The sequence below is a fragment of the Pleurodeles waltl genome, chromosome 12, assembly GCF_031143425.1.
Source record: "Pleurodeles waltl isolate 20211129_DDA chromosome 12, aPleWal1.hap1.20221129, whole genome shotgun sequence".
Taxonomy (NCBI): domain Eukaryota; kingdom Metazoa; phylum Chordata; class Amphibia; order Caudata; family Salamandridae; genus Pleurodeles; species Pleurodeles waltl.
This window is the reverse complement of record NC_090451.1, coordinates 591,391,522-591,463,610: the sequence shown is the minus strand read 5'-3', so window position 1 is coordinate 591,463,610 and position 72,089 is coordinate 591,391,522.

Genomic DNA, 72,089 nt, shown 5'->3' with positions numbered 1-72,089 from the left:
CCAATTTTTTTAAATATTTGAATACAACAAGGAGATATATGTTGACAGTATATATTGTAGTCATCCATGACAGACTGCATGGGCACAGGTGTAGTCTTTGCACCTGAAATGTGTCACTCATTGCCTTGTTTACCCAATAGTGGTTTCAGAAATCACAGATGAGCCACATTCATCATCTTACATTTGCCAATTTGGTTGATCAGCGGATATACAGCAAACTGGCACTGTGATATTATTCATACATGGTTTAGCAAATGTACCACTGTGTCAATCATGATGATGTAGGTTTCAATTTGTATGTACCTTCGGAATGACAGCAGTCACAGGAATGCTGGTCTTCTGATCTTAGCATACACCCATGTCAGTGATAGCCTCCATACTGGGAGGTTAGTTATTAAACATATGCTGCACTAGATCAGCATGGGTGTGCCAAACTAAACTAGCAAAGTATTAATCAACTTTATATGTATGATGGAATTGGTCAGGGGTCCCTTGCACAACATCATGCACTTAATCCATTGTGATCATTTATTCCCCAACGTCAGGTATCCCATGATGATCCCATACCTTATGAGAAGTACATGGTAATAGAGTAACACAGATGGCAAATGCATTAGCTCGGGTCCAGCTATTGTGACTAAGACCAATGTAAAACACACAGGTACAATGAACAGAGGGCCATGGATAGTTGTTACCCCTCAATTTGAATAATTTGCTTCATTTTAGGTGCCACAGCTATGGTAAGTAGCACCAAACATTTTGATATGAACCCATGTGCATTAATTTTGGCAGCCATCCCTAATTTAATTCTGCACAACCAAGTCAAACTATCAGCCTAAGATGTTACCTGAGGTCAGAAATAACTTGCTATGTATGTGTCAGAATACAGTTCAGACATGCATGCAAAATAATTGGGGGACACTTTAATTTTGAAAATATCTGGATTAAAAACATGTCTTTCCTGGTACACTCACAGACCATGCAAAAAACATATGTTAGAGCCGCATTTGCATCATCGATTGACGTGAAGGCAGCATTAACTTACAGGCTCCAGTTGTGTTTCGTAAGTTAGTGCAGCTGTTGCATCAACAAATGACGGTAATGTGTAGGAATTATTGTATAACTCACGGCAACTGTACTCACCAACAGGGCCACCAGTCACAATACCCATGTAGTCCAGCAGGTCTTGCTCCCTGGCAACCAGGTCAGCCCAACGATGTTTTAGCTGGTGGTCGTTGTGCAGTGTGTTATATATTCTTTTAAGATGGTACAGGACCTTTGCCCACTGGAGCCTCCTCGCCTCTGTGTAATACCCCTGTATCACCCAGCCACCTGCTTCAGTCAATAATGGGAGGAAGTGGCACACCAGCCAAATAAATCCCCCCAGCTCCTCCTCTCCCATTCTACCAAGATGTGGCCTACCCAACATGCTTAAAAAAAAGAAGGAATTAAGGGGTACAGAGGATAATGAAGGGAAAGGAGGAGAGGGAAATGAAAAGTAAAGAACACTACAACAGCCCAACTATCCCAAAACTAACACTACCCACAACAGACTCCCAACAGTACAAAGACAAAATTAGACACCAGAAATGACAAAAATACACTTACAAAGGATACCACAGACTCTTAGGAAACACCAAAATACAAAATAAAGAGCACACAGGAGACAAATTCACAATATTCACAGAGAGACAAGTCCAAACACAGCCACACAGTCAAGAAAAATCACAGACTGCAAAGTGAAAGTGAAAGTACACACAGTGTATCAATTCTGTAAACAGGATATCCTATTATATCACTTCCTGCCTCAAATGCAGTGCGTTTTTATTCTTATGCGTCAAAATATTATAACGCTTACAGTCTGTGCGTCATTTTTTTTTTCCGCACATGCTTAGAAATTACCCCGCATCCATATTCATGGGGTACAGTGTGGGAATTACAGCTTAGGGCCAATGGATGTATCATGGCAGTGAGCATAATTTTTCCATGCATATGCTGCATTTTTTGACGCATGTGCATCTTTTGTGATGCGTATGCATCAAAATTACTGTCTTTTACTGGGTTTGGGTCATTTCTCAATTTTATTAGTACATGACAGGTGTGACTATACAGAGATACGCTGCTTGCACCTACATTGTGCATTCTGGTGTATGGGCACATGTGGCAGATCATACTACTGCGGACCATGATCCTCTAATTGTTGTACCAGATTTGCACGCTTCACTGACGCAATAGATGCTCAAACGTGTGGAATACAAATTGGTATTACCCAGTTTGAGCAGGTTGTTCGTCAATAGAGAATAACAAGGCTACGCAACTCAATACAGTAACTCATTGCCTGTGTGTCAATGTGTGTGGATTGGCTCTTACAAATGTAGTTGTCCCACTGTGTGAACATCACAAGACGTGTTTTCTTAACCCCTTCGCTGCCAGGCCTTTTCCCCCTCCTGTGCCGAGCCTTTTTTTGGCTATTTGGGGCAGTTCGAGCTTAGGCCCTCATACCTTTTTGTTCACATAAGCTACCCACGCCAAATTTGTGTCCTTTTTTTCCAACATCCTAGGGATTCTAGAGGTACCCAGACTTTGTGGGTTCCCCAGAAGGAGGCCAAGAAATTAGCCAAAATACAGTGAAAATTTTGTTTTTTTCAAACAAATTGGAAAGAGGGGCTGCAGAAGAAGGCTTGTGGTTTCTTCCCTGAAAATGGCATCAACAAAGGGTTTGCGGTGATAAAATCACCAGCTTCCCAGCTTTCAGGAACAGGCAGACTTGAATCAGAAAACCCAATTTTTCAACACAATTTTGGCATTTTACTGGGACATACCCCATGTTTATGATTTTTTGTGCTTTCAGCCTCCTTCCAGTCAGTGAGAGCAATGGGCGTGAAACCAATGCTGGATCCCAGAAACCAAAACATTTCTGAAAAGTAGACAAAATTCTGAATTCAGCAAGGGGTAATTTGTGTAGATCCTACAAGGGTTTCCTACAGAAAATAACAACTGAAAAAAAAGAAATTGAAATTGAGGTTAAAAAAAACTGCAATTTTTCTCTACGTTTTACTCTGTAACTTTTTCCTGCAATGTCAGATTTTTTAAAGCAATATACCGTTACGTCTGCTGGACTCTTCTGGTTGCGGGATATATAGGGCTTGTAGCTTCATCAAGAACTCTAGGTACCCAGAGCCAATAAATGACCTGCACCCTGCAGTGGGTTTTCATTCTATACAGGGTATACAGCAATTCATTTGCTGAAATATAAAGAGTAAAGAATAGCTATCAGGAAAACCTTTGTATTTCCAAAGTGGGTACAAGATAAGGTGTTGAGGAGCAGTGGTTATTTGCACATCTCTGAATTCCGGGGTGCCCATACTAGCATGTGAATTACAGGGCATTTCTCAAATAGACGTCTTTTTTACACACTCTCTTACATTATATTTGGATGGAACAAATGCAGAGAAAGACAAGGGGCAATAACACTTGTTTTGCTATTCTATGTTCCCCCAAGTCTCCCGATAAAAATGATACTTCACTTGTGTGGGTAGGCCTAGCGCCCGCGACAGGAAATGCCCCAAAACACAACGTGGACACATCTCATTTTTTGACAGAAAACAGAGGTGTTTTTTGCAAAGTGCTTACCTGTAGATTTTGGCCTCTAGCTCAGCCGGCAACTAGGGAAACCTACCAAACCTGTGCATTTTTGAAAACTATAGACCTGGGGGAATCCAAGATGGGGTGACTTGTGGGGCTCTGACCAGGTTCTGTTCCCCAGAATCCTTTGCAAACCTCAAAATGTGGCTAAAAAAACACATTTTCCTCACATTTCGGTGACAGAAAGTTCTGGAATCTGAGAGGAGCCACAAATTTCTTTCCACCCAGCGTTCCCCCAAGTCTCCTGATAAAAATTATACCTCACTTGTGTGGGTAGGCGTAGCGCCCGTGACAGGAAATGCCCCAAACAACACAACGTGGACACATCCCATTTTTTGACAGAAAACAGAGGTGTTTTTTGCAAAGTGCTTACCTGTAGATTTTGGCCTCTAGCTGAGCCGGCACCTAGGGAAACCTACCAAACCTCTGCATTTTTGAAAACTAGAGACCTAGGGGAATCCAAGATGGGGTGACTTGTGGGGCTCTGACCAGGTTCTGTTACCCAGAATCCTTTGCAAACCTAAAAAAATGTGGCTAAAAAAACACATTTTCCTCACATTTCGGTGACAGAAAGTTCTGGAATCTGAGAGGAGCCACAAATTTCCTTCCACCTAGCGTTTCCCCAAGTCTCCCGATAAAAATAGACCTCACTTGTGTGGGTAAGCCTAGTGCCCACGAAAGGAAATGGCCCAAAACACAACGTGGACACATCACATTTTTTCACAGAAAACAGTGCCTACCTGTGGATTTTCGCCTCTAGCTCAGCCGGCACCTGGGGAAACCTAGCAAACCAGCACATTTCTGAAAACTAGACACCTGGGGGAATCCAAGATGGGGTGACTTGTGGGGCTCTTACCAGGTTCTGTTACCCAGAATCCTTTGCAAACCTCACAATTTGGCCAAAAAAACACGTTTTCCTCTCATTTCAGTGACAGAAAGTTCTGGAATCTGAGAGGAGCCACAAATGTCCTTCCACCCAGCGTTCCCCCAAGTCTCCTGATAAAAATGGTACCTCACTTGTGTGGGTGGGCCTAGCGCCCACGAAAGAAAATGGCCCAAAACACAACGTGGACACATCACATTTTTTCACAGAAAACAGAGGTGTTTTTTGCAAAGTGCCTACGTGTGGATTTTGGCCTCCAGCTCAGCCGGCCCCAGGGGGGGCAGAAATGACCTAAAATAAATTTGCCCCCCAAACCTCCCCGGGGAGCGACCCTTGCCTACGGGGTCGCTCCCCTTGCGTGGCGGCGCAAAAAAAAAGATCTGCGGTGCCTAGTGGTCTAAAATTGGCCGATTTGCCCCCAATGGGGGCAGAAATTGTCTAAATACAATTTGCCCCTCCAGGGGAGCGACCCTTGCCTAAGGGGTCGCTCCCCATCTCTAAAAAAACAAACAAACAAAAAATAAAAACACAAAAACAAATTAGCCCTGACGCCTAGAGGTATCTGCCCCCGGGGGGGGGCAGAAATGGCCTAAAATAAATTTGCCCCCCCACACCCCTGGGGAGCGACCCTTGCCTACGGGGTCGCTCCTCTTGCGTGACGGCACAAAAAAAAAGATCCCTGGTGCCTAGTGGTTTCTGCCCACCTAAAATCGGCCGATCTGCCCCCAGAGCGGGCAGAAATGGCCTAAATACAATTTGCCCCTCCAGGGGAGCGACCCTTGCCTAATTGGTCGCTCCCCATCTCTAAAAAAAAAAAACACACAAAAAAAATTAGCCCTGCCGCCTAGAGGTTTCTGCCCCCCCTGGGGGCAGATCGGCCTAATAACAATGGGCCGATCTGCCCCCAGGGGGGCAGAAATGGCCTAAAATAAATTTGCCCCCCCCCCCCCCTCCGGGGAGCGACCCTTGCCTACGGGGTCGCTCCCCTTGCGTGACGGCGCAAAAAAAAAATCCCTGGTGCCTAGTGGTTTCTGCCCCCCTTGGGGGCAGATTGACCTAAAATCGGCCAATCTGCCCCCAAAGCGGGCAGAAATGGCCTAAATACAATTTGCCCCTCCAGGGGAGCGACCCTTGCCTAAGGTGAAGCTCCCCATCTGTAAAACAACAACAAAAAATCCCCGGTGTCTAGTGGTTTCTGCCCCCCTTGGGGGCAGATCGGCCTAATTAAAATAGGCTGATCTGCCCCCCTGGGGGGCAGAAATGGCCTAAAATAAATTTTCCCCCCAGGGGAACTACCCTTGCCTAAGGGGTCGCTCCCCTTACGTGAAATTCACGAACAAAAAAAATAACTCCCTGGTGTCTAGTGGTTTCTGTCCCCCTTGGGGGCAGATTGGCCTCATAAAAATAGGCCAATCTGCCCTCAAGGGGGGCAGAAATGGCCTAAATATAATTTTCCCCCTATGGGAGCGACCCTTGCTAAGAATGTGGTGGCAGCGGTAGAGAAGGCGGAGGAGAACTTGGCAGTGAGAGAGAAAGAGAAGGCGGTGAAGGACGGAGGCAACAGCAGAAAGGAAGGCAGGAGAAATCTCGGCGGGGGTTTGGCAGTGGAAAGCAGGGAAGAAACCGGGACCACCAGCGGCACCACGAGATGCAGCGGAGGACCAGGAGGCAGTACACCAGAACTCCGGCCACGCTCTGGGGAGAGAGTGGCCTCAGCAGGTGTGTGGGGCAGGTCTCAGTAGTAGTAGGGGAGTGGAGGGGAAAAAGGGAGGGAGAGTAAAATCAAGGAACAGTTACTAGTTTGAGCATTGGAGTTCTTTGTTGTTTGTATATTTTGTTTGTGTTTGTTTTCCCCTCCTACACAATTCATTTTTAATTTGCTTTCACCGGTATTAGTATAATTTTTATTTAATTTTTTATGCTACAAGACCAGGAGAGGGATAGCTCCAGATAGTCAAGAGTAGCATACGAAGAGAGCGACTCCCCTGAGACAAAAGGAGGTTCACTAAGACCATCTCCTAATATAAGTCTTGTTCTACGACAAGGGAAAGGAAGATATAGAAAGGCAAGGAAGGCTCAGACAAAGGAAAAACAGACCCAGAGAAAGATAAAAAGAAGAAAAAAACAGGGAAGAAAAGAATTAAAGAAAAAGGAAACAGAGAGGAAAACAGAATAGAAAGAAGAAAAAAAAGAAAGAAAAAAAAAACACCCACCAGGCCACTTACTGTTGTCTGTCTCCGTTTTCTCCCCACATGTGCCTCCTGGGAGTCCACCTGGAAAGAAGACGACCAGCGATGAACACCAAAGGAAGAATGGCCAAACAACATAACATATAAGCAAAAGAGTTACCTGTAATCTAAAATAAAGACTGTGTGCGTACTATCTGACCACGGGCATAGTGTCATCATTGCGCAACCCCGATTATACTTGGGTAGGAAGGCAGAAAATGAGGGCTGTGAGATCCCGGCAACCAGGGCACCAGTGGTTTGAAAGGAGCCACTTGCCAACATTTGGAGGACAGCTAGCAGCTTGGTTTCTGGTGGAATGGTGTGGGGTGTCTGCAGCCTGGGTGCCAACTGTGGCTCAATGTTGCGCAGCAGCTGCTAAATGGCTTGCCAGTTGAGTCTGTACCTCTGGATGATGTCTTGTTGCCGGAGTCCCAGAAGGGTTATCCTGGTACGGAATATCCTCTCCTGCCTTCTGCGTTGCCTTTGGGGTCCCTGCTGGTGTTGTGGAAGTTGCTGTTGTTGGTCCTGTGCTCTGAGTCTGCGTGCATGCTGGATGAAAAGCACTTCCATGGCTTCCTTTTGGAGCTCTGCTGTTGCTTCTGTGTGTTTTCCTTATGTACTGGTGTGTTTGCCCCATTTTAACGCCTGCCCTGACCCAGGCGTTATTTTTTTATGCAAATCGGGCTGTGCGTCATTTTCCGCCTCCGCCTCCCAGCCGTGCGGGATTTTTGCGCGATAGCATAAATATGGCGCACGGGAGTTTAAGTCATTTTTTGGATGAGAATGCCCACCTTGCATGTCATTAACGCAAGGCGGTTTCCCGCATCCAGAAAATGACGCACACGGCGGACTTTTGGCGTTCGCGGGGTCGGGCGTCATTGTATAAATATGGTGCATGGTTTGCGCTGAATGTGCGTCAAATGTTTTGACGCACATTCGGTGCAGACAGAGTATAAATATGCCCCACAGTGTTTTCGAAAGCAAGAGGGTATTGTCAGCAAACAATAAAATTGGTGTTTTGATACCAGCCAAAGAAGGTGCATTAGCAGGAAGACTTGAAAGATGCTGCACAATATAATTTGCAAAAATCAAAAATAAAAGAGGGAGTCAACACACAGCCTTGGAGAACACCTTTGAGAATAGAAAAGCACTCCATTAACTCTCCCTCTTGCCTCAACGGACCTGCACATAATTATTCTCATGCATACAAATGAGAATAGTTAGGACAGTCAATGGCATGCCCATACAAAGAGAACATGCCACAATTTCGTACGAGGGAAAAGGCAAAAGGCTGGTTTGAGATCAACAAAGGTACCATACAAGCTGCCTAGGTTGACAATAACTGTCTTCCAGTATAGACGAAAGAAGCAAAAGAGCTGATTTGTGGCACTTACCCTCTTACAGAATGCAGCCTTGAAGAGAGACAAGATATCATTATTGTCTATCCAATCCTGTATTCTACCCAATAGAAGGCTTGCAAAGATTTTCTGGACACAATTAATTAAGCTGGTAGGCCTATAGTTGCATGGAAGGGCTTTATCACCTTTCTTATAAATTGAGATGACTTCAGCTCCCTTCCAGGATCCGGAATATAGGCATTGGCCAAAGATAACAAGCATTTACAATGCAACGGGTCTCGCGTTTGCTCATGTTAGAGCTGATCGCGTTGTAAACTCTTAACCCGACTTTTTACCTATCGGGCAAAAGTGCATTTATGTACATAACCCGAAAAAGTGAAATCAAGTATGTAAAGCGCTCGACTTCTGCCAAGCGAGATCGCGCTCGTAAATTAGAGAAAAAAAGTCCACGAGCCCGATGGAAAACAGCGAGCCTCGCATGTTTTCTGTATTTGGTCGCTGCGCTCGAGGAGGGCTAGCCACCGGAAAAGGCATGACATATGCGTGCCTTCGACTAATGAAAGCAAGCAGATTTTATTAGGGAAGCCCACGAACCAATAAAAAACACTGACGTGAAGTTGACAGGGCTCCGAGCCCTTTTCTAAATACAAAAGAGTCTCGCTGCGATATGCATGCGCGAGCGTATGCAACGCAGGCTCGACCCTAAAAAATACATGGACCTGTTGTCTCTGTCCAATAAAAATAAACTTGCAGGGATGCCATCCTGGCCCGAGGCCATGCCTCTGTTACCACACCCAAAACGAGGCTAACTTCTGCCAATTCAAAAGTAAGCTCCTGCACTGCTGTAGAACCATCTAATAGCAGGACAATCGCTTGATCATCTACTAAAGGATTAGGCTTGGATAGTGAATACAAAGCTGAAAGATGTTCCACCCATTCAGAAGGAGCTACAAAGTTGGAGGTTAAAGGTGGACATCCCTCTCTACCTCATTTAACTAAATCCCAACATTTAGTTGAACCCTCCACGTGGCAAGCCTCTGTCAGGTCATCCCTTTCCCTCTAAGCATGAGTCTTTGCCAGTTTGTAGGCCTTTGTAGCAAAAGTGGATATAAGAATTTATCCATGGGTTTCAATGCCTCACCTAACTGGCAACGTAGGTGCCTACACTCACTGCTATACCATGGTTTGGTTTGATTTAACATTTCCAGAATATACTAACCGGTATGGTGAAATACTAAAATATTTTATTATAAAATTGAGTATGAATATCAGTTATGGCCACTAGCCCTCAATCCACTTAAAGTACACTTGTTGATCTCAGCTAAGGAAAGCTCTTTAATCAAAGGTAATTGTTGCTTGACGATCAGGGGTCTCTATTATCTGTGACCATTTAAGGGAACATGGGTCCTTAGAAGGGTAGATCTCTCTTACGCTAATTGCAAATTGATGTTAACTTGCAAGCCTTTGTGAAAAACAACTCCTAGAAAGGCACAAGAGACTATGCAGTGATGGCTACTTCTCAACGGGGATGGCGGGGCGGGCGGGTATAAAAAAAATCAAATAAAATCTTTAAAATCCACTTACTTTTTACATCAGGGGAGTCGGTTCAGTCTCTCCTTCATCCTCTTCTCCTCCCCCACTCCTGAAAGCATACAAGCTCCCAGACTCCTCTCCAATCATGACGCTGTTGTCACCAGTATGACAGCAGCGTTGTGATTGGTCTGAGCGGCCTGGTTCAGTGCTCAGAAAGGGAGTGGGACCCTATGCAGTTGTGTCTTCCCGGCTGTGCAATACAGCCAGTTGGAGAAATGCTAAGTGCTTATAACTGTTTGGCCGGCCCAACACGCCCGGCCAAATGGTCATGCACACTTATGGTGCACTCGCCACTCCTCCTCCAGTTCTCCACCTCCAGCAAAGCCCAGCCCTGCTACACCCTAACCTGGCTCCTGAGGAAAAATAAAATGGTAATAATGTTATTATCATTTTATTTTTCCTTTATCTTCACTGCACAAAACAGTGGTGCGATGCTCCTCCACCTTAGCGAAGGAGCTGCTGCTGGGATTATGATAGCTTTCGTCCCTTTGACTGACAATCATGTGGCTAAGGCATGGCCAAAGATGTAAATCGATTATAATATGATCAAAACAACTTGAATGAGTTAGGTTATGAAAAGTACTAGATTCTGTTCTTTCATTCGTAGATCTAAGCCAATACTCCAATGTGAGGGATTTTAGCTGAAGGGCTGCATGCATCCATTTGTGGTTAAGGGGCAAGTCAAACTGCAGTACTCACTACGTCACATCTTCATCTGCCCCCAATAAAATATGATCTGCATCTGAGGGTTCAAAGGTGGAATCCGAATTGCCTGCTAAAAACAAGTGTGCCTTCCCTCGATGTTCCTCCAAAAGGTCCTCTAAGATTAAATAGTTTCTGACCTTAGCCCCCCTCTACCCCTCTCACATAAAAATGATATATGTCAATAGAATTGGAATTTCTTAATATAATACGAAGTGCAAGGATATCTGCGCATTCCGTTCGCAGCTGTTTAGCTGTTAACTCTAGAATTAATCTATTCCATGTCATTAACCCACCTGCCGGACGTCCTGCAGATAGCCTAGCTAAAGACGGGATCCAAACCCCAGTTTCCCGTAGCAGGTAGATAGCTTACAAATTTATATAAGCGTTCCAGTCTGGGGAAGCAGCTTTCAAATTTAAACCAGCCACATTCTATGATATAATGGATGTTGGTTCCATACACTGGCAAGCAATAAGAGAAGAATGCAAATTTACTGTTTGTGTAGCCAGACAGGTAAAAGAGTTAGTCAGAGACTGATCGCTATTATCAGGTAGACGACAATCAACTGTCAAAGGGGAGTTTGAAGAGTAATTTGGTAGTCAATCTACTTCCTGCATGGGAGATTCTCTTGAAAAAAGAATAGGAGGGGTATGCCCATCTTTGGTCAAGCTCTGATCCTAGTGTTTGTACCTGAGACGAATATTTGAGTCACTAAGACTCAAATGCCACTAAGGCATCCACTAGATATCTGCTAGGGAGAATTGACTCAATGGTGTCATAATTGGTGCTAATTTGTGGGTGCCTAAATGCACCCAAAATTACCTCTTGTATTAAGGAGTGACAGCCTCTCACCTTTCAAATTAATTGTATGGATTTGTTTCTAAGCGGTTCTTCACCTTCTTTGTTACTCATCTGATTAAGTTTAGGAACATTAGTCATAAATATTGGACATTGCATTGCAATGCTGGGAGGGCAACAACAAGGTTCACGGCAAGAGAACTTTAGCAGCTAAAGAGAGCCATAAAAACTACGAAGACTTTAAATACCAAGAAACATTATCAGCAAAATGGGGAAGGTTTATCAACAGAAAAGCAACAAGGGCTCAGGAAGAATGAGCAACCTTCCATCAAAAGCCTCTAGTCCATGTGATATAAGTGTCCCAACAGGCAGAATGCTAAGAGCACTGATAGCACCTTGTTCTGCCCGACCTGGAAAATGCAACTAAGAGGGGTGGTCCAGGCCATCCTCCTCCGGTCTTTGACAGTTGAAGGCAGGCTTGCCCTTAGCCTACGCACATCCCACACAGCGGGCTGCATCGTGTTTAAGTAGCACTGATCGAGTACAGGGGAGGCGGTGGAAGGGGCTTCTGGATCCTGTAGTTCTCTGCGGTCACAGCATAATGGCTAGTCCCCAACAAAATTGCCCCCAACGATGACAGCCAACAGGGACTGGTGTAACAAGCGTCCCAGGCGCAGAATAGTCCAATCAAAGATCAGAAGCAGCCCACCGTTAGGCGGGACTGCAGCTCATTCAAGTAGTGCTGATTGAGTACAGTTGAGGCAGCAGAGGGGACTTCTGGATCCTTTAGTTCCCTGCGGTTGCAGCGTGACGGCTTGCCCCCAATAAAGGTGCCCCCAATGATGACAGCCAGCGGGGACTGGTGTAACATTGGTGTGTGATATGTTCATAAGCCTGATTTAGATTTCGGCGGATAGGTTACTCTGTCACAACAGTGATGGATATAATGGGATTTATATTTTGGCGGATAGGCTATCCATCACAGTTGCTGTGGAGTAACCTGTCCCCTGAAATCTAAATCAGGCCCTCAATCAGTGACATCTGTGTTACTTTTGCATTTTCACATATATTTCATGCAACATTAATTATTAATTTCCTTATGAAGCTTCTGGGGATCAAGGACCACCTCTTCTGACACAGAGTCAAGGAGCCAGGCCCAGTGACTAACACCACGGGGAATCTCAATACCACAAAGAGCTGTGGCTTGAGAGTTTGAGTATGCATTGCACATCTGATTGAACACCTATATGCTACAGTGTGAGCTGACGTGTAGGTTTACACAAACCTGGTCACACATGGAACATCATATAGATGCAAAGAATAACTGACCTAACACTTGTTTTTTGTAGCACATGATATACAATTGAAAATGCTTAGCATGTTGCAACCTCTGTCTTTCAGATGCTGAGGACAGTGAGTTGCTTGATGAAGCTGAACCATTCACCTGCGGAGGGCGGTGGGCAATCCAAGGAGAGAATCCAACCTCCTCCAAGCAGCAATGTCAGTAGCCAGCAAAGCTCAAGAAGAGGAGGATGAGGAGAAAGAAGATGAGAATGAAGAAGGTGATGAGGTGCTGGTAATGGAGGAGGACCTGGATCATTGGGCATGCTTTGTTGGACCACTGGGCAAAACTTTGAAGCCTACATCAGGTCCGGCCAGCATTGTGCCTCCCATTTCACCTCTGAGGATTGCCCATTCCCAGCAGTGAGCCAACCAGTCACAGCATTCACCTACCCCAACACAATCATCAACTTCTTACACCCAAGGTAGACGTGTTACTTCTCTTACAAACTCCTCCCTTAACAGTGCCTCTCTGGCCTTCTCTAAAGTCTCTGACAAAACTAATATGCCTGGTGAGAAGCTGGTATCCCCTAGGCACCAATCTCCTTCCAACAGCCTCTTACGTGCCACCCTTCCGCGTGCTGGTGGATCTGACGGTCATATCAGAGGCTGTCCCATGAGGAGGGAGCTGACACATGGTCATCATGGCAAATAGGAGGGGGAATTTTCCACCAACAGGCTGATGTGAGGCTTGACATTGGTGGCATAGGGGCTAGTCTGTCTGACATTTCAGACTCACTGCAGGAAATCCATTGGATGGTTGACAGACAGACCTGGGTCTTGGATAGGATTGATAAATCCTGCCAAGAGATGTAAAGTAAGCAAAATGACGTTCTAGCAATCTATATGGAAAAGAGTACAAGACACCATGTCTTGGTCATGAAGGTGATGGAAGGCATGTTGAAACTGTTTCCAAGTGTTCCTTCACTGTCAACACATGGAGGGGCCCAACAGACCTACCTGCACCACACCCCACCCCACCCAGCCACCCGTGCCACAACCTGCACTAGCACTTCCCATATGTACACAGGCACCGCCCCCTGCACATGCACCCGCACAGTCACACACCCCTGCACATGGACCCCCATTTATGTTCTGAACCTGCACAGGCATTCTCACCCCTTGTACAGGCACCTACCCCACCTGTACAGGCACCCTCATCCCCTGTAAAGGCACCTCCTCCCCCTGTACAATAGCTGCTGGCAAGGGTTCCAATTAGTTCGTAGGTGCTTTTAGTATTTGTATGTAATATTTCAAGATGTCCGACTCGCAAGTGAGACGTTGGCTTGTCAGGCAAATTTCCAGATTAATTCTTCTTCTGCACAGGTATCTGGGTGGTTGAAATACCTTCTTATATCCTAAGGTCTGCAGGTGCTCCAAAGTGGATACACAGGTGCCTGGGAATGCCTGGGTCCTGTAGAGTAGCGCTCAGAGGAGACTAGCCTTTATGACTTTAAGTATCGGTGTAGCTGAGGCGCTTTTTTGTTTTTTTTTAGGCTGTCAAGTTCATACATTATGGTGGCTACGTTTTTTTCTTTAACAAGCGCCTCGGTGAACCAGACTCCGAGGTGGTTGTATTTCTGAGCTGTTTTGATGGTCTTTGTCCACATACCCCATTCCAGAGACTTCTTTCCCTTATAGAATCCAAATACTATAACTCTAGTCTTATCCTGATTGATTTTGGGAAAGTTCATTTCATTATAGGTGTGGAGACTACTCAATGCTCCCTGCAAACCAGTTTTCGTGTGATCCATTATGATGATGTCATCTGTGTATTGCAAAATATGCAGTCATATGGCCAAGTCGTGGAGATGCCAGACTGCTATTTGCTAGAGCTCTTCCCAGATAAGCTGTTTATAGGTTAAAAAGCAGCAGGGAAAGGATGCAGCCTAGTTTTAAACCACCCTTGGTGGCGATTTTAAGAGTGGCAGTATGTGGCCCAGTTTTAACCCAGGCCCATATGTCTAATAGAGAGATATTATTGCCCATAAAAGGATTGAGGAAATGCCCCACATGCTTAGTTTCCTCCATAGAATAGGATGGTCAACTCTATCTTGAAGAGAGGAGTTAACAGCTTGGCCCAGTCCTCTGTTGCACTTTTAAAAATTCCCGCAGGCAGGCCATTGGGTTCTGGTGCCACATAATTTTTCATTTCCTTGATGAGTTTGCACACCCGGGAAGGGAAAGTGAGATCCTACTAGTTCGATGTCTGTCGGTCAGCTGGTTCCTCGTTGTTCGTGTGCATTGGTGCCGCCAAGTGGCTTGAGTATTGTGCTGCTACATGGGTCATCCAGAACCCTTCTGGGACTCCATGTTCTCTTGTGGAGTAAGGTGTTTTTTAGTTAACACAGATCCAGAAGTGGAATAGGCTTTTTGCTTATAGCATTTCATGAACCTTTAACCATTCTTTATCTTCAATGTGTTTCGTTGCTTCCCACACTACTTTTCTTGTGTTTCTTGTGTGTTTTACTGAGATGCGTTTCAGTTTTTACTGCACGTTTGTACTTGTGTTTGTGCCAGGCTTTTCTTAACATAATCCTTGAGTTTAGGATGGTCTTGTTGTACGGCCGGATGCTGTTCTCCTTTCTTGTTGTCCTTGAAGGCTGTGTGTCGCCCCTAGTTGCTTTTAGAATGTCCATGAGCTCTAATAAGAAGTTGCCCCACCTACAATGTACTTCTTCCTGAAATATTGTTTGGGTTCCGTCAACACACTGAATAGCCACTTTTTCATGGATGTAATGTCTGCGACCCTCTATTTGAGCCTCATGATTAACTTTGGTTTTTCAGACCACGTGGAAGATCCCACTGTCTGATATTTTGGCATAGTGGGCGCTCCCAGGATCACCGTTAGCGTCAGGGGGCTGTGGTCGCTTTCGCACCTCTTATGGATCACGAAGTTGGTAAGACGATCTGCTAGAGATTCTGACAGGAAGATATAACCAATAGCTGAAATCCCTCTGAAAGTGAGGGGGAGCTGAGGTTCGGCTGCAGTCGCCTTGAATGCTTGTTCCGTTGAAATTATCTTGTAAGTGCTCAGCAAGTTATTAATTATTTCCTGTTCCTCGCCGTTTCGGGTGGCTGCTCTGATACTTCCCAGGTTCTTGATATTAAAATTGCCAATCAGCAAGAGTTCGCATGAGGGATGCTCTAAAAGGATCGCTTCCAAGAAATTGCAGAGGTCCTCTGTTGCATACGATTTTGATATTTTCTGCATGTTGTGATAACAAATTTATCAAGAGCAAGGAAATCTTTCTATGGCAGATTGTTATGCCTCAAACTGTTACCACTTGAAAAGCCTGGGTATTTTGAACAAGGGGTACAACTTCAAGCCTGTAATTTTTCTTTATAAAGCTTGAGAGGCCTACTGAGGGTCACCCAAATAAGATGGCCCATTTTACTGACTTAAAGAACTTGTAAAAGCCATTTAAGACTGTTGGGTAAGTGCCCGCGTTTCCTGCAGACAGATGATGTCAGATCTGTGCAAGAAAACCACTGCAATTTTGCTTGTCAGGACTGATTTCAGGCCTGCCACACCCCATAATGTTATTTTGAACTTGTCTCTGCTGCGGATTTCTGGGGTTGCGCATGGACTTTTTATTGAAGAGCAGGAATTTGTCTCATAGCTCCCCCTGTGAGACATACTCCACTGGCTCCTGTTGATGTTATCATGGCTGTCTGTTGTGTATGTTACAGGTATCTGATTCGCAAAGGGTATTTCTAGGAAGTTTGAGGCTTTTGATGCACTAGGCAGTCAGTCGTGGGTAGTGCCTCATGCCCCTCTCCGGATGGACCTGTGCAGCCTGGATGACTCTTACGCGAGCGAAACATTGGAGTAGTCAGTCAAAATCTTTTTGTTATTCGGCAATCGCCATAGAAACACATAAAACCACTTATATACAATTACAATTCTAAAACATATGGCTTTACATCAAGATTATGTATTTGTACCATAGATATAACTAAAATAACAGATTAGAAAATATCAACCATCAGAAAGATACCCTTACCTATTACTAGGAGAGGGATTGTACAGCATTAAAATTTCATAGCATATATCCAATTACAGTTGTGCAGGCAGATCAACCAGTTCATAGCAGTAGCAGATCTAATAAAATTCAATATAAAATGGCAAGTCTTGATCGTCAAAAGTTTTTGTATATCATCATTGCTTCCTTATAATGTCTAACATTTGCCCTACTCAACACTGGCAGGATGAAAACGGATCTTGGGTCAGTATAAAATGTACAAAATAGAATAAAGTGACAATTGCTCGGCTTGGACTTTGCGTCACAAGGAGAAAGGGTAGATCTCTTTGCCATGTAAACTGCATAGGAAAAGCCACTCTGAAGTGGATTAAGTTTAGCCTGATCATGGTTAAGAGAGAGCATACTAATGGACTCTCAAACCAGGCCAAGTAAGGTTCCAATGAGTCTGAAGTAGAAATCAGGGTATAAGGCTCAACTGATCTCAACTTCAGCGAAACCTGTAGTCTGAGGGTCGTAGTATACTCTCTAAAGCGCTGCTTCACAACCTCTTTTGCATTTTCTGGCAGCGATTTAGAGTCTACACCCATATTTTCAAGCCAGTTGTAAGCATTCAGACATGCAGTCTTGCACCAAATTGGTCTCTGGGTTTCTCCAGCATCTAATCCACAATAAGAGTGGGGAAACAGCAATCACGTCCTCTAGATTCTGCAGTTCCAGTTCCTCTTAACATAGTATATTGGCTACGTTCTTGGGAACCAACAACAGTCTATGTACACATTTATTCTCCATGCATTGTAAAGACACTCCTTTAATGTGGCCCCACAGACCCGCCCCATAGGTAGCTGCCATTAGGCATGTGGTTTTCTAGAGTGGCACCATCTGAGTTATGGGTTTGTGACCGAATTTACAGGCAAAACGAAAGATTGCCTCAATATTCCTTGAAAGTTGTTGGGTCTTAACCTTCAAGTGGGAATTCAATAACATAAAGGCACTTAAATGTATACCCAGATAGAAAACATCCTTGACCTTGTTAATAACGTTTCCACCCATCCTGAATTGTTTAGACTTTGTGTTTGGGGGCCCACATGTCATTACATACGATTTAGCAAAGCTTACTTTCAGGTCCCGGTCCTGTATAAAAGTTAAAAAGAGGTCTAGCAGGCCTTGGAGGCCATTTGCAGTGTGCTAGATTAGTACTGCATCATCTGCATATAATAAAACTGGGAGCTCTCTTCTACCCATCCTGGGGACATCCTTTGCATGACTAAGTGGGATGTCGTAAAGTCCATTTATATATATTAAAATTAACAATGGAGCTAATATACAACCCTGTCTTACTCCCCATCTTGAGGGAATAAGGCACGTGCTCTCTCCATTTGTCCCATATCGCACTGACACACTAAGATCAGCATGTAAGCGTTTTATTAAATTCAGCAAATTTGTATCAGTGCCCAGGTATTCCAATGTTTGCAAGAGCTTCTCTCTGTTTACCAGATCAAAAATACTGGAGAGGTCAATGTATGCTATATGAATGGCTCCTTTTTTTACTGTTACATATTTGCTAAGGATGAGCTGCAAATTTAAGACTTGATCTATTGTACTTAAGCTCGGCCTGAAGCCATACTGAATTGGGGAAAGAATCTTTTGCTCCATCACCCACTCCTCCATGCATGAGAGAATCACTCTTCCTAAACTTTTGGCGGCCGAATCTATGAGGGAGATTGGCCTCTAGCATGTTGGATCTTGCCTGTTACCTTTTTTAAATATAGGAATTATTATGCCTACTTTCCAAAAGGAGGGAATTTGGCTCACTACTGCACTTCTCAGGACATGTGTGACTAAAGGGACCCACAGGTGCGACAATGTTTTAAATAAATCCACAGGAACTCCATCAGTCCCGGGTGCTTTCCATGCCCTGAAAAGGTTTACTGCTGTAATTACCTCCTGTACGTTGATAGGGGGGTCTAATGGAGTTGGATTTATTTCAACACAATTGTGAGATGTACTATCAGCCCCTTCAAGGCTTAATTTTTTTCCTGGAAGTCTCTTTCATAGTGGAGCATTTTGTTGGATGTGGCTTTAACAATTCAATGCCCCAATCCTCAAAAGTCTTTTTAATGACGCCATCTCTGAAGTCTGCTCTTAGCCATGTGGTTATTGTGGCATCTAAGGAGTCTTTCCTTGGAATCTTGGCAAACTTTACAGGGGTTATTTTATTAGAGGTTTTTACCCCCAGTGCCAGAATGCATTGAAACAAGTGTAAGAGGTTTCCTCTGTTTAGTGTGTAGTGGGTGGGCGCCCTTGGGGTGTAATGGGGGCGAATGCCAATTTGGGCAGCTTGTGTGGTTTCTCTCTGCCTAGCTGATCCTAGCTCGCTAGGCCATTGAAATTGATTGGTTTGGTGCCTCTGTGGCTTAGATGGTCCGGAGGATGCCTGTGTGCTGGGCCATCTTGCCTCTAGTTAATAGGCTTCTGATTTTGAAGTTGATTGTGACAGAGTATCTTCCACTTTGCCACCCGATGTTTGCAAATCACTCCTGATGTTCGTTGTAACTGTCACTCTTGCTATCTTCTGTCCCTCCATGTGTGATGCGCCCTTCCATTCTGTGATATTGTTCAAGATTGTGATTTAGCCCCTGTGTAACGTCCCTAGGGCTGATTGTGCTTCGAGTGCTGTTGCGAAGCCACTGTGCATCGTGACTGCCACATGTAGAGTTGGAAGGATCTTTGATGGGAAGTAAGCTGTACGTTTGGTCGCTGTGGAGAGGGGTGTGTTTGTGCCTGTCTCAGCCCGTTGTACCCTTAAAGCCATTATGTGTGCGAGAGCCATGGACCCTTAAGTGATTAGCTTGGATGGCTGTACCCCTCTAGTCCGGCTTGAAGCTACTGCCAAGCTGTCTGGGGGAGTGGCTTTGTTTTTATGGCATCCTCTGTTCGTGATCCTACCTGCACCCTAGTTAGAGGAGCTTTGTGTACATTTGGTGAGCTATTACCTCTCTGGGACTGCTTGTAGACAGTTGCTAGCTCGACTCCGATTGCTGATATTGTTGTGGATTCTTCTGAGGAAATGCTGGCCATTGCAGCCTGTGCGGAGGAGATTCCTTGAACAGCTGCTTTTGATAAATGTCAATGGTCATTAGTGGTGATTGCTGGGCTTGCGTCTGCTAAGTGTCTTGTTGTCCATTGATGGATCCGTTCTGGCCGGGTTTCAGGGTTGTTATCAGATGATGACGACCTTGTAACCTCTGTGGGCCATGTTCTTGCTTTAGAGACTAGGCTAAATATCGGGAAGAGTTTTAAGGATCCTTCCCCGGGGTCCACTTGGGAGGTGCTACAAACCCACGTGACCATCAACGTCCATTTAGCAAGGCATTGTTTTCTGTGTGTTTTTTCAGTTTATTTTTTGTCCTTCTTGAAAGTTTTGGTGTGATTGGTTCGCCTGCTGGAGCTGTTGTATCAGGGGGTTGTGCGTGCTGCTCTCTTCAGTCAATCTTGGGGAAGATGGGGCCTAGTTTGTGCTGGTATTACATGGAAGCTGTGTTGTTGTGGACTGAGACCCCGTTCAGTCTCCGGAGGAGCTGGAGGTCCTAACACCTGTGGGAGGCTGGTTTTAATGCCAGTAGTGTTTTATATCAAACCCCTGTCAAGGGGTCAAGGTGTTTGGTTTATTTATCGTGGCCCGAGTTGTGGTCTTGACGATTTCGATAAGTGTCCATAGTACCTTGGGCAGAGTGCTTAGCTTATTGATCAGTGAGCAGCATGTGTAGGACTGTTCCACCCCTACCCACTCAAGAGTGTTTTCTAGGAGGCTTAACTTGTGATCCAGGTCCACTAAAGTTGGGGCGATAGACTGAATTACATAAATCTGAAGCTCCATCTTTTACACCTACCATAATAGGGCCCTTGTTACTGTGTCTTGTTTAATGCTGATGTACTAGAGAGAGGCTGGGAGGGCCCTTATGAGGAGAGGCTTGTGCTCCAGGTTGTATTGGACTGATGGGTCTGTGGTTGCAGTCATTTCTGAATACTGGAGTTTGTGCAACTGATGCTTTAATTTTGGGCTGCGATCTTAGCTTCAATCTTGCGAGGAAGCGATCCTATAGATTTCCCATTTTTTTGAAACTAATATACTCTCCCTCCTAGGCTTTTTTTATGGACGATTGTATGAGGGATTGGATAGATTGAGTAAAACTAACCTCTAATGTTTTATCTACTTGCTCGAATTCAGGTACCAGTGGTTGGAGAGTAGCAGTTGTTGTGCTCCGTCCCTTGACTCCTTGGCTTGGTGGACGGGCTGAGGCTGCGCTCCTAAGTGGGTAAAGTATGGGGAGTGGTGTTGCTTGACTCAAATTCGAACTCAGGCTCCGACTCCAGTGGGGCAGGTACCAGGGGAGGAATAGGGAAGTCCTCCATGAGGCCATTTCGTTTTTTCTGCTAATGTTCTTTCCATTTTGGTATTGTCCCTGTACTCTTGATTAGGTGTCAGCTGACTGAGTCTCAAGCTGTGGGTTATGCAGCACTCTCTGCTGGGTGTGTTAGCTAGTTTGTAGTGCTGCCTTGCCTCACAACCTGCAGTCTGTCCATCAGGGCTCCAGTAGGGATGAAGGAAGAGGCACAAGCACACTACTCACAGGGTGCTAGGCAGTACATCCTAATGTGCCCTCTCCGAGGGCAGATGTGGCAAGCTCAGGTGCCCTGGGGCTTAAGACAGGTAAGCCTGGGGTGGCTAAGTGGGGATAGTATGCAGGTTATATGCAGGTTGTCACAGTTGTTGTGGGGAGGCAGCCGCCAGATTACCAGAGAGGGCAAATGCAGCTAAAGGAACAAAATGCCTGCTGACCTGATCTTCTTCAAACCTCTTCTAAGTCTCTTAGCCTTATTTGGCTCTTACCTGCCTACCTCTGTGTGCCTCCTGTGTCCTACCTCCTTGTCACCTTGTTTTGCCAGCATCTTATGCCTTCTTTTAGCCTCTTGTGCCCTCTTGAGCCCTTTTATGTCCTCTCTCTTCCCTTGCGTGGGTGCTGCAGATCTCTGCTCACCGCTGCTCACTTTATGTGCTTCGCTGTGCTTTTCTGGCTCTTCCTGAGCTTTCTGATTGCCTTCTGGTTCCTTTGTCCCTTCATTGCCCAAACTTGCCCAAAAGCTCTTCACCTGTCCTCACCTGTCCACTGTCAGCCGGGTGGCAGGATTAGCGGGGGAGCCGGAGATCAGGCACCTCAGCAAGTATAAGCTTCCTGGTTTGCTGCCCTTAGCCACCTGGCGCTGCTCTCCCCTGGTTAGCTGCTGGTGACTTTGCAGCTTGCTTTCTTCCTCCAAACTCCCCCCACACTTCTCCCACTTCACAGGTGGGGACGATTTCACTGCCCTTCGTCTTTGCAGCTTTCACGCAGCGGCAAGTTTATCTCACTGGCAGTTAGACAGGCAGGAGGCAGGCGGGTGGGTGGCAGGGGGAGGCAGCATTGGGGCAATCAGCACCCTGCTGGTGCTGATTCCCCCTTCTCAATTAACCTCAGCCTCTCTGTAGCCCTGTTCCGAGCTCTCCTCTTACCTCTGTTGCTGCATCTCCACTCTTCTGCCTCATGTCCAATGAATTACAGTATATCCTTTAGTATTTATTAACCTTCACCTTCATCCTTACCTTCAGCATTATTGCAAATCTGAGTTTCCTGACATTTTACAAGTGGAGATGGGACACAGTCTGAATGGATATATCCACACCTAACAGTGGTTCCAGCGTTATCCTGTAATGTGCAGTCTCAACAGTCTTGCACTCACTATCAAATGTCATCTATTGTGTAGCATACTGATACACAACATACATGCAAAATTGGGTGTAGATATACAACTAAATCCTTGGATATGACCTTTGCAAAGAAGTGCATCAGAATTTTGGAATATTCTTTGTCAACATCAGACACTCTACATGGCAAATGCCACATTTAGCATGCCAAGACTACTTTGCTTGTGCTGTACACTAGTAATCACATGTGCAGAGTTAGTACAGCTACCTAGATATTAGAAATGACATACGTGCCACTGCTGAGAAGATGTGTGTATTTCTTCCCCCTTGGATATGCATAATTTTGAGTGAGACAGGTAATCCAAAGTCTGCCTTTACTTCATGTTACAAAAAATATAATATTCAACTAGGAAAGAACTCCCACAAAAAGTATACATGATAGAGCATCCAATACCCAAACTCCCCACATACCAACACTTGACATTGTGCAAACCATTCCGTCACAATTGGATACAACAGTTGCACTGCCCTTAGTTGGTCAGTCATGATGTTGTAAGTGCATTTATTCATTAAAATGCAACTGTAAGGATAATTTACCCATTTTTGTTTAGAACACTGCAAGTGCCAGAATGCCCTCAGAAAACAGCATTCCAATTGCTACAAGGAACTATAGAACTTAGAAGCACTGCAGCCATTACCCAGATAAGGTGCAATGTGGCAAAAGAAACATGATGTTATATCTCTTTCACCACGCACATCATACAACTAGGCACATAATGCAGATTGAAGGCATGCCAGGTCTCTGCTGCTCAAACTCCTCCACATGAGCATAGAGGGTCGAGTAGGTATTCTTCAGGACCCTCCTGTACAGTGGGTGGATGCGGGGCCTCTGTGAGTGGGGCTGGGAGGACAAGTCCATGATGTCCTGCTTCTTAATTGGGGTTCAGCATTGCAGGTCCTCCCAGAGCTTTCGACACATCCTGCCCTGCTGATGGTAGGTGCCCAGTGCATTGCAGCGTGCTGCGATAACTTGCCAGAATCTTGAGCCTGCTGCATTATTCAGCTGTTCCTCTGGTCCCCCATAAAGCTGAGTGTACTTATAAAGCACCCTCTCCGTTAAAATGTTCAATTACGTCTCACTGTACATTGGCCCGATTTAGAATGCAGAGTTTACTGCTCGGGAGGAGACTCTGTACACGGGGCATAGGTTACGCAGTTGAACTGGAAATCAAATATTTGATACAGGAGATGACAAACAGGAAATCAAAACCAGGAAGTTCAATACAAGTTTAATACAGGAAGTTGGAGGCAACCATTTCATGATCATTCTGAGCCATGCTCACTTCCAATAAAGATCCTCTGCCATCCTGCTGCTCTGTTTACCTAACCTGCCACTTCATGGCTGAGGGTGTTGAGGACAAGGCACACCCTTTCAGTTAGAAAATTGCACTTCCTAACTGAGGCTGTGCTTCATAAGTAATCTCAGCTTTAAAAGGGCCCAGAAGAACAGCTGAATAAAGCATGGAAAACCCAAATCTGCCAAAATACTTCAGTGCAGGGCAGGAATAAATGTGTTGCACAGGACTAAATGTGTTGTAAGCACTGTGAAGATATGTTATTTAACCATTAAGTTCACAACCGAGTCAGCAACCCCTTGTGAAAATATCTGAAAGTATCCAGGAGACAGCAACATATGAAATTATATATCCTTTAGACCTGTGTGTGTGATGCATCCAGCATTACACATGCAATATTATATACCTTGACTTTTGTTTGAACACATACTTTTGTACCATGGTGTACATGTAGAGGCTGGGCTGGTGTGTGGTGGGTACCTATGGCACGTACACCAGGTCCAGTCATCCCCTATTAGTGTAGTGTAGTGTAGGCAGTGTCTAGAAGCCAGGCTCTCTAGAGGTAGGTGTGGATGAGCAGCCAAGGCTTATCTAGGAGACATGCAAAGCTCATGCAATACCACTGTAGTCACACTGAGTACTTAAATACATGTAAGAAAACACTCAGGCCCTCATCATGACACTGGCGATAAATCCCGCCTACCGCCACGCTGACAGCCGCCAACTTACCGCCGCGGTGGCCGATATCTGTTCACCGTATTATGACACACACACACCAATCTGACAGAATACAGCCGCATACACAAATCCGCCAGACCAAAGGTCAGTGATAAATTGGCGGTTTCAAAACCAACACCGTTATGCAACAGAATAACGCCCATCACATTATGACCCACGAATCACCACAGCGGACATTCAACAGTGGTAAACCAGTAGCAGTACATTCTGCCACGCTCACAATGGGCACCCACATACAAAACAACACCACATTGGACAATTCAAACACCATACACCTGACAACCATACACACACCATACCCACACACCAACACCACTATAAAACACACAACCACAGTACCCACAGCCTTTTGCGAATACAAATCATTGGCACAAGACGGACACCAAGACCACTGCGACAACTAGACCAACACACCACTCACACCCGTACACCCCTCATGCACTCCACATCACACACCCCAACATATTACCCAACACCCCCTCACCAACACACATCACATAACACCCATGGCACCACAAAGGCAACCCCGTTTCACTGAGGAGGATTTATGGGTCATGGTGGAGGAAATTGTCAGGGTAGAGCCACAGTTATTTGGAGCACAGGTGCAGCAGATATCAATAGCAAGGAAGATGGAGCTATGGCAGAGAATCGTGGACAGGGTCAACGCTGTGGGACACCACCTCAGAACAAGGGACAACATCAGGAAGAGGTGGGATGACCAATGGGGAAGGTACGTTTCATAGCAGCAAGACACCAGCTCGCTTTACAGAGGACTGGCGGTGGACACCCACCTCCTACCCCACAACTCATAGCTTGGGAGGAGCAAGTCTTGGCAATGTTGCATCCTGAGGGCCTGGCCGGAGTTGGAGGAGGACTGGATGCTGGTAAGTCAACTTTCAACAATTATCACTTCCCACACCTGCATGCCATCACACACCCTCACCCTCATCACTCCACTCCATCCCACACACTCCACCATCACATCACACTAATCCCAATGCCAAGCCCTGCATGCTGTACCAATGCATGGACAACCCTCACAGCCCTGCATGGACACTCATCACTAAAGCATGCACAGCATAGGGAAACTAACAATCCCACCATACACCACCATACACAAGTAAAAGCTGGCAGGGCAACAACAACCATAGAGGGAAAGCCAGAGATGTACAGATGTCATAGACATGAAGCATAATACATCATTTACATCCCCACAGGTACCCCAGCCAATGTCACTGGAGAGGAGGTGCCATCACTATCCAGTCCCCCAAGAGAAGAGGCCCAAAGTGATGACAGTAACTCTGGTCTTCAGGATCTGGACGATCTACCTGGCCCATCAGGGACAACTGGACAATCGGTCACCCAAGCCCAGTCACAGACCACCACAGAGCCTCCCCCATCAGGAACCAACACCACAGCACCCACCCAGCATCCCCAAACCTCTGTCCCCATGACACGTCAATCAGCAGTGTGCCCACCACTACAGGGACCCCAGGCCACACCTTGTACACAAGACAATCAGGGATCTGAGGTTAGTGGCAGTGAGCACACCGTTCAGGGGACAGAGGCACAGGCCAACAGGGACACTGGGAGGACTGCTGTGCGCCAGGGGGAGTACAGGCCCAGGGAACCAACTCTCCAGGAGAAACTCTCCGAGATCCTGGGAGCCTACCAATATTCCCAGGACCCGATGGGCCAGATATTAGACAATGTGCAGGAGAACAGGTGGCTGCAGGAGGGACAATATCAGGGGATCAGGGAGGACTTGCAGGCTATCAACAACACCCTGATCTCCATAGCAGGGGTGCTGGCAAACATGGCCAACATAATGAGGGAGGCAGTCACACCAGCGAGCCCCTGCCACTAGCCAGTCATCTGAACAGCCCTCCTCTTCCGCTGCCACTAGTGGCCAGGCCACCAGCACCCCTCCCCCTGCAGAAGGTGAACCACCCCAGCAAACATTCCATGCAAACCAGACAGAAGCCAGAGACCACCGCCAGCAAATGAGACTCTCCCGATTGTCCCCCTTGTGTCCCCCTCAGTCACCTTGTCCCCCTTGAACTGCCATTGCTCCCCTTCCTATGTCCCCATGGACAATGCACCTGTGCTACAAACAGACTGGAACATCCCTGGACCTTCCTCCATCATCACCCCATCCCATTGCACTTTCCTCTCTATATATTAGCACTACAATAAACACCCTTGGGCACAAATCGACTTCGAGACATTGACCCGGGGGATGTACTGGTCTGCCAAGCACACCATATACACATTCATGGAGTGGAAACTCTTACAATTCCTGAACACCTATTCATTCTGGCAGGGGGGGACAAATGCTATATGTGTTGCGTCAATCGCCCCAATTATATTGGGGATATATCCCATTGCATAGAATCCGGCCTTCACAGTGGCACATGTGTTTTATCAGTGCAGACAACACTCATGTTATCACATTTGAGAACATTGGCTGTGACATTCCTGCTGCTAAGCCCACTGTCACTTGGAAAGAACCAGTTGCCAGAAAATGGAGAACTGATAGCACTTGCACAAGAGGGGGGTCCCACTGGGGTGAAGGATAGCAGATATCAGGTCAGGCTCCAATTGGGCACACAGCTCTGTGATTGTGGCCCTGTCCAATCTATAGGTGAGTATTATGTGCATGTCCTCCAGTGTAGCCAAGTCCACCAGTGGTCTGTACACGAGGGTATGTCTCCATCTCCTATTCATCCGCAGCGGTAGGTATCTAAGGGACAAAAGTGTGAGGAGGCTGTCAGAAACTGAACAATAAAGCCATAACAGCAGTCTGCAATGTGCAAACATGTTTTGGGACAATGTGATTTGTGAAGTATGTGCCTATATATCCTGTGACGCAGCATTAATCCTAAAGCCTGTCCCCCCCTGAAATAGCGTCCGCCTGTCCAGTGTGGAGGGACAGGTGAAAGTGAGGTAATGCCGCTGATGTTGTGCGCCGTGGCGGTCGTGAACCGCCGTGCAATTCCTCATTGGTTATAATAGGTCCCTCTGGGGTACAGTGGCCAATGGTGATCTACGCTGGCGGTGACGGTATGCACTGCCGCAGACGTGAACGCCATTTTATTTCACATTCCTCACTTGTTTCCTGACCTTCTATAGGAGAGGACCTACACATGTGCTGCTGTGACCTGTGTCTGGAACCTACCATGGCCCGTGTGACCGGGGAAAGGGCCCAAGCCTTCACTTTGGAGGAGTTGGAGCGACTGGTGGATGGGGTCCTACCCCAGTACGGACTGCTGCATGGGCCTCCAGACGAACAGACGAGTACACTGTGGGCACGATGCATGTGGCATGAATGCATGGAGTTGTGTGTGTGAAGGCCTCGTGTAAGGGGGGGTGGGTGGATGTCCTCTTTGCAGTGTACATGTTGTGTGCTAGGCTATGTGTGTGCCAATGATGATAGAAACGTGTATGGTGGGCCATTTGTGTTACTGGCTGGACTGTTTGTCTAATGGTGTTCTCCTGTCTGCGTTGCCTCTGCAGGTCAGCACCCATCAAAAGAAGGGAATATGGCGTGCCATCACCAAGGAGGTGCAGACCTTGGGGGTCTATGGCAGGCGGAGCACCCACTGTTGAAAATGGTGGGAGGACCTGAGACGCTGGGCACGGAAGACCGCAGAGGCCCAGCTGGGGATGGCCTCCCAACAAGGAAGGGGTGCCCGTCGAACCCTGACCCCTCTGATGGCCTGCATACTGGTGGTGGCCTACCCTGAGCTGGATGGACGTATGAGGGCATCACAGCACCCACAAGGGGGTGAGTACAATGGCTATCATTGAAACTCACAACTGGAGGGGTGGTATCCGGGTGGTGGTTGTGTGTCAGTGGGTGCCCCTAGCCCAGGCCAGACATAGCAGCATAGGTACTCTGGTGGCTAAGGGTTTGATTGTGAAATACTGCGTACCTAGCTTGTTAGTATTCACTACTGGTCAGGGCTGTCTGGGTCCCAGGTGTGCTGCAGTTGGCGGTGTGTATCCCTCCTCATTCCTTGTTGAGAAGCTTTTTCACTGGTAGTGCCATGCATAGTGCGTAGGCCTGTTCACTGTGTGTGAGGGTGCTGTGTACACCAACTGTGGTGTTCGTGCAGTCATTGACCCAGTGTATCCTTTGTCTCTCTCCCCCCATTCTTGTTTTGTCATTTTGTCCTTGTGTGCATTAGCATCATCTGGCGGAGGAGCAGAGGCACCAGCGACAGAGTGAGCTGCATCCCACAGGACCCAGGAGGCAGAGTCCACTGACGCTGAGGGCACCAGTGGGACGGTGAGCGAGGGGAGCACCACAGCAGAGACTGGAGGGGATACAGACTCTGATAACTCCTCCGATGGAAGCTCCCTGTACCAGCACCACCCTCCCAGTAGCCCCTCATCAAGTTGCCTGTATGCCCGCTCACCCAGGAGGGTGGGCATCTCCTTCACCCTTGACACCTCAGGCCCTCCCCCAGTCAGCCCTGCTGCCCTGAGTGAGGAGGCTATTGACCTCCTGAGATCCATCTGTGTAGGGCAAACAACCATTGTGAATGCCATCCAGGATCTGGCAGCCCAGATGCAGCAATCTAATGCATTCCTGGAGGGCATTCACGGTGGATTGGTGGGTCAGCTAAGATAGATTCAGGCTCTGGCCTCCTCTCTGATGGCAGCCATTGTCCCTGTTTCAACCACCCCCCCTCCAACTTCCACTTCCCAGTCCCATTCTCCTCAACCCCACCCCATCCCAAGCACACAGCCAGATGAGCATGCACACAAGACAACACCCAAGAGTGTCACAGGCAAACACAAGCACCACGCTTCATCCCACAGGTACTCACACAAACAACATTAATTTGCAGACACAACAACATCCACTATTTCCACTGTCTCCCCTCCTCGTCCACCTCCCACCCAGTTACGTCTACATTCACACCTGCATGCACTACATCAGCATCCCTTACCAGCATCATCACCACACCAAGCAGAACACACACCTCACTGGCAGACAACTCCAAAACATCCATGCACATGTCCCCTGTGTCCTCTCCCACCGTGTCTGCCCCCCCCTCCTAAAGTACACAAACGCAAGCACTCAGACACCCAACAGCCATCCACCTCACAACAACCTACAGCCCATGCACCTGCACCCAAATCCAGCAGACAAGCACCTACAACAACCACTCCCTCATCCTCCACTCCCATTACTCCTCCCTCTTTCGACCCCAATGTCCCTAAAAAGCTTTTCCTTTCCCATAATGACCTCTTCCCTACTCCTCCAGCCCCCCGTCCTGCACGTATGGGCAGGGTAGCAAGGTGTAGTGAAAAACGGCAGTGAAAGAGTGCTTGCACCTTTTCACACAGGCTAAAATGGCAGTCCTGCAGAAGCCTTGGCACGGGCTCCCTATGGGTGGCAAAATAAATGCTGCAGCCCATAGGGATCCCCTGGAATCCCAATGCCCTAGGTACCTAGGTACCATATACTAGGGACTTATAATGGGGCACCAGTGTGCCAATTGTGGATGAAATACAGAGTCTTGGGAGAGCAAGCATAATCACTGGGTTCCTGGTTAGCAGGATCCCAGTGAACACAGTCAGGCACACTTACATCAGGCAAAAAAGGGGGTAACCATGCCAAGAAAGAGGGTGCTTTCCTACAGTACATATGAAAGACATATCACTACAATGCACCTGAATAGCAGTACACTCAAATACATGAGATATTTCTAAACTGAAACATACATATACTACATGTTACTAATCCTATACACATCTCAACACAGATACTTACCAGTGTGCATTCAGTATTGTCTGAGTACATCACATAAGAAGCATGGAGATACAAGGAGTGTGTAGTATTTTAGTATATCCTCTTGCAACCCATTATGAGATAATATGTGACAACAGTATATCATAGCCACTTAAGATTTTTACAGCATTAGCTTCACTATGGTGATTTACAAAAGTAAACTTACGCCTTTGTGTAAGTTTAGAATGGTTTGCAATTCATATTGGAATGTATGGCTTGTATCTTTAAGATTGTACATAAAAAGGCCTATCCTTTCATTTCTGGACACCCCACAAGCATAAAGATACCAGTCGTAACACTCTTTGTGAACAGCAAACAATCGTAAACTTACACAAAAATGTAAGTTTACTTTTGTGAATCAGGCCCTATGTCAGCACCACAATTACAATGTCTCAAACATTGACATCAAATTGCTTTTGCAATTAACAGTACATAGTATTTTAAATTTTTATATGATGTGGTTTATTCAATGTTCAGTGAATGGATCATTAAGTTTCCAACACTGCCTTTCACCTTCATGTCACATATATGTAAGGGCCATTGTCCAAAGTACAGTGTGCCAGACAGCAAGCCTCATACAATCAATGGGAAAGGCATGCTTGTTTGGAGTATGGGTATCTACACTTCCAACGTTGACACCTAATTGTAAAATTTCCTGTTTCACATAAGCCTGTAGGGTTACTTCTTGTACATAATGCCAATCCTCAATGACTCTATGCATAGGCTTCAATCCTTGTGACACTTGGTGCTGACAAAGTTTTCAGATGTCCATTGTCCAGGAAGATCTCAGAAATGTAGTGATGTACTCCCCTAAAGCAATGGAGTTCTTTGAGAGTTTATTAACATTAATCACTGACATGGGCACAAAATCTGTAGCATGGCCTAACTTTTCACTCTTGACAACATCTGTTGTTTTCATACATTACGTATGGCATACAGAGAGAGCAGTCTCAGGGTGGAATTTATGGACAGAGTGTTAAATGTCCATCAGTCATAATTGACAACATACTGTGCAACCACATAAAATCTGCAACACAACCGAAGCCTCAAGAGAAAAAAAGTGTCAACCAGCTGGTCACACCCCTGCATAACCTGCCCTCTGTGTGGAACAATGGCCAAGGATTCAGACCTAGGTGAGGGTTCAGAGGTATGTGTAAGCCCTGGCGAACTGTAATGTGTAAGACACAACAGGCTACTAAAATCTTGCATACGCCTTCAGGGGAGTAGAACAGCACACCCCCTGTACGATCAAAACATCTGAATTGTGGCTTTAGGAGTCCAAAATTACACTCTGTGATGGCTCATGTCCATATGTGTGACCTAATGTACCTGCGCTGAAGTACAGTGATTGCATGTCTGTATGATGTGAGGAGATGAGGGGAGAGAGCATATGCAACATCACCTTAGGAGAAAAATGTAGACATTTTTGTGCATGTCCCTGATGAATTTGCATAGTTACTAATATATGAAATGGTACATGCAGTGTCTGTTGGTGTCAAGTATATAGCCCAAGAAATATTAAACTGTGATGGATGTGTATATAACAAAAAAACTTTTCTGTTGCTTGAGTACTTACCCAGCAGCAACATGTTGGCCTTATTATCCTACTGCTAGCCACCAGGCAAGAGGTGACCTGTGGAATATGTAGCTGTTGTGTGTACTACCTCAGAACACTGCATGCACATCCTTAAAGCAGCCACTGGCATCACAAACACCCTGCATGTTGATGGAGTGTCAGAGATGTCTGTAGTGGAAGATGTGTGCTTTGTGCTTTGTGGCAAGGGGACTGAAGATAAATGGATAAACTGGCATGGTCCATTTTTGTATCCAAGTTTTCAACAAAGTTGCAACTTATGAAATGTATCATCCACCATTGGTGTAGGAGTCTGGCCTGGTTCGTAGTGGGTACCAAAGGTACTTACACCTTATACCAGGTCCAGTTATCCCTTATTAGTAAAATGTACTTATTGTCTAGAAGCCAGGCTGTCTAGAGGTAGCTGTAGGCAGAACAGCCAAGGCTGAACTGGGAGACATGCAAAGCTCTTGCAATACCACTGTAGTCACACAGTACTCACACACATGAAAGACAATACTCAGTGCCACCAAAAAAAAAGGTACTTTATTTTAGTGACATAATACCAAATATATCTTAGAGACTATGCTCCCTTGGGAGGTAAGTAGTATTCACAATATATATATACTAGTAACCAAACAGAGGTAAGTAAATAGTCAGAAAACAGTGCAAACAGTGAAAATCACAATAGGTTGCAATGGGCCCAGGAGGAACACAAATCATATACTAAAATAGTGGAGTGTGAAAGTTGGTTTCCCACCTAGGCAAGTGTAGTGTGTAGAGGGGCGCTGGGAGTGTAAGAAAACACCAAAGATAAGTAAAATACCCCACCCCAGAGCCCAAGAAAGCAGGTAAAGTACAACAAGTTTCCTAAAACACACTAGAAGTTGTGGTAGAAGCTAATGCAAAAACCAGAAGAGACTGCAAGACACCAACAATGGATTCCTGGACCTGAAGATCTGTAGAAGAAGGGGGCCAAGTCCACGAACCGATAAAGAGTACAGGGAGAACAGGAGCTCCTGCTAACCCGGATGATGATGCAAAAGTGGAACCTCCAGTTAGAAGATAAAGTCAGTAATGCGCCAAAGATGACAGCTGTGGGGTCCTGGTTGCTGCAGGAGATGTCCCACCTCGAATGGACGAATGCAGGCTGGTTTGTGTCACCTGATTCCGCCAACAAGCCCTGGCTCAAGCAAGATACGTATTTGGTGGGAAATGGCACTGCCTGGGCCCAGGAAGGACCTGGTAGTCTCAACTCAGGATGAAGAGACAGAGGGGGCTCTCTGCAACTCAGAGAGCCCTCAGATGATCAGGCAACACCCACAGGAGTCCCACAGCATGGGGACAAAGGAGGTGTAACAAGTGGTCCACGCAGCACTACACAAAGGGATCCTACGCCGCCGGAGAACCACTCAGGAAGCTGTGCATCGTAGGATAGGGTGCTGGGGACCTGCTCTGTGCTGTGCACAAAGAACTTCTTGGAAAAATTCACACAAGCCCTAGCAGCTGCAAAACACACAGTGCACGGGGTACTGTCTGGTGTGGGGAGGCAAGCTCTTACCTCCACCAAATTTGAACAGCTGGTCCTTTGGACAGTTAGGGTGACTTTAGTCCACCACCCGTGTTCCAGGATCCACACTCGTCATCAGGAGAGGGGATCCACAGCACTGGTTGTTGCTGCAAAGAGGTGCCTGCTGAAGCAGGGAAGTGACTCTGTCACTCCACAGGAGATTACTTCAGTTCTTCTGGTGCAGGCTGAAGACAGGCAGTCCTCTGTGGATGCACGACCTGGAAACTGTTGCAGTTGTGGCAGAAGCTGGAGTTACAGTGTTGCAGAAGTCATCTTTGCTTCTTTGTTGCAAGTTGTAGAGTTCCTGGAGCAGTTCTGCGGTTGATCCGACGGTAGAAGGTGAAGTAAAGGATGCAGAAGAGTCCTGCTGGAGTCTTGCAATCCGAATCTGAGGAAACACCTACAGGAGAGACCCAAAATAGCCCTGAGAGGGGGATTGGTCACCTAACCAGGTAAGGACCTGTCAGGAGGGGTCTCTGACGTTACCTGCTGGCAGTGGCCACTCAGATGCTCCCAGAGTGCCCCACCACCTAGGAATCCAAGATGGCAAAACCCAGGGACACTCTGGAGGAGCTCTGGGCACGACCCCTGGGGTGGTGATGGGCAAGAGAATGGTCACTCCCCTTTGCTTTGTCCAGTTTCATGCCAGAGCAGGGACTGGGGGTCCCTGAACCAGTTGAGACTGAATTATGCAAGGAGGGCACCATTTGTGCCCTTCAAAGCACTTCCAGAGGCTCTGGGAGGATACCCCTCCCATGCCTGTAACACCTATTTCCAAAGGGAGATGGTGTAACACCCCTCTCCCAAAGGAAATGCTTTGTTCTGCCTTCCTGAGATTGAGATGCTCAAACCCCAGGAGAGCAGAAGCCTGTCTGAGAGGTGGCAGCAGCTGGGGCTCCAGTGAAAACCTCAGAAGGCTGGCACAGCAGTACTGGGGGTCCCCTGTGGATCCCCCAGAGTGCATGGGATTGTGCAACCAATACTGGATCCAGTATTGGGGTACAATTCCCAGTTGTTAGACACCTTACATAGCCATATTTGGGGTTACCATTGTGAAGCTGTACATATGTATTGACTTGTGTATAGTGCACACTTATAATGGCATCCCCGCACTCATGAAGTCTGGGGAAATGGGCCTGGACGACGTGGGAGCATCTCTGCTAGTGCAGAGGTGCCCTCACACACAGTTACTTTGCACCTAGCCTTCAGGGTTTGAAGGCCTGACATATAGATGACTTTCAAGTGAGCTGGTGCAGTGAAAATGGCTGTGAAATAGTTCTTGCACTATTTGACCCAGGCTGCAGTGGCAGTCCTGAAGAAGTCTTTGTATGGGCTCCCTGTGGGTGGCAAAAGAAATGCTTCAGCCCATATGGATCCCCTGGAAACCCAATGCCATGGGTACATAGGCACCATATACTAGGGACTTATAAGGGGGGTCCAGTATGCCAGTTTGGAGTGGAATACTGGGTTACCACTATGTAAGTACAAATAGGAACCAGAGAGAGCATAAACACTGGAGTTCACTGGGCCAAGCATACTAACAAAAACAGTGAAACATACTGACTAATAGGGCACAAACCATAAGCACTGGGGTACTGACTAGCAGGATCCCAGTGACATAGTCAAAACACACTGACAAACAAGCCAAAAATGGTGGTAACCGTGCTAGAAAAAGGCTACTTTCTCACAATTGGTAGGAGTTATTTCAATCTGAGCCTAATTTCAATGGAGTTGTTTCTACACAAGCCTATTTTTGCACATATACACATGAAAAATCTACTTCCATTTCCTGGGACGAGGAGATGCCAGAACTGCAAACAGAGCAACAATGCAATTTTGTGCATTATAGCGATTCGTCACAAAACTGGACAATCCGTAAAATTGGACACTCCTCAGATTGTATCATAGAATGTGTGATATACCAAATCAAGTTCCCAGGTGGCCTAATATATTTGGTACAACGGAAAGAAAGATAAATGTGTGGATTATGGAACACAAGAGAAAGGCAAGAAGCAAAAACAAATTCCTCTTTGGACGCACACTGGATAGACCATCAACAAAATATAGGATAATTACGCTTCTTGATTTTAGAGGTAATTAAACCCAACCCTGAAATCAATGTACACAAATCCTTTTCTCAAAGAGAAACGTTCTGGATAAAAAACAAAAATTGGACAATCTCCTACCCCAAGGTCTCACAAACTGGGAATGTTATGTTGTTTTTGAAACTTACCTATTGGGATTCCACATCTGGGACACGCTCAATATTGTTCTCCTTGTGTTGCTTTAGTTTGACATCATCAGTAGAAAAGTCTTTTACTTTAGGGTCTCAGATTGTGCAGGGATTGGTTCTTTGTTGCAAGCATATTTCGGCATTCTGTTTAAGTTGCATTCGCATATGAACATTGTATAATTGCAGATTTTCATGTGAATCTCCAGCATACAACACAAAATTCCATACTGTATTTTTTGTAACACATTGGTCACATGCGTGCATTATGGTTAGTCTGGCACACGAAGTGGTTTTTCTTTGCAGCCGGACAAATAGCGCATTTGCTGAAACTATTAATATGAATTGTTGATTAGCAGGTTTACATATGCCATAGTTGTCGTGTGTTTTTGCTTCACAATACATACACATTCATTGGACAAAATGACTTTTGTTTTTTTATTGGTTCTGTTTGAACAAATGTTTGTTTACTGTACCAAGCATAAGTAATATAGATTTTGTCAAGATGCATATTGTACATGGCACTGCGCACAATTGTTTTCTCAGTAGTTGTAAATGCTATTTAAAGTCATATTGTTTGCTTGTTTTACATATATGCTTCAAGTTTCTTTTCTCTTGAGTCTTTCCACCATTTTCATCACACTCTGCTTGTCTGGTCACTCTTGAAGTTAGTTTATTATCACCAATGGGCTTGCCGTTTTTTTTCACTGGCGTCACTCATTGCGGTCTGGTGATTTAGTGACGGCGTTACGTTAGCACTACAGGTAATCAACCCTACGCACAATGTGAGAGTTTGCTTTTAACAGTTAATGCAGATCGGACACTTGCCTCGCTCCATTGTATTATTTTGTTCACCTTCGCAGATCATACTTTTATCAGATACAGCAGCCCTGCAACTACAGGCGCTATCAATAGCTTTCTGTTATACATTGGACTCGTGTGACATCATTTTTCACATACATTTGTTCAATAGATACGCAGGTTCCAGTTCCAGGTATTACACGTTTCAGGTTTTCACACAAGTGTGACAGCGCGGGGTCTGACGACTCGCACTTAACAGCGGCTTTATTTCACTTCTGGTGCTAAGATTATAGGTAGTGTACTCTCTCCCCCTTGTGCTTAAAAGGCTTCCTTGAGCCAATGAGCTGACACGCTCACCTGAGAGGCACCTGTGTTCCTGTGGAGTGGTACTGTGACCTGTGAAGACTTGGTCAGCATATCAGCAACCCCAAATGACTTTTCTCTGCTCTCTACTGATGAAGGGCTAAACCCAGAACCACTGTCTAGAGACAACACTACCTGCACCAATTTTGGTGAAAAACTACAATGACTTTTAAGAAAGCGTACTGCATTTACTAGGCTACAATGAGGTGAACTGTGCTGGGATGAGAGGCGGTGTGCTCCCTCCCCCATCCACTTTCTGTCATGCTTAATTACATTGACTGATGTGACTGCTGCTCGATAAACAGTTTTTAACTCCTGTTTACGAGGCTGAAACCTCTGGTTGATATTCAGACCGTGAGTGTTTCATTTATATTGTTACATAGTGTGATGCATGCTGGACTATGCAGTCACTGAAGGTTATGCACGGCATGTTTCAGCTCACACTTTGGCTTTCTTGACGAGCTGTACACGTTGTTTTGAGTTCGGTATCACCAGCATTGTGGTTGGTTAGGTAGTGTTTTTTCCACATTATAATTGCGCAAGTCTCCTGGGATAGTGGTGGCATGCGGTGCACATTTTAGCGTTTTTTGTCAACACAAAGCATTTTCCGTATAGTAGAATTTTCATCTTGCAAGCTCGGTAACGCACAAGTGCGTACTTCTGATTTTCTTCTGCTCCTCTACATACTGCTCTCATTTTGACCTTGAGCTATTTCTCATTTAATTTATAGTAACCCCTGATGAAGGGTGTTCTACCTGAAATGCATTTGATTGTCATCAATCTTGTGTATAAGAAGATTGTTTCCATGATTCATGTTGTCATTTATCTACAAGTGAGGAGCAACATTTGTATTTGCATTATGAAAATTGATAATATTGTTTATTTGATAAACCGCTCACAACAGTTAAAAGATTATTGCCCTATTTTGTAGAGGAATTCATCTTGTCAAGGAAAAGCATTAGAGACTTATTACTTTTGGAGCCTCACAGCCAATATAGTAGTATGCTTTGGTTCTGACCCGCCTTCGTGAACCAGCTATCAAGCAATTATCATAAGAGTCGGAGCTGTTTTCGTAGCTGCACACTGTGATTCCTATTTATTTTAATATAAACATTGTATTGACATGCTACTTTTGTTGTACATTGTTTGATTCAGTATCATTTTGCGTGCAGTATATTGAGGTAACATTGTTACCCAGGTGACTGAAGTGCCACATGAGTGCAATCAGTTGCTCCAACCACACGTGGGAAATGGAAAAAATGTAGAAATCCCTGGCAACCCTTTGCCTGCCAGCCAGTGCATGTGGCATATGTATGTTCAGATGCATTCTCCCTTTTATGCATCTCAGAACCTGACACAGGCATCGGGACTAGTTTGCCTCAGAAATGCCCACAATGTCACTGAATACCCTCTGCAATGACCCAGTAGCAAAGAAATGGAGAGCTGGTAGGATCTTGGAATAGGTTGGAATGGCGTGGGAGTGGCAGGCCACAGAGTCAAGATCCTGCTCCCACTCAGAAACCATCTCCAAGTTGACATCAGGGGAAAATGGAATCTGAAACTGACATCTTGGCTGGACATCCCAAAAGGGTTAATCCTTTGCCTGGAGATCCTTTCTGCTCTCCTCTTTTGCCTCACATCATTCTGTCACATTACAAGGAGCAACTCCACAAACATATTCAGTGGATTGTTGTAAGGTCTGAAAGAGTTTGTGTGGGGCAGCTCTGAATTTATGTATGTAGCCAGGCTGGGATTAGCTAATGGCTTTTAGCTGGAGCTGGGGGGGGGGGGGGGTAAGCACTGAAACAGGTGTGTCTGGTTTGGGAGAAACTTTAAAATCTGATGTTTGATCATAGATTTAGAGTTATATATTACATTCACAGTTTGTCTGTTAGGGGAAGATATTACACAACCCATGATTTAAGGTTAAATGTGCAACTGTAGAAGAGATGTTTGTAGAACTTGTAATTCTTTGGTTTCCACTTGAAGGTTCAGATGTATAGGTTTCTGGTATTGTCATGCATGTTTTTCCGCACACTTGTAGTGGTGTGTGTTTTTGCCAGAACATTTACCACTCCAATGCAAACTCTACACATATGTAACTGCCCAGTGCCTACATGTAGCTATTTTATATTTTCAGTGATGTATTTTGTGCTGTGTTGGTTGTTCAACTAGATGTTTTGTGTTCCACCTGACTGCAGAGATTCCGCGCTGAGTGCGGAATCTCCACAGTCATAAAGATATGACTCGCAAGGCCCTTTGTGAATACTGAAAGTAGTAAAGTTAAACTTTTGGTTTAAATTTACCTTTGTGAATAGGCCTATTCTGTTTCCTCACACATTGTTTTCAGGCTTTGGCAGAATTTTGATTAAGCCAAAGTAACCGAGTAATGTCCCTAGTTCCGCATTACTCCTTGATGCAGGAATACAGGTAGTTATGCAATTATTCCTGCTTGAGTATTTTTAGGGGGGGGAAGTCCAACTGCAGCAGCACATTTAGCGCGCTATTCATGTTCTGTTGCATTTATAGCTATTTCTTAGTGCCAAATGCATCCTTGTGTTCAAAATAGTCAAGGATCTCTGCAGCACAAACAATTCTCTAAAAAAAAAAAGAACACAAACTAGAAATCTGTACCTTATAATTAAATGTTACTCTGGAGCATGGCCATTAATCTCTCTGAGCTTTTTTTATGATGACTGAAACCTTTATGTTGAGAGGACATGCATATGTCTCCGGCAAATCGAATAGCCATCACAGTCATCCTACTGGTATTTTCACCTGAAGATTGTTCGATACAAGTAGATCTTTACAGCAGGTGGTTTAACCACATAAGCTAGCTTATAATGCCAACTGCTTGTGACAAATAAGGTCAAGCAGAACACCATTACCATCTAAACTTTCCCCTTTTTTCCAATTTATTTGGGGCAGAGTTTGTAAAAAAAACCATAATGCATGGACTGAATCGTGTATGCTACCTCTCTTGACTCTGCCTCTCATTACACAATTCCCTCTCTGCTGTTACCCTCATCCCACCATCAATTTATTGTTTTACAGAATATATTTTGTCCATTAGGGTATAAATCACCCGCCACCGAGCAGCCACCCATTCTCCAAGCTTCCATTGACATTAAAGTATCCATATCACGAAAAGGGGCTAGACTCCAAATCTTTAGTTTACTATCAAATGGGGCATGATGAAGTATTTTCTTAACCGCCTGCTCCCAGACCCCTGCTGTAGTCTTAACCAAATAAGGGACAGGAGTCTCTGCCCTACCGCCCATCATTAATGTGTGCACCAATGCCTCACCTCCCAACATGCCAGTAAATAATCGCTTCTCCCAATCGTCCGTCTGCTTCATCCACTTAGCTGCAAGCTGTAAATTACCTGCATAATAATAGAGTCTAATATTAGGGAGTGGCAGGCCTCCATCTTCCATATCCCTTTGGACAATGCCACCCTGCTACGACGGCCAGCCCAAACCAAGGAAAACAACAAGGTGTCCAGGCGATTGAAAAGCAGAACTTTCTGGACAAGGTAAAGACACTGCAGCAAGAACACCATCTTGGCCAGAGCCGCCCTTCCCATCAGGGAAAGAGACAGCTTATTCCAAAATGAGACAGAGCGCTCCTGATGCTGCAACACCCATACCACATTGTGTGTCACATGTGCCGTCCTCATATGTGTGGCCCATATGCCCAAATATCAAAAGCATTTGAGCTCCCACCTGAACCCCACCTCCGGCAAGTCCTCTGGCGGGGCATCACATAGTGATCCTAGAGGAAACAGGAGCGATTCTTTTCCTATTCACCTGTAGACCAGATACAGCCCTAAATTCTTCCAACAACTGTAACAACAAAGGGAACGAAATGCGTGACTCTCAGCGGTATATCAACGCATCGTCAGCATATAGGGAGACAATATGAGTAACCTGTCCCACCTGCACACCCCAGGGCTCCAATTCATCACACAGCTGGACTGCCAGCAGTTCTACCGCTAAAACAAACCGGAGCGGTGACAGTGGGCATCCCTGTCTGGTCCCCCTACCAATCGCCCAAAAGCTCTCCGCTCACCCGAACACATGCAGTGGGAGCAGTGTACAACAAATGAACCCAAGCACAACAATGGGGGCCAAATCCCATTCCCTGCAGGACTGCCAGTAGGTAGTCCCACTCCACAGTATCAAAAGCCTTCTCTAGATCCAGCGATATTAAGACCAATTCATCTACCGCTCACTAAGTTTCATGTAGAACGTGTGCCAAACGGTGTAAGTTGTAAGTCGCACTATGACCAGGAATAAATCCACATTGATCCTCGTGTACCAAACCCCGGATCACTCAACGCAGTCGAGTAGCCAAACTTTTACACAGAATCTTGACATCCGTATTGAGCACAGTGGGCGGATGATATGAGGAAGGGTCATCAGAATCCCCCCCCCCCCCCTCCCAGGCTTAAGCATTAGACAGACAACGCTCCGACGCATGGTCTCAGGAAGAATATACTGGTTCCCAGGATTCCTCGAACACCACCAACGACCTCTCTCTCAGAAGGAGTGAAAATGTTTGGTACAACTCGATCGGGAAACCATCCCCACCAGGCGATTTAGATTTTGACAATGCCTCCAGAGCTGCGCCCTCTTCCTCAACTGTTATCTCAGCCTCTAGACTTCCCATACAGTCCGGCTCCAGCTGCAGAAGTCTCATCTGCTTCAGAAACACTCCTAAGTTAACATCCAGGATGGGAGGACCAACCCTGGACACAACCTGCAAATGCTTCCCTAATACTCAAAAGTTATCTCTGCGATTGGTAACCTGTACCCCATCCGCATTCTTAATGCGCAGGATGGGAGGAAAGTCAACCTCCCGCTTGAGGAGCCATGCCAGCAATTTACCCGATTTGTCTCCCTCCCTATGAAGTCACAGGCTATACGATCTAAGGATGACCTTACCAGCATGTCCCAGTAGCTACTGACTTTCTTAAACAGCTGAAGCTGCTCTTGCTCAACCTCTTGAGTTATCGGTGTCTGGTGTTGTACTACCTCCAGTGCACTTTACCAGTCTGTAAGTTCCTGTTCTATTTGATTGAGCACCCCACATGCAGTGCCAATGCACACTTCCCCTAATACCGCCTTCATGGCTTCCATTCCATGCCTCTTGAGTTAGTCATACCCTTATTCAAATCCAAATAGTCGTTAAGGGCCACCGCTATTTTCTCACGACAGCAAGCATCCATCAAAAAAGATGCAAGCATACTGTGGTAGATGGTAGAATGGAAAGCGTTCTATGCATAAGGCTGATGTGATATCTGACATCAGATTACAGTGTTGGGTGGTGGAGTTCTCTGGAGGATTCTGGTGGAGAGCTATTGGAGCTATTGGAGCAGAGGGTGACTTTCTTTGGTCGTGGATAAGATACTCCTAATAAAGAACCAACACACTTGTATCCTACGGCAACTGCGGGACACTTTAGCATCAGATCCCCACAGCACGTACATCAGCACTGGTGCATGATCAGACGAAAAGCTCTCCAAATGCTTGACATCCATTACCTGTGAACAAGTCAGTCTACCCAAGAGGAAACGGTCCAACCGACTATGGTCCTTATTACAACCCTGGCGGTCGGTGTTAAAGCGGCAGTAATACCGCAAACAGGCCAGTGGAAAAAAAATGGAATCATGACGATGGCGGAAACCGCCAACATAGACAGCCACTTTAACACTCCCACCGCCACGGTGGTTCAAAGAAACAGCGCGGCGGTAACCACCAACAGACAGGTGGAAGACAATGTACCGCCCACCCTATCACAAGATGCCTATCCACCACCTTTTCCGGGGCGGAACCAACGCGAACAAAAACACGGTGGAAACAGTACACAGAAGGGAAAACACCCACCTCTCCACACCCCACGAGGAACCAGGACGCCATGGAACCCGAATTGCAGATACTGCTGATGCTGGTCTTCCTTCTCTTCTATCAGGAGCACCAACGACGGCGGCGATGACCACGGTGAGTACTGCACCTACAACACAGGGGAGGGGGAGGGAAAAGAGAGTGACACGCAACACGCAACACTCCCACCCACAACACCATACACACAAATAAATGCAGCCACAGTACACATACAGCCCCCCACCCCCTGGAAGAACGCAAGGACAAAAGGAATTGATTTGAACGAATGTAATCATGTGAAATTTCATTATCAAAGTTCGAAATCCAGTAAACACAATTATGTATACCAACTACACAAGTCCGGATAGTGCACCAATCATTGTCCGTCGACCACTGGGCCCAAAATGCATAGGTTAAGCCCACACATGATACCTGACTGGAAACGGAGAGAACACTGGAGGGGCATCAGATCGAAATGAAACAGGCACCTCAGGCGGAGTGGGGGCACCTCAGCCAGATGAACGCACAACGCCACTGCTGCACGAGGGGGCTCCATGCCCACTGCTTTATCCTGGGGAGTGCAAAGCCACAGTCTCTCAAGTGGATAACAGTCTCCACTGGTTCTGGAGGGGGCCTGGTGCCAAGAGTGCTTCATCCTGCCAAGGACTGAGGTAGTGGATGTCAATCTTCACTGGTTCTGGAGGGGGCCTGGTGCCCAGAGTGCTTCATCCTGCCAAGGACTGAGGTAGTGGATGTCAATCTTCACTGGTTCTGGAGGGGGCCTGGTGCCCAGAGTGCTCCACATGCAGTGTGGCCGGTACAATTCCCTCACCTGGGTGTGTGTGCCACGAGATTGCAGAGGTACAGGTAACATGATACGCCATGGAGGCAGCGACATACCCCACACTGCTGCGGCTTCGCATTCCACCTGCAGGTGACAACAGTGATGACAGTAATGCTTCATGGAAGCTGCCCAGGGTCCTGGAACTCACTACCAGCCGCGGACGACTGACCTCTGGGGATGGTAGGCATGTCAGCAGTGGTGCCACTGTCCGAGGACGTTGCAGGTCCGCCGCCGGTGCTTGCGGCGGTGTCTGTCGTGGCGATGTCTGCGCCGGCAGTGCTGGCGGCGGTGTCTGTGGCGGCGGTGCTGGAGGCGGTGTCGCTGGCGGCGGGGTCTGTGGCTGCGGTGCTGGCGGCGGGGTCTGTGGCTGCGGTGCTGGCGGCGGGGTCTGTGGCTGCGGTGCTGGCGGCGGGGTCTGTGGCTGCGGTGCTGGCGGCGGGGTCTGTGGCTGCGGTGCTGGCGGTGGGGTCTGTGGCTGCGGTGCTGGCGGTGGGGTCTGTGGCTGCGGTGCTGGCGGTGGGGTCTTTGGCTGTGGTGCTGGCGGTGGGGTCTGTGGCTGCGGTGCTGGCGGCAGGGTCTGTGGCTGCGGTGCTGGCGGCAGGGTCTGTGGCGGCGGTGCTGGTGGCGGGGTCTGTGGCGGCAGAGCTGGTGGCAGGGTCTATGGCGGCGGTGCTGGCTGCGGGGTCTTTGGCGGCGGGGCATGTGTCAGCACCAGCTGAGGGAGAAAGCAGGATGTCTCCTGCAGCCTCGGGCGGCTGCCCACTGGGGAAGAGGCTGGGGACTGTTGCAGCGGCTGTAGACGCGCCGGAGGAGGTGCAGGTGGCAGTGCAGGTGGCGGTGTTCACCGCCGTACAGGTTGGTGTGGACGTGGACAGAAGGTGTGATAATGGTCCCTCAGTCTGTGCCACCATGCCCTCTCCTGACCTGCCCTTTGATGGTGGCGCAGTTGTCTTGCCACTAACCCCTTTCGTTTTCGCTGACCCCTTGGTGGCTGGTGTTTTTGGCTTCTCCCTGCGGGATGTGGGCAACTTTTTCACCTTGGCAGGTGGTGGAATGTCCTTGCCCTCGCTACGTGGCACACTGGCAGCCCTGATGGTTGGCGCACTCTATGACCCCGCAGTTGCTGGCACCACTGTGCCTGGGGATGTGGTGGCTGAGGTGCTGGGCTGGGTCCTGGAAAGCCTGTCCCTAGGGCAAGGACGGGGGGGGAGGTGAAGGGAAGTGGTCAGGGTTTGCCAGGAAAAGTTTTTTAGACACACTGGGACGGGTAGACGGAGGGGGTTTGGGAGTGGAGGAAGAGGTAGTGGTTGTAGGAGGTGTACGTCTGCTGAATTTCGGTGAAGGTGCATGGGCTGGAGGCTGTTGTGAGGTGGATGGCTGTTGGGTGGGTGTGTGCCTGCGTTTGTGTACTTTGGGAGGAGGGCTCACAGACACACTTGTAGAGGACACTGGGGATGTGTGAATGGTAGTGGGGGTGGTGAGGGCACGTGAGCGGTGTGTGGTGATGGGCGTGCTGGTGATGGAGGAAGTGGCTGAGGATGTAGTGCATGCAGGTGTGAGGGGAGACGAGACTGGGAGGGAGGAGGGACACGTGGAGGAGGGGGACACAATGGAGGAAGTGGATGTTGGTATGTGTGCATGGGTATGTTGCCTGTGTGAGTGCCTGTGGGATGTGTGGTGCTTATGTTTGCCTGAGCCACTCTTGTGTGTTGATGTGTGTGCATGCTGGTCTGATGGTGTGCTTGGGCTAGGCTGAGGTACAGGGGATTGGGTCTGGGTGGAGGAGGTTGGAGGGGGGAGGCTGGACACAGGGACAATTGCTGCCATCAGTGCTGAGGCCAGAGCCTGAAATGCTCTCTGTTGGGCTGCCTGGCCAGAATGAATGCCCTCCAGGTATGCATTTGGTTGTTGCAAATGCCTCTCAACACTCTGGATGGCATTCATAATGGTAGACTGCCCAACAGTGAGGGATCTCAGGAGGTCAATAGCCTCCTCACTGAGGGCAGCAGGGCTGTCTGGGGCAGGGCCTGAGGTGCCTGGGGTGAAGGAGATGCCCACCCTCCTGGGTGATCGGGCACGGGACAGACGCTGAGGGGCTGCTGGGAGGGCGGTGCTGGTAGGGGGGGTGACGGCTGTACCTGTTGATGCGGTGGGCACAGAGGGGCCCGCCACCGCAAGGGAGCTCCCATCAGAGGAGGAGTCGCTGTCACTGGTGTCTCCTCCTGTCCCCGTCGTGGAGCTCCCGTTGCCCTCCGTCCCACTGGTGGCTTCAGACTCCGTTGCTTCACCCTCGAGGGTCAAGTGGGATGCAGCTCCCTCCTGCTCCGGTGCCAATGCTCCTCCGCCTGATGCCTCTATTGCACACAAGAACAGGGAGACCACAAAAAGGGAGGGGGGAAGACAGAAGAAAGACATGTTCAGTGAATGCAACACCGCTACTGTTGGCGGACACAACAGACCGTGAGCAGCCCTCTGCAATACGCCATGCACTTATAGTTCCTAGATTTCTCACATGCCCAGGGGGTACGAGGCCTAAGCCCAATTGCTGCACACCTGGAAGTCACAGGAGCCTGACTAGGTGTAGATAGTTCTAACCACTAGTGGGGTTGGGGTGCCACATAGCCTGCCTCACAAGGGACCTTGCCTACCAAAATCGCCCTGGCCTAGGGTAACCCGCTGCCCACCTTCCCCACCCAGACACCTCGTAATGCGCACAAAGTCATCTGAATGAGAGTGTACTCACCCCCTTATGGCTGCTGTGATGCCCCCAAGCGCCCATCCATCTCCGGATAGGCCACCGCCAGTATCCAGAACATCAGGGGGTTCATAGTGCGACTGGCACCCCTCCCACATTGGGAGGTCATCCCCAGCTGGGCCTCTGCCGTCTTCTAGCTCCAGCAGCGCAGGTCCTCCCATCTTTTATGGCAGTGGGTGCTCTGTCTGTGGTAGACCACTGGGGTCCTGACGTCCTTGGCGATGGCATGCCAAATAGCCTTCTTCTGGTGGGCTCTGACCTAGAGGAATGGTATAGGGGAAAGGATATTACTCACCCGTCCGGACCATCATACTCATTGCCCACCAGTTCCCACCAATGCCAGGACGTGCACAAACTCCCCTTCCGCACATGTAGGCCTCAGCCCCCCCCATGTATCTTCCAGTCACACCACTCAAAGCAGGCATTGCCCATTCAACATGCTTACAGTGTACTCACCTGTTTGTCTGGAGGACCGTAGAGTTGCGTGTACTAGGGGAGGACCCCATCCACTAGTTTCTTCATCTCCTCCGAAGTGAAGGCAGGGGCTCTTTCCCCAGACACATGAGCCATCGTCGCTTCCAGACAGAGGTCACAGCAGCATTTGCAGTGTAGGTCCTCTCCTGTTGAAGGTCAGGTATCAAGTGAGTGAACAGACAGAAAATGGCGGTCACGTCCGCGGCGGTGTGTACCGTCACCACAGGCGTACATTGTCATTGGCTCCTCGGACCCATAGGGCCCAATGTTAACCAATGCAGAATTGCGAAGCGGACTTTGACCGCCCACCGCAACGGTGTACAACGCCAGCGCAGTTACCTCATACCCCCTTGTCCCACCTTACAGGTCAGGCAGTCGCCATTTCAGGGGGCCACATGGCATTAATAATAACTGCATCAGACCTATGTAGGCCTGGAATACACACAGTTGCAGGCACATTGCAGATTATTCTCCTCCATAGGGCACGTCTGCTGGGGCAGGTGATGAGATGGCGGCATCCTCCGGTGTACAGACCGCTGGTGGACCTGTCGACAATGGAAGAGAGACACATCAAAGTCACATACAGACTTGATCGTGCAACAGTCCAGGAACTGTGCGCCCAGTTTGAGCCAGACCTGATGTCAGCTATCCGCCATCCCACAGGGATACCCCCTCTAGTGCAGGTCCTGTCAGTACTCCATTTCCTGGCAAGTGGTTCCTTTCAAACAACAGTGGCCATTGAATCAGGGATGTCCCAGCCAATGTTCTCTAACGTGTTGTCCAGAGTGTTGTCTGCCCTGCAGAAACACATGTGCAGCTACATCGTTTTCCCTCAAGTGGAGTATTTGCCCACAGTGAAAGGTGGCTTCTATGCCCTGGGACATATCCCCAACATCATTGGTGCCATTGATGGGACACATGTGGCATTAGTACCCCAACGCAGGAGTGAACAGGTGTACAGAAACCGGAAGAGCTACCATTCAATGAATGTGCCGATGGTGCATTTGGCAGACCAGTACATCTCCCATGTGAATGCCAAGTTTCCAGGCTCAGTGCATGATGCTTACATTTTGAGGAATAGCAGCATCCCTTATGTGATGGGGCAACTCCAGAGGCACTGTGTGTGGCTAATAGGTGAGGCTAAGGATCCAATACAGTGTGAATATAGGTGTCTGAGTATGGGGTTGTCCCTAAGGGTTAGTGTGTGTCTAACAGTTGTCCCTCGATATTTGCAGGTGACTCTGGTTACCCAAACCTGTCATGGCTACTGACCCCAGTGAGGAATCCCAGGACAAGGGCAGAGTTACACTACAATGAGGCACATGGGTGAACTAGGATGGTGATTGAACGCACTTTCGGCCTCCTGAAGGCCAGATTCCGGTGCCTCCATATGACAGGTGGTTCCCTCTACTACTCGCCAAAGAAGGTGTGCCAGATCATTGTGGCCTGCTGTATGCTGCACAACCTGGCTTTGCGATGCCAGGTGCCTTTTCTGCAGGAGGATGGGCCAGCTGGTGGTCTTGTGGCAGCTGTGGAGGCTGTGGACAGTGAAGAAGAGGAGGCAGAAGAAGAGGATATTGACAACCGAACCATCATCCTCATGCAATACTTCCAGTGAGACCCAGGTAAGAAGATGTCACTGCCTCCCACATGTCTGTCATTTTCACTCAGTGTATGGACCCTGACTTGTCACTTTGACTTTCCATTTCACAGATGTGGGTCCCACTTTGTGCCCTCTGCTATATTTCCTCCAGGTCTAAAGCTGTGTTACATTGGTATGTGCACAAGTAAATTGACATTGCTATATTCCATGGTTATTGCAATTATACATTTGTGAAAGCACAGACTGACTCCAGATTGTTTTGTGATTGAAGTGTGTTTATTTCTGTGCTAATAAGTGGAGGGGTTTGTCAAATGGGCTGGGGGGATGGTGGACGAATGTCCATGGCAGAGTCCAGTCTATTTTGTTTCACAGGTGTATTGTCCAAAGGGGCATAGGAAGTGGAGCAATGGCAGTTGAAGGATGGACAGGGTGACAAAGTGGGACAGAAGGGTGACATTCAGGGGGGTCTCATTTCCTGGGGGGGTCTTGGCAATGTTCTCTGTCTTGTTCCTGGATCGCAGGGACCATTTGCGGGGTGGTTCTCCATCTGCAGGGGGTGGGGTGCTGGTGTTGTGTTCCTGTGGTGGTGCCTCCTGTCCACTAGCGCCGGCAGAGGTGGAGGGCTGTTTATCGTCCAGGCTAGTGTCAGGAGCCCCTTGTTGTGCCACTGTGTCCCTCCTGGTGTTGACAAGGTCTTGCAGCACCCCTGCAATGGTGACCAGGGTGTTGTTAATGGAGTTCAAGTCCTCCCTGATCCCAAGGTAGTGTTCCTCCTGCAGCCACTGGGTCTCCTGAAACTTGGCCAGTACCGTTGCCATCGTCTCCTGGGAATGATGGTAAGATCCCATGATGTTGGAGAGTGCCTCGTGAATCAATTAATCAATCATTGGATTTATAAAGCGCGCTACGTACCCGTGAGGGTTTCAAGGCGCTGGGTGTGGGGGGGGGCTGTTGTAACTGGTCGAAGAGCCAGGTCTTATAGAGTCTTCTGAAGGTGAGTAGGTCTTGGATCTGTCGCAGGTTGGTGGGGAGGGTGTTCCAGATTTTGGCGGCGAGGTATGAGAAGGATCTGCCGCCGGAGGTCTTTCTTCGGATGCGGGGGACGACGGCAAGGGCGAGGTTAGTGGAGGGGAGCTGACGGGTGGGGGTGTAGAAGCTGAGTCTGTTGTTTAGGTAGGCTGGTCCGGTGTCGTGGAGCACTTTGTGAGCGAGGGTAAGAAGCTTGAAAGTGATCCTTTTGTCCACGGGGAGCCAGTGAAGGTTTCTCAAGTGGTGGGAGATGTGACTGTGGCGGGGTATGTTGAGGATCAGCCGGGCGGAGGCGTTTTGGATGCGTTGGAGGCGTAGTAGGTCTTTTGCTGGGATGCCTATGTAGAGTGCGTTGCCGTAGTCCAGCCTGCTGCTGACGAGAGCCTGTGTCACTGTTCTTCTTGTTTCTGTTGGGATCCACTTGTAGATTCTGCTGAGCATGCGGAGTGTATTGTAGCAGGAGGAGGAAACTGTGTTGACCTGTTTAGACAAGGTGAGGGAGGAGTCGAGGATGAAGCTCAGGTTGCGAGCGTGGTCGGACGGTGTCGGTGGGGTTCCTAGTGCGGTGGGCCACCAGGAGTCGTCCCAGGTGGAAGGGTGGGTCCGAGGATGAGGACCTCCGTCTTGTCCGAGTTCAGTTTCAGACGGCTGTTTCTCATCCATTCGGCGATGGATTTCATTCCCTCGTGGAGGTTGGTTTTGGCGGTGGGCAGGTCTTTGGTGAGTGAGAGGATGAGTTGGGTGTCGTCGGCGTAGGTGAGAATGTTGAGGTTGTGTTGTCGGGCCACTGGGCCTGTCCTCCCCCTGTCGCACAGCAGTCCTCCCAGCTTCCTTGTTGTCCTGTGCCTCTGTACCCTGAACTGTGTGGCCACTGCCCCCAGGTCCCTGATCGTCCTGTGTTAGTGGGGTTGCCTGGGTTCCCTGTAGTGGTGGACACACTGCTGATTGACGTGTCCTGGGAACAGAGGGATGGGCCCACTGGATGGGTGCTGTGGTGGTGTTTCCTGATTGGGGGAGGCTCTGTGGTGGCTTGTGACTGTGTCAGGGGAACCGACTGTCCCGAGGTCCCTGATGGTACGGGCTGGTCATATTGATCAAGTTGTGCAGAGCTGCTGTCATCACTGTGGGTCTCTTCTGTGACGGGACTGGATATGTCTGGCACCTCCTGTCCGGTGACGTTGGTTAGGGGTCCTGTAAGGGTGTAAAGACATGATTATTGCATCTGTGTGTGCCATTGTGTGCAATGGGTGAGTGACCCTCTACTCCAATGCTTGCATTCTTGGCTTGGTCCTTGTGTGATAGTTGGTTTGGGGTCTGTGTGGGTATCTGTAGTGGACATGCTTTGGTGATGGGTGTCCATGCATTGGTGTTACATGCAGAGCTAGTTTTTGGGATGTGTGGGTTGTGTTGGTGGGGGATCTGTGGGTTGTTGGGGTGATGGGTGTGAGGGTAAGGGTGGGGTATGTGATGGAATGCAGGTAGGGTGGGGGATAAAGTAGTAAAGATTTGCCTTACCAGAGTCCAGTCCTCCTGCTACTCCTGCGAGGCCCTCAGGATGCAGTATTGCCAAGACTTGCTCCTCCCATGTTGTTAGTTGTGGGGGAGGAGGTGGGGGTACACCACCAGTCCTCTGTACAGCAATCTGGTGTCTGGAGACCACGGAACGCACCCTCCCCCATAGGTCGTTCCACCTCTTCCTGATGTCATCCCGTGTTCTTGGATGCTGTCCCACTGCGTCGACCCTGTCAACAATTCTGCGCCATAGCTCCATCTTCCTTGCAATGGATGTCTGCTGCACCTGTGATCCGAATAGCTGTGGCTCTACCCAGACGATTTCCTCCACCATGACCCTGAGCTCCTCCTCAGAGAACCTGGGGTGTCGTTGAGGTGCCATGATGTGGTGTGGGTGATGTGTGAGATGGTGTGTGTTGTGATGTGTGAGGGGATGTGTTGTGTGTTGTTTGAGGTGCGTGGATGTTGTGTAAGTGATGGTGTTGTGTGTCTGTGGATGCTGGTGTTGGTTTAGGTAGTGTCTCTCTCTGGCCTGCTTTCAAATTTATGGTAGTAAGGGTTTGTGGGTGTGTGCTTTATATTGGATTGGGTGTGTGGGTGTGGTGTGTGTATGTGTATCAGGTGTGTGTATTTCGATTTGTCCAATGTGGTTGTGTTTTGGATATGTGTGTGTATTTTGAGCGCGGCAGTGTATACCGCCATTGGATTACCATGGTTGAAAGACCGCCGCGTTGATTCGTGGGTCGTGATAGTGTGGGCGTATTCTTGTTGGCGTGACGGTGTTGGTTTTGTTATCACCAGTTTATCACTGACCTTTGGTGTGGCAGACTTGTGTGGGTGTCTATATTGTGGCGGATTCCGAGCTGTTGGTCGTAATACCTGTAGAGGAATTCTGCGGCTGCAGCGGTATGTTGGCGGACTGCTGCACGGCGGTAAGCGGGATTTACCGCCAGGGTTGTAATGAGGGCCTATATGTATTGTGCATCTTAGAATGACAGGTATATTCCCTAGTCTCTGGATGTAGTTCTCTCCATCCATCCCAGAGCCCTAGATTATGCATAACCTCTGTGAGGGATCTCGTCATCAATGGTTTGGTGGCCAATTGAAACGGTGAACGATCCATCTCGCGATCCAATATACAACTGTAGTCTCCAGCCCATATTAGAGATGCGACTTTCCCCTCCCCCAGCATTTCAGGTATATTGTCATAAAAGGAGGGATCATCTATGTTAGGTGCATAAGTGTTGAGAATGGTAAGGGGCAGTCCATCCAAAGTGCCTTGTAAATGTATATATCTCCCTTCCACATCTGCCTCACTATAGCTGTGTATAAATGGGACCCCGGACGCGATCCATATCAACACTCCCCTTGCATAAGAGGAAAAGGATGAGGAGAACACCTGACCCTGCCACTTTTTAGCCAACTTATGTGATTTCTCTTCCATCATATATGCTTCCTGACGACACGCTATATGAACCTTATGTCACCTCAGGAAGAAGTGTACTCTATAACGTGTAGTATAGCTCTTCAGCCCCCTAACATTCCATGTCAGTATATTAATCTGTCAACCCATGCTAAGAATGCATATCCACCCCTCCCACTAGGGCCCCTCCTCCAACCTCACGCCCAAAAGGAGAAGGCAGGTCAAGTCCCAACCACCCCTCCCACATTCAACAATGCACTGCTGTTATAGACATCAAACTTCTGTGAACGTGCGCAAACTGTAAACCCCCGAACCTCTATACCCACCTCGGATGAAAGGTAAAACATACATATCAAAACATACTGTAGATTTTTATATATGTATGCTGCCAGGACAGCAGCCCACACTCCAACACCCAAAAACCCTACCACAACATTGGAAGTGAACACCCCCCGTCCCAATGATAGTATACAAGGTGCCTACCACTCTGTCAGAGTCACCAGATCCTCGGGGTCTGCGCACATTCCCAACATGTCCACCACAAGACAGCTCCAATACTCTGAATAGAATGTCACAGAGTCTTAGAGAGTCCAAGTGGGGAAAAGGGGATTAGGTAGGGAACAGCTGGGAAGGAGACCTGTAGGAAGCAAAAGGTTAAAACACACAATATCAAAATTATATCATATTAATGTTTACTAGACTATGATTCTAAGCATTGTCATATTGTAACCATGGACTAAAATAACTAGGCCTCAAGATGTCTGGTTACCTGGGAAGAAATTAAGAATGATTAATACAACTTCTCAATAAAACCTCTTAATGAATTGTTACACATTGACTAGAAACATAAGCACCCTCTAGAATTATGTCTTTAGAATCAAACACAGTCTTTTTGCATGAGGACAAGGAAATAATCTGAACGTTTTCTGGAACACCATAGGAGTTGTATTAAGGGGCTTATTATGCACATATAATGTAACATCTAGAATTCTAACACTTAGGCCCTCATTACAACCCTGACGGTCGGTGTTAAAGCGGCGGTAAAACCGACAAAAGGCCGCCGGTAAAAAAAATGGAATCACGACCGTGGCGGAAACCGCCAACATAGACAGCCACTTTAACACTCCGACCGCCACGGCGGTACAAACAAACAGCGCGGTGGTCACCGCCAACAGACAGGCGGAAGACAATGTACCACCCACTGTATCATGAGAGGCCAATCCGCCACCTTTTGCGGGGCGGATTCACTGCGAACAAAAATACGGCGGAAACAGGACTTGGAAGGGAAAACGCTCACCTCTACACACCCCACAAGGAACCAGGACGCCATGGAGTCGGAACTCCAAATTCTACCTGCCATTGTCTTCCTGCTCCTCTACCAGGAGCACGAATGCCGTCGGTGACCACCACGGTGAGTACTGCACCTACAACACAGGGGAGAGAAAAGAGAGTGACACACACACGCAAAACCCCCACCCTCACCCACTACAACATACACACACACAAATACATGTGTATACATTACATTAACACCCCCCAAACCCCCCTGGAAGAACGCAAGGACAAAAGGAAATGAGTTGAACGAATGTAATCAATAAAAATCCATTAGTCAAAAATATATACACCAAGAATTCAAGTCCATGTACTGCACCTACATAGTCCGTGGACCACTGGGCCCAAAATGCATGGGCGAGGCCCACACAAGATACCCGATCCAAACGGAGAGAACACTGCAGGGGCATCAGATCGAAATAAAACCGACATCTCAGGGGGAAGAGAAGGGGGGGTACCTCAGCCGGATGAGTGCACAACACCAGCTCCATGCCCATTGATGTATCCTGGGGAGTGCAAAGCCACAGTCTCACAAGTCTCTCCAGTGGGTGGTTTGCCCACTGCTTTATCCTGGGGAGTGCAAAGCCACAGTCTCAAGTCTCTTCAGTGGGTGGTTTGCCCACTGCTTTATCCTGGGGAGTGCAAGGCCACAGTCTCTCAAGTCTCTCCAGTGGGTGGTTTGCCCACTGCTGTATCCTGGGGAGTGCAAAGCCACAGTCTCACAAGTCTTTCCAGTGGGTGGGTTGCCCACTGCTTTATCCTGGGGAGTGCAAAGCCACAGTCTCTCAAGTCTCTCCAGTGGGTGGGTTGCCCACTGCTTTATCCTGGGGAGTGCAAAGCTACAGTCTCTCAAGTGGATAACAGTTCTCCGCTGGTTCTGGAGGGGGCTTTGTGCCCAGAGTGCTTCATCCTGCCAAGAACTGAGGTAGTGGATGTGACACTCCACTGACGGTGGGCCTAAATGGAAGCTGTCCAGGCCCCTGGAACTGACCACCAGCTTCGTACGACTGACCACTGGGAATGTCAGCCATCTCTGCGGTAGTGCCACTGGCACATGATGTGGCGTTGCCGCTGGCGGTGTTTGCGGCGGCCTTAGTAGCGGCGGTGCTTGTGGCGCTCATTGGGCAGCGGTGCTGGCGGGTGGTTCAGTGAGCGTGCTGCTGGTGGCGGTGTCCTGGGCAGCGGTGCTGGTGGCGGCGGTGTCCTGGGCAGCGGTGCTGGTGGCGGCGGTGTCCGGGGAAGCGGTGCTCGTGGCAGCGGTGCATGTTGCGGTGGTGGTCTTGTCCGTCATGCAGTTTGGCAGCGACTTCCCTTTCTTTCTCTGCCCCTTCCCCACCTTGGATGGTGGCGCAGCTGTCTTGCGACTCCCAACTGTAGTCCTGGGAGAGCCCTTGGTGGCAGGTGTTTTGCCCTTCTCCCTCTGGGCTGTGGCCAACTTCTTATGTTTCTGAGGTGGGGGACTGTCCTTGGCCTGGCTCCTTGGCACACTGGCTGCACTGCTGCTTGGCGCACTCCAGAAGCCGGTTACTGCTGGCACCACTGTTCCCGGTGATGTGGTGGCTGAGGTGCTGGGTTGGGACCTGGAAAGGCGGGCCCTAGGGGACGGAAGGGGTGGGGGAGGTGAAGGAAAGAGGTCAAGGTTTGACAGGAAACGTTTTTTAGACACACTGGGACAGGTAGATGGAGGGGGTTTGGGAGTGGAGGAAGAGGTATTGGTTGTAGGAGGTGTTCATTTGCTGACTTTGGGTTAAGGTGCATGGGCTGGAGGCTGTCGTGAGGTGGATGGCTGTTGGGTGGGTGTGTGACTGCGTTTGTGTAGTTTGGGAGGTTGGCTCACAGACACACTGGGAGAGGACACAGGGGATGTGTGAATGGTAGTGGGGGTGGTGAGTGCACGTGAGCGGTGTGTGGTGAGGGGTGTGCTGGTGATGGACGTAGTGGCTGAAGATGGAGTGCATGCAGGTGTGAGTGGAGACATGACGGGGAGGGAGGAGGGAGACGAGGAGGAGGGGGACACATTGGAGGCAGTGGATGTTGGTATGTGTGCATGGGTATGATGCTTGTGTGAGTACCTGTGGGATGTGTGGTGCTTATGTTTGCCAGAGCTACCCTTGTGTGTTGAGGTGTGTGCATGCTGGCCAGATGATGTGCTTGGGATAGGCTGAGGTACAGGGGATTGGGGCTGGGTGGTGGAAGTTGGAGGGTGGAGGCTGGACACAGGGACAATGGCTGCCATCAGTGCTGAGGCCAGAGTTTGAAAAGCTCGCTGTTGGACTTCCTGACCAGAATGAATGCCCTCCAGGTATGCATTTGTCTGTTGCAACTGCCTCTCTACACCCTGGATGGCATTCAGAATGGTAGACTGCACAACAGTGAGGGATCTGAGGTCAATGGCCTCTTCACTGAGGGTAGCAGGGCGGACAGGGGCAGGGGCTGAGGTGCCTGGGGCGAAGGAGATGCCCACCCTCCTGGGTGAGTGGCCAAGGGGCACACACTGAGGGGCTGCTGGGAGGGCGGTGCTGGTAGGGGGGGTGGCGGCTGTACCTGTAGAAGCAGTGGGCACAGAGGGGCCCGCCACTGCAAGGGAGCTCCCATCAGAGGAGGAGTCGCTGTCGCTGGTCTCACCTCCTGTCCCTGCCATGGAGCTCCCCTCGCCCGCCGTCCCACTGGTGAATTCGGAGTCCGTAGTCTCGCCCTCCAGGGCCATGTGGGATGCAGCTCCCTCCTGCTCCTCCGCGTGATGATGCTAATGCACACAAGAACAGGGAGACCACAAAAAGGGGGGGAAAGAAAGTAGAAAGACATGTTCAGTGCATGCAATACCGCTACCGTTGGCGGACACTACGGACACAGCAGCCCTCTGCACTACACCATGCACTTAAAGTTCCCTAATTAATCACAGAGCAATGGGGTACAAGGCCTATGCCCGATTGCTGCACACATGGAAGTCACAGGAGCCTGACTAGGGGTAGATGGCTCTTAACAGTGGTGGGGTGGGGTGCCACATGGCCTGCCTTACGAAGGGACCTTGCCTACAAAACTCGCCGTGGCCCAGGGGTACCCACAGCCCACCTCCCCCACCCAGACACCTAAAATGCATGCTGAATCAGATGAATGTAACTGTACTCACCCCCTTGTGGCTGCTGTGATGCCGTCAAGCGCCCATCCAACTCCGAATACGCCACCGCCAGGATCTGGAACATCAGGGGGGTCATGGTGCGACGGGCACCCCTCCCACGTTGGGAGGCCATCACCAGCTGGGCCTCTGCCGTCTTCTTGCTCCAGCGGCGAATGTCCTCCCATCTTTTACGGCAGTGGGTGCTCCATCTGTGGTGGACCCCCAGGGTCCGGACTTCCTTGGCGATGGCACAGCAAATATCCTTCTTCTGGTGGGCGCTGAGCTACAGGAATAGGAGAAACAGGGGAAAAGGAGAAGATATAACCGTCCAGACCGTCACAGTAATTGGCCCACGTTCCTACCCTTGCCATGACACACATACACTCACCGTCGTTTCATGCACGCCTCATTCCCCCCCAATCTCCCATCCACACCACTCCAAACAGGCATTGCCCGTACAGCATGCTCACAGTGTACTCACCTGTTTGTCTGGAGGACCGTAGAGCAGCGTGTACTGGGGGAGGACCCCATCCACTAGTTTGTCCAACTCCTCCGATATGAAGGCAGGGGCCCTTTCCCCAGACACTTGAGCCATTGTCGCTTCCAGACTGAGGTCACAGCAGCACTTGCAGTGTAGGTCCTCTCCTGTCGAAGATCAGGTATCAAGTGAGTGAACAGTGAGAAAATGGCGGTCACGTCCGTGGCGGTGCGTACCGTCACCGCCGGCGTACATCGTCATTGGCTCCTGGGACCCATAGGGTCCAATGTTAACCAGTGCAGGATTGCGCCGTGGTCTTCGACCACCTACCGCGATGGTGTACAACTCAAGCGCTGTTACCTCATATCCCCTTGTCCCACGTTACAGGTCAGGCAGCCGCCAAATTTAGGGGGCCACATGGCATTAATTGTAAATGCGTCACACATATCTAGGCCTTGCATACACACCAAGACAGGCACATAGCGGATTGACAAATGTGTGCAATAAATATTCTATTTAATACCTCAGTGTTGGCTGACTCTGTGCTCGCTGTTCTCGTCCATAGGGCACGTCCGCTGGGGCAGGTGAGGAGATGGCAGCATCCTCCGGTGTACAGACCGCTGGTGGACCTGTCGACAACGGAAGAGCGACATGTAATTGTCACCTACAGACTTGATCGTGCCACAATCCAGGAACTGTGTGCCCAGTTGGAGCCAGACCTGACGTCAGCAATCCGCCATCCCACAGGGATCCCCCCTCTAGTGCAGGTCCTGTCAGTACTCCATTTCCTGGATGGTGGGTCTTTTTAAACTACAGTGGCCATAGCATCAGGGATGTCCCAGCCTATGTTCTCCAACGTGTTGTCTGGAGTGTTGTCTGCCCTGCTGAAACACATGCGCAGCTACATTGTTTTCCCTCAGATGGAGGATTTGCCTACAGTGAAAGCTGACTTCTATGCCCTGGGACATATCCCCAACATCATAGGTGACATTGATGGGACACATGTGGCCTTGGTACCCCCCCTCAGGAGTAAACAGGTGTACAGAAACCGGAAGAGTTACCATTCCATGAATGTGCAGATGGTGTGTTTGGCCGACCAGTACATCTCCCATGTGAACGGCAAATTTCCTGGCTCAGTGCATGACTCTTACATTCTAAGGAATAGCAGCATCCCTTATGTGATGGGCCAACTCCAGAGGCACTGTGTGTGGCTATTAGGTGAGGACAAGGACCCTATATCATGTGAATAGTTGTCTGGGTCTGGGGTTGTCCCTAAGGGTTAGTGTGTGTGTAACAGTTGTCCCTCGACATTTGCAGGGGACTCTGGCTACCCCAACCTGTCATGGCTACTGACCCCAGTGAGGAATCCCAGGACAAGGACAGAGGAACGCTACAATGAGGCACATGGGCGAACTAGGAGGGTTATAGAGAGGACTTCGGCCTCCTGAAGGCCAGGTTCCGGTGCCTCCATATGACAGGTGGTTCCCTCTACTACTCACCAAAGAAGGTGTGCCAGATCATCGTGGCCTGCTGTATGCTGCACAACTTGGCTTTGCGACAACAGGTGCCTTTTCTGCAGGAGGATGAGCCAGATGGAAGTGTTGTGGCAGCTGTGGAGCCTGTAGACAGTGAAGAAGAGGAGGCAGAAGAAGAGGACATAGACAACAGAAACACTGTGATCCATCAATACTTCCAGTGAGACACAGGTAAGAAGACATCACTGCCTCCTACATCTGATACAATTGTTCTACCTCTCATCTGTCTGTCACTTTCACCCAGTGTATGGACCCTGATTTGTCACTTTCCCTTTCGATTTCACAGATGTGGGTCCCACTGTGTGACCTCTGCTATGTAACCTCATGAACTAGAGCTGTGTGACATAGGTATGTTGACAATAGAATGGACATTGCTATTTCCCTCAGTTATTGCAAATACACATTTATGAAAGCACAGACTGACTCCAGATTGTTTTGTGATTTAAGGGTGTTTATTTCAGTGCAAATTAGTGGAGGGGTTGTAAAATGGTCAGGGGTGATGGTGGAGGAATGTCCATGGCAGAGTCCAGTCTCACAGGTGCATTGTCCAAAGGGGCATAGGAAGTGGAGCTGGGGCAGTTTAAGGATGGACAGGGTGACAAAGTGGGACAGAAGGATGACAATCAGGGTGGTCTCATTTCTTGGTGGGGGTCTTGGCATTGTTCTCTGTCTTTGTCCTGGATCTCAGGGACCGTTTGCAGGGTGGTTGTCCATCTGCAGGGGGTGTGGTGCTGGTGTCGTGGTCCTGTGGCGGTGCCTCCTGTCCACTAGCACCGGCGGAGGTGGTGGGCAGTTCATCATCCAGGCTAGTGTCAGGGGCCCCTTGTTGTGCCACAGTGTCCCTCCTGGTGTTGCCGAGTTCCTTCAGCACCCCTACAATGGTGCCCAGGGTGGTATTGATGGATTTTAGTTCCTCCCTGAACCCCAAATACTGTTCCTCTTGCAGCCACTGGGTCTCCTGAAACTTGGCCAGTACTGTTGCCATCGCCTCCTGGGAATGATGGTAGGCTTCCATGATGTTGGAGAGGGCCTCGTGGAGAGTGGGTTCCCTGGGCCTGTCTTCCCCCTGACGCACAGCAGCCCTCCCAGTTCCCCTGTGTTCCTGGGCCTCTGTCCCCTGAACCGTGTGCCCACTACCACTGCCCACAGGTCCCTGCTGTTCGTGGGGTGGTGGGTTAGCCTGGGTTCCCTGTAGTGGTGAACACACTGCTGCTTGACGGTATGGGCCCGCTGGGTGGGTGCTGTGCTGGTGTTTCCAGAGGGGGGAGGCTCTGTTGTGGCTTGTGCCAGTGTGAGGGGAACCGACTGTCCCGAGGTCCCAGATGGGCCGGGCTGGTCATCACTGTGGAGCTTTTCTGTGGGTGGAGTGGACATGTCTGGAACCTCCTGTCCGGTGACGTTGGGTAGGGGTCCTGCAGGGGTGTAAAGGCATGATTATTGCATCTGTGTGTGCCATGGTGTGCAATGGGTGGGTGACCCTGTACCCCAGTGCTTGCATTCCTGTGTAGGACCTTGTGTGCTAATTGTCTAGGGGTCTGTGTGGGTATGTGTAGTGGCCATGCATTGGTGAGGGTGTCCATGCTTTGTTGTTGCATGCAGGGCTTGGTTTTGGGATGTGTGGTTTGTGATAGTGGGACATATGTGAGGAGTTGGAGTGAGGGTGGGGGTATGTGATAGCATGCAGGTAGGGTGGGGGATGTAATAGTTAAGATTTGACTTACCAGAGTCCATTCCTCCTGCTACTCCTGCGAGGCCCTCAGGATGCAGTATAGCCAAGACCTGCTCCTCCAATGTTAGTTGTGGGGGAGGAGGTGAGGGACCTAGCTTTTAAATGCAGAAACATGAATTGCGCACATTGCTGATTTCCACAAGAATATGTAAATGCCATGAAATGGTTGCACACAATGAGTATCATGAGTTAAGCACAAGAAATGAATTGCGCGTCTTGCCGATTCAAATGCCACCATGTAAATGCCATGAAATGTTAGCGCACAATGAATAACATGGATTAAGCACAAGAAATTAATCGTGCGTCTTACCGATTCGAAGGCTACCTCATAAATGCCATGAAATGGTAGTGCACAATGAATAACATGGATTAAGCACAAGAAATGAATCGCACATCTTGCTGATTCGAATGCTACCTTGTAAATGCCATGAAATGGTAGTACACACTGAATATCATGAGTTCAACACAAGAAATGAATTGCGCGTCTTGCCGATTCAAATGCCACCATGTGAGTTCCAAGAAATGGTAGCGCACAATGAATAACATGGATTTAACACAAGAAATAAATTGCGCGTCTTGCCGATTCGAATGCTAGCATGCAAATGCCAGAAAAAGCCAAGCGCACATTCACACGCACAAGGTAAAATCATTTATCATGAAAATGAGGCCCAAGAACTCGAAAACCTCAGAGAACAGGATCGGGAGGCCCAGCCCGACCTCCGTCTTACCGCCCTGATCAAGAATCACCAACAAAGTGAAGGGCAAGCCTGGAAGATCAAAGTAGGCCTCTGGAACAGGAGCTCAAGAAGTTGCTGCTGCTCTGCACCGGGACCTCTGAATAGTGAGCACGTGGAGCTAGGCTGGCTCGCTTATTTAGAGTCTTGGCCCAGCCCACAACCACACCCAGTCATGCTGCAGAGGAAGCTTCTAGAAGGCCCTAGAAAGGGACCACACCCTGACACACTCTGAAAGCCTGCAGCAATACATTGCAAATGAACAGTATTTATAAGCACCTTGAATAAAAGTCTTCAAGATTAAACTCTGCAATGCAAAAGGTCAAACAGCACATCAGCACAATGCATGAATTACTCTATTTTGGAAGTATTGGGTTTTTGCATTTCAGTCGCCCGTAGAGCGCGCACTGCCCCGATGTTGACACACCCTAACCAATCATAGTCTAGGATAAGCATTTTCCTCCCGAAACATTAAATACAAATACATATGAAGCCCCTTTAAACCAGCATCCGTAACAGTTCCATTGCTCCAAATAATGCAAGGTATGTTCCACAGGCCGTTCACAAGACCCCCGGCGGGACCGCACGAGCAGTATCCGCCAAAGGCCAACATATTCAAGAATCAATAGAAAGCATCTCACCTTCCCCACCTGATGAGTCAGCAAGTTCAATGGCCTGATCAGGATCCACCACCGCCAAAGTACCATCCTGTTGGATTTCTATTCTGCTGACAGAGTTATCACAACCTGCGCAGAGACCCGCAACGTGCCATCTCCATGCCTCCTTCAGTCCGTACCATCCACTCCAGAAGTACAACCCGAGCCAACTCCAGACTGCCCAGAAGGTGGGCTCACTGCGTGCAGAGTCACAGGTCCCAGTCCTCCACACCTCTGCACAGACTCCAAAAGCCCAAAAAACACTTCACCTTCGCAGCGTAGCCACCTGTCGAGTCCCAGATCGGCGACACTCGTCGTCTCCCACCAGAGAGCTCTGCAGAGTGGTGTGCCACCCCAGGCCACTCCTCAGCAACCCAGACATGTTGTCAGGCAGTCCGGAGAGGAGGCTAATGTGCCCCCCCCACCTCCTTCTCCTCTAAATGGCATTGCGGGCGAGCTGAGACCAAACGTCCGCCCCGGCTCCAGTCATCTGCCTTGCTCACCTCAGGGGGGCAGAACAGCCCCAAAGGACCCCCCCTGGAACACCAGCTGCCCGCTCCAGGACCGGCTGGCAGCTGCGCCTACCAGGGAAGGCCGTAACAGGCCCACCTGACCAGCGCAGGCTGCACCTGTCTGACCTAGGCCAGACTCTGCACTCCAGCCGCCCGGGGACTGCAAAAGTAACCAAAAGCAGGCAGGAACCCGCTGCAGTTGTCGGGGCACTGCCGCTTGCTTTTTGGGGAGGGGGGTGCACTACTGTTGGGCACACCAGAATCCCTGAAGGATTAGATAGGGACGGCGGGCGCACTAGAGACGCGCCCCACCAGCCATCTTGGTTGGCCACGCCCCCATATGTATAACATACTTATATGGGGTTTCAGCCAGCCCTTTTCATCTGTCTCTTATGGTGCCATTCACATTTTTCTTCTGCCTACTACCACATACATCAGTGGGCAAGCAAAGGGTTACCGTACATCACCCATTGATTAACTTAAAGGAGAATGGCATTCTTCCATTTAACAAAGCAAACTTCCACACACAAAGTAGTTCCCTTCATTGCCACAGATTTCTATGATTCTCCTGTTTTGAAGCAAAACATATTTTTGCTTTTAGTTACTTTTTATTTTTTATTTTTTTAGATTGATTAACAGTAAAGTTTTTCAAAAACCATGCCAAAACAAAATATGCATTGTGAAAGCCAAATGCTGGCTGCCAGGGAGCAACCTGTTGGCTTTGCCAAAACTTGTTTCAGCTTGCAGGAACAAAATTTTATGTGGAATTCAGTGCTGAACCAGTGTGTTCCTCTGATGGTGATTTGTTGATAATATTAATAATATTAAATTGACATAAATGCATATTGTACACAAAATTAAACTATAGATTTAGTTGGACAATATTTTTAATCACAAATGTACTCCCTTCACTATGGTGTTCTTGCTATAGGTGTGAAATTCCAAGCTCAGCATTGATGATTTGCACCATTATATCACGTAATACCTGGTATTTGTATCCTTATTTCTTTTTCAGTTCCTTGTTCCTCTTCTTGCATTTCTATGTGTGCACTTCTTGTCTAGACAGTTACATTTCTATGTATACACGTCCTTTGTCCAGGAGGTCACAGTGACACCAATAGCAGTGAAGGGAAGCCTGCATCTGGTTTGTAGTGGGACATTCTTGTTTCCTGAGACAGACTTCAGGGGTGAATTCATCACTTGGCCCAGGGGAAAATGGTTGTTCCATGTTGGGTTTTGCCGAGCAGTGTACTCTACTCTGGGGTTGTTAAATGCAAAAACCCACAGTAAGTTCTTGTGTAGCCATTTTAGTTCTAGCTTCATGCATGTTATTTTAGCACACTAGGCCTGCCGCTGTGCACTTTAACCTAGATATATTTTATTCAGCTTTGTTTATTATTTTACAATAGCCACTTTTGTGGTCTTGTTTTATTTTCTCTCTATCTAGCTGTTCTTGCTTTGGCCAGCACTATGTTCTTAAACAAGACATTCTTGTTCACTCTGTGCTTCTTTCAAGGCTGCAGTAAGATAGGCTGCCGTTGAACATGGTACAAGTTTTGTGTTTTGTTTCTGACATTCATAGAAAACACACATCCTTACATAGGGACATTTTCTCAGAACATCAGCTGCTTTATTATATAAACACTTCCCTGTCCCTTACACGTTAGAGGGAGATTCCAGCCAGAGAACCACAACTCTATGCTGATTGCTGAACGCTTTGCTATAGCTGCTTATGCAGACTTCAGCCTTTTGCTCAGGTATGGGGGATGATGGCTTCCCAGGGGAACCTGAAGGGCAGAATTAGAGCTTAACATGCTGTGCTCTATTATAGCCTAGGTAGGAATTAGTCTATTGATTCTAGTGACAATGTGGTAGCGTTATTTCTATGCTTCACTCTCCTTGTCACAATTCTAATCTTATCATGTTGTAATGTCGTGGTTGTTGTAGTACATGCTTTGCTATCTAAGATGCAGTCGCTTCATTAAAACCTTATTGAAACATATACTGCCTCTGTTTGTCATTGTGTATGTGAGACTAATGTAACTGAGAGAAACGGATGAGACCTGAGTGACCTAGATTTCCCTGAATAATCAACTATGTCATGTGCTCGGCTGCCCAATCATCCCTGTCCTTGGGTAGGGATGAGGCACTGCTAGTTAGCCAGAGCAAAACCCGGATTAGAGGCGACAGGCGTCACCTGTAGTAGGTAAGACTCAGTCTCCCACGCTGCAGGCAATTCTGCCGCTCAAAATCCAGTAGCCTCATTATTCTAATGAGAGCCTATACAGCATGACACCGCCGATGTTTGGTCAGGCTCTAATTGTCGGGTCCTCCTGAGAATCTCTGTCTACCTATATACAAAGACACCTCTGTACTATATACAGAGACATCTGTGTATTAAAGATTTCCTCCTGAGCTAATGTGGGGAACACCTATCTGACGCTGGAGGTTGTTGAAGCTTGAACTCTAAAAGGATAATCCCCGTTTGGTGTGCTTATCTCTGAACAAGTTTACCATTTAACATGGCGAATCCGCAACAGGTAGCAATTGCAGTCAATATGAGACAACCTCTTACTGCACATTTATTGGCACATGGCCTAAGGGGGGTCCAGTCACAATTGTGGTGGATGCACATGCAGCTTACAGAACAGAACTCTTCTATTCTTGGGTCACATTTCCAGCAGTTGATGGGAACACAAATACATTTCATCACTATACACCTACAAACGTACCTGGACAATACAGAGCACACGCATATTTAGAAATACCTTTATCTTATCAAGAACATAATAATTGGCTTGATGGCACCCTACCGCACACAATTCTACCTGTTAGGTTAGGTCCTCTAAGTAATGATGGTCCACCTTCCCTTTATTGGCCACTTATACACCTCACCCTGCTGTAGAAAACCTAACGGTAGCTGAAGTCCGTTGCTTATATATTGATTTGACGGCCATATACAGATGATTAGTACAGTTTGTAATGCAAACATTAAATACAAACCCAGTACGAGCTGCTCCAGCGCAACCACATGCAGTGATGCCAGGTATTAATCCTGCAACTGTACATTTGTAAAGAACCCGCCAAACGAGAAGAAATTCTGTTCTGGTTAGCTAAAAAAATAAATGCACTGGAAGCAGTATTTCCCCATACGGGACCTCAGGACAAACACAGAATACTAACAATGTGCTTGCCATTTGGGATGGTTCCCACAATAGATAACTGTAATACATGTGACACGGTGTTTGCCACACTCTATACTACTGCACATGGTACACTGACACTTACCAATTTACCAGAAGTGTTGAAACAAATTCAAGATGAATACAGGGCTGCCCTGGCCCTGGATTTGGGGATGCAATTAATGGGCAACTTTGCCACAGTATCCTCAATTATTTTAAGTAACCTTAAAGGGGAAGTGGTCGCATTGACAGTACGTGTGCAGCTCGGGATGTTCCTCAACAGGATCAAGAACGTGAGCTGCCAAAGATTATTGCGGAGACCTACTCTAGTATTGGTCGAGATTTTCTGGGGGCCAGACCAACAAAACCACAACTTCAGGGTAAATCTAATAAAGACCTTATCTAACAAGCTCCTGAGGGTAATAAGATAAGCTGGGATATAAAACAACAAACTCCCAAAAAAGAAAGAGAAGACTCTCTGAATATGGACACCCCCCAGAATAGATATAATCTCAGAAATAGAGATAATATAAAAAACCCTGACAGATATCAATATTCTGATACCTGCCAATCTCGTTCCTTTCAGGACTCATCAGAAAAACGCAGTGAGAGAGGTGGGCGGTCAGCGCGAAGACCAGACTACGTGAAACCGAGACAGGAATCACAACGCTCAACAGAGGTTTCTGTTAAAAAGGAAGAGAAACCTCCCCAACAAAAACCTCAATTTAAAAAGAAAAAGGTGGCAGTGGTTGCAGTTTGACATGCCACCCAAGAAGAGGGCTCTATTAAAGAACAGGAAGTGGGCACTAGCTCTGTTAGACAGTGCAGCAGAGGTCATAATAGTTTGCCGGAGTCTTCTAGAGCATCTGGAGGTGAAAGCAACTGATGACTTCCTACAATTAGAAACTGCTGACATGCGTGTCTCCATGCCTGATAGGGTGTACAAAGTGACGTTACAGTTAGAGGGAGACATTAAACGCACAATAGACACAATCTTTTGGGATCGTGTAGTAAACATATGATATTTTGTTGGCTGAAGAAGATTGGCCACCTTAATTTGTCCGTACCTGCCCATATGGGGAAGAGGTTATTAAACCTTCTTTCTCACCTCTTGTTCCCATAGAGCGTGCAGAATCCTATGCCATTGATTGGGCATTGGCGCAGGCACCTGCGTTATATTGCAAATATGTAGGATGGGACAAAGTTCCCCCTCCCAGGTAATTCCTATTAAAAATGAACCTCAACCTCAATATCCAATAAAACACAATGCTAAAGCACCCGTGAGGGAAATCCTCACAATTGGAGTACCAGCGCGTAATTGAACCCTGCGACTCCCCAATTAATAATCCTTTATTCCTAGTAGCTAAACCAGACCATTCATACAGAATAGTCTTAGATGACAGACACTTAAACAGTCATACACGCACATGTGCTATACAAAACTCACATAGCACAGCACTTATGAACAACATAGTGTGTAAACAATACAAAACATCACTGGACATTTCCAATGGTTTCTTCTGCCAAAATATATCGCCTGAGAGCAGAGACTTAACAAGTTTCAGCACACTAGGCTCCCAGAAAAAACTCTGTTGTTCACCCCAGGGGTACAAGAACGGTCCAGGACTGTTTGCAGCTCGTGTGACTTCAATCGTGCACGACATTGAGCCTGAAGCATTGTCCTATTTAGATGATATCTATCTCAAGGTTGATGAATTGCTACAACATTTAAGATGGGTAGTCCGCATTGTTGTGGGATTTGCTGAATTTGGCTACAAATTCAATTAAAAAAAAACAAAAATAGCCTTCCTTAGTGTCCTGTTTCTGGGGTATGAGCTATCGAGTGAAGAAAAGAGCCTAGCGCCGCAATTCTTGGACAAATGTGCACAATTACAACCTCCAAATACCATTAAAAAACTCCAATCTCTATAGGGTTTCCTAAATTTTGGCAGAACCTACATTCCTGATTACGCAACACGCATAAACCCTTTATATGACTTAATATGTCCTGACTTTTCAAGTAAATTTCAGACAGTCGAACACACATGCATTCTCAGAGATCTGCAGACAGACATACTTGCAGCACAACATTTAATCACAAGGGACAACAAAACACATTTAGCCATCAGAATAATTGCTGGTGCCATTGGTTTCACCTATGTAACTTTCAACGAGGGTGACAGTCCTGATTGCATACAAATCACATTTGTACTCAGTAGCGGAACAATGTTTCCCCCCCCCCCCCTGAGAAAATTTTCACTGCTGTACAGATGGCTGTCATTAAAGAAAGAACTCTGACCCAAGGCAAACGCACTATTGTCGTCGCTCCAATTCCAGCCCTAGAGGCTGTTACTAAAGCCAACGTTCCTAACGCTAAAGCATTACATCCACGTTGGATTCAGTGGGCAACGTCTTTGACAGCCACTGATGTAGACTACATTTTTGACCAAAAATTACAAACTCAAGAATTCTTACAATATGAACTAGAATACCCAGTTCCAGCAAACACACTACCTATTGATCAGTATCAAAGAGTCATGTACACCGATGGCTCAGCGCAACCTGCAATTGGCACAAAACATCAATACTCCGCTGCTTGCGCAGTCGTAAGTGGCTACATGGAGGATAATACATTTTGTCCCCAACATACGTAACCGCAAACCCTAGGGGAGTGCACAGCACAACTAGCAGAGCTAAAGGCTCTGGTGATGGCACTGGAACACACGGATCCTGCACAACTAACACTGATTGTCTGTGATTCGCACTACTGTGTCCAGTCCTTCAATGAATACCTGCATTAATGGCGCCAGAATGGGTTCAGAGATTCTGAAGGCAACACCATTAAACACAGACTTCTGTGGGGGGAAAGTAGCGGATCTGAAGGAAACGCTACCAATTGTCCATATTGTACACACACTTGTACACCAGCGCATTGGAATACACATTGCTGGGAATACGCTGGCTGATGAAGCTGCAAAGTCAGCAGTAGCCACGGCCACTGTGGCTGTAGTAACCCGCTAAGGTGCAAAACCGGATGATGACCTATGGGCTGCCGTGAAAGCTACGGCTGAAAGTACACCCTATCCAAAAGCATTTCCTGCTAAATATTCCTACCAAATGGGAGGCTGCCTAAATAGAAATTCCCAACAAAGATATAAGACTGGATTTGATTAAAGCAGCGCATGAGGGGGCAGCATCTGCCCATGCTGGTGTGGCGGCTACAATATCATTGTTATAAGCCCGTTTATGGTGGCCAGGCCTATACAAAGAGCCCAAGTAGTATGTCCTTTGTTGTGACATCTGCCAACAAATTAAAGTTTCCACTGCTAAGTGCCCACCGCAGACACCCCTCCTTTTTTCAAACAAGCTATTACACTGTGTATACTTGGACCATTGTGGTCCCCTAACACCGGACAGTGCATACAAATATATCTTAGTTGCTGTTGACTCCTGCTCCAGATTTCTATGGGTGTGGCCACATCACTCGGCCCACACTCGGACTGTTATTAAAGATTTGCGAGTCCTTACCGGTATATATGCAGCTGGGGCCCTCCATTCGGACCAGGGTCCTGCTTTCGCCTCAAGGGCATTCAGGGACACCATGGCGTCATTGGGGGTCCAACTCCAGTACTCGTCTCTATTTCATCCCGAGGGAAATAGTGTTGTGGAGCGATTAAACCGTGATTTAAAGCAGTACTTTACAGCCAGAGTCTTAGGTACGGGTAGTAGTTCGCTTAATCACCTGCATGGAGTTCAGAGAGCACTTAATAATCTGCCTAGAAGATCTCTGGGGGGTAGTACTTCATATGAGTGCCTGTTCGGAACCCAAATGTATGTTTCAGATCTTGATGGTCCCTGGCGTGGAGGCAGCAGAAACACCCTTTGACATAAATGAACGTGTTACTGTCTTGCAGGAATTACAATAGTTCGGTGACGACAACGCTTCTGCCAGTGCTGTCTCCACAGGAATTAAGGATGTACCTGTAACGCCTACAGGCTGGATTCCTAAAGTTGGGGATCTAGTACGTGAAAAGGTTGCTGTGAAAAAGGAGATTGGTCCTTCTTATCGTGCACTGGTCCCAGTTTTGGGAATACAAGGTATCAGAGCTGACACTCTACCACTGTAGGCTGGTGCTAAAGAAAAACACTTTGGGCCTGATTACAACTTTTCAGGAGGTGTTAATCCGTCCCAAAAGTGACGGTAAAGTGACGGATATACCACCAGCCGTATTACGAGTCCATTATATCCTATGGAACTCGTAATACAGCTGGTGGTATATCTGTCACATTTGGGACGGATTTACACCTCCTCCAAAGTTGTAATCAGGCCCTTTGTATCTATCAACAATGTCAAGCTACACCATGTGGCCGATCCTGCACAGCTGACCAAAAGGAACGGCCAGTAGTTCCGGAATCCCTCTCACTACTGGTCAAGAAGTTCCCCTACAAGTTGTAAGCAGCAACACTGCCTCCTCTCTGAGCTTGGGGAGGGTGGAAAATGATCTCTCATTGGTTCCACTTATATCAAATATTAATACAGAAATAACTGATCGATTTGACACAACTTCAACACAGACGGATGGCGTCATTTATTCTGAACCACCACGGGAAACACCCACTCCACCTACAAACACGGCTCCTGCTTTTGCACAAACAGCGTCTGGATTCTTTGCCAACATGAACGACAACGTTTTGGACTCATTTGCCTCTTCGACACCTGAACTGTCAAAAACATGCAAGCTGATAAATTGGCTTAAAGCCACTTAATTTATTCTTCCGTGGAACTATCTGTGGCTTTCCTTAACTGGACTGGCTTTCTTACTTTGGATTGAGTTTGTCATAACGTTCTTTTTATTAATACATGGTCATTTTCTTCCTGAAAAATAGACTGTTGAACTGGTGGATGAGGTCCTAAAACCACATTTTTCTTCTCACAAGGTCCGTAGAGACTTGTCTTTTGTGAACAGACCAAGTACCCCAAAGACTGTTTTTAATTACACACAATTTGAAGATTGTACGACTCCGCCGCAAGGGAGTTCTAAAACATATTCTGAATAGTTTACATATTTTTCTGGGCACAATGTTAAAAATGCTGTTTCATATAGTATTTTAAATTGCCACCTACAGAAAATGTACGTATACTATTGACAAATATGAAATTTATTTATTCAGATTCCTTTGTTTACCGGTTGACTGTAGAAGGCTATGAATATTGGCTGAAGTCGATTGACTTAAAAAGTGTGTGGGGAACTGGACATTGGCAAATACGGGGAAGGAAGCTTTGTTTAGAGCATGCCTGATACCTGTTCAAATGATATTTTTAAATGAAACTGTACAACAAACAAGTTGTTTAGGCGTAGCAAAGATTAAGGAATTGAACACGTCCAGTGTTCCTGCCCCCTGCAAAATTTAATAAATGGGAAAAGTATATCAATGCGACAGAAGATTAGCTTGATGAATGGGTCCAGAATGGCACATTTAATGCTTCACTGTCACATCCTGGCGGGTGGTTATTATGGCCAATAGATACCAATGGGTGTCATAAACGTTTCATAAACACCACAGGGGGTTTTAAAACTAGTAGGCCGGACCCTCACCATATATCATCCGAACATGCGGGTATAGTAACAACATACAGTGTAGGGAATCTATGCCAGCAATGGTTAAAGAGTTCCTCACTACTGCGGTTAGAGAACACCTCAGTCTCCTGTCTAATAACACTGTTTTACAGGACTTTCTGTTAGGCCCCAGAAAGCAATGCGAAGAGCGCTTCTTATATGAAGTATATAATTAAATTTGGAAGCTTTCTCAACAAGAAGCTGCTGCCTGGTTAAGGCAAATAGACCACGAAAATGTACAGAAGGCATTAACTGTTGTAGATAATGGGATTAATACCCTGTCTGACCGGATATACTTTCAATAACATCGTCTCTTCTGCTATAGACATTATAAAACAGATATGTCTTCCTTACCCCCTGGACAGAGTCAACTGAGGTCCATTATGCAGTTGGTTGGACACTTCAAACATTGAAGGCAGGTCACGTTCCCTGGCAACACGTTTGCGCAAGGGACATATTTTCTACATTTAATTTAACGCAACAACTAATGGCTAAGAAAGAAGCGACTTATGTCATGCTACACATCGAAAAGTTAGAAAAGTTGCCTTTTACTGTGTCTGAAATACCATCTGCTGAGTGGTCAATACACGGGGTCATAAATCTGCCTATTTCCACTCTTCAATGCACGTCCTGTTTAAAACACATTCCGGTACGCAGATATGAAAGGCTGGGAGATAGTTACATCCATGAGGTGTGGGAGCTACCCTTCTCATACACATGTCTCAGTGGCATGAAAGAGGTCTTTCTTAGCGGTAGTGAATGCGAGACTTCTGTTAGACATTCAATGGTTTGTAAACAGCTGTCCTTGCATGGGGCGTGTAACGCTTCTGCAGCGAATTTGGCTTGTTATCTGAAGGGAGTTCCAGTCTCCTTGATTAGACCTACTTTCCAGGTGCTTTCAAATGGCAGCTATGTTCTCCTCAATGGTGAAAACTGTTGTGGGATGCGAACCGGAATAGTTT